This window comes from Trematomus bernacchii, unplaced genomic scaffold (genome assembly GCF_902827165.1).
Source record: "Trematomus bernacchii unplaced genomic scaffold, fTreBer1.1, whole genome shotgun sequence".
Lineage (NCBI taxonomy): Eukaryota > Metazoa > Chordata > Actinopteri > Perciformes > Nototheniidae > Trematomus > Trematomus bernacchii.
Genome location: NW_022987787.1, coordinates 271727 through 343815, shown reverse-complemented (window position 1 = coordinate 343815; position 72089 = coordinate 271727). Strand labels below are relative to the sequence as shown.

Genomic DNA, 72089 nt, shown 5'->3' with positions numbered 1-72089 from the left:
TTTGTCTAATATAAATAAGTAAGAAGGGACCAAGGAATGATCTAAATCACTATTAGCCATTCCCTTGTTGCTAGCCAAAACTAGCCAGTTACATTCTGTTGTCAATGTAAACAAAGGGATGTGTAACATTGAATTTAACCAGAGGTTGCACTGCAATGTAAAAGACACTCATAAAAGCGTTAAAGAGGTAATAACTTTTAATGTTCAGCACCATATGTTTAGATCGTTGTGTTTTTTTTGGACTGTTTCCAAAGGAGCACTTCTCTAAAACTGGTGGACAATAAAAAGTGTATGTTAGTTTTTGTAATTGGTAAGTTACATAAAGAAATATGAAATATGATCCTGGTTGTCAAATGTTACATTTTTAGTTTTTCTGCTGCTCCCTTGCTCATGAATCTGCCATCCACCCCATTTGAACCGTGTGCCAAAAGCTTATTCATACATTTTGCACACTCAGGAAAATAAGGTTCAAATCTGTTTTAAAAAAATAACTGCCATGACTTCAGCTTTTGACACGCGAGTGCTTTAACTGCTGTTTAAACATTTCCAAGAACACAGTGTGCCAGTATGGCAAATAAAGGGTATCAAAACACGACCAACCATCAGCACTTTCAACAGGCCTGGAACACGATGAAGACAAATGATATTAAGTGTGGAAAGCTATAAATCACAGCCCTATGATGAAGATGATGATAACAGCTGGGGTAAATATACAATGCAAAGTATAATAAAAGGACATTTATGAATAATAAATGAACTGAAATATCACTATGCAGCTATATAATGTACTATACAGTATACACAAGAAAGTAAAAAGGAAATATGGGTCGAGGTCAAAGAGAAAGGGAGTAAAAGAATGGAGCAGAGTAGAAACACATGCTCAGCAGACAGATGGTGTGACTGAGTGAGAGAAGGAATGAGCAGAAAGGATTTCTTTAAGGTGGAGTGCTTTGGATTGTGTTTCTTCCACTCACTCCTCCCTGTCTTGGTCCTGGTCCAGCTCTCTCAGTTCTAACGCAAAGATGTCAACTGAGGTTCACTTGAGATTGTTTTTGGAAATCAGATATTCGCCCATTGAATGACCCGCCTTTTGATTTCTTCATCTCAACAAACACATCTTGTGTGGCAAAATATTGTTTCAACCCAAAGCAATTTGTTTAATTTCTAGAGAAAGTTTCCACACATGCAAAATAAGGCATCTACAATGTGAATATCTTGAAACACATTCCCTCTCTCAACTCTTCATGATCAGGGCTTGATCAGGACCCACTGGGTTGAGTTACTAAAATGTATGTCCTTCAGGATAAAGGACTTCTTAAACACATTTTTAGTTGCGAACTAAACTCTAGCACTTCCGTAATCTCAAGATCCCCAGCTCTGCTATGAAAGGATAACTGTCTGTCAAGATATGCTTTCTTCTTTTTCTTATCTGTAATGACTCTAGGTTTACAATCATGGTTTGATAATGTAACATAGGTTACTTACATAAGTTGAGTAAGTGTGGGACACAAGTTCAAATAAGTCAATGTTTACTTGTTTGTTTCACATGGGACACAAACTGTTTTCTCCTGGGTGATAGTCCTGTGTCCAAGCAACCCTGCCACACTTTTTATATTACATCACCTGATTTCCTCCTTTACTCCCATCATAATTTATCACAACAACTAGAGGTAGCCCTGTTAGTATCAAACTGATTCTAGTGTGATTGGAGAATGGAGCGTCATAATTTGACTTGTAGTTCCACTGCACTAGTATTTGACGAGTTGATAGAGATGGAAGGCATTCCAATTCTCGTAAAACTTTGAATGATAGTGGGAGAAGGACAAAGAGTCCTCAATCTAAACTTTCTCAGGTGGTGACAGCAAATCTGGTTTACTGGAGGGGGGATTTAGTATTTCCATTCAAACCAAAACCTTAATCTAATAGTGTTATAGCCTAATACTAACTATTTGCATGATGCATGCACAGACCTTGATCTCAGGTTTGAAGAAGCTAGATTTTATTGTCAAAAACATTATTGAAATGTGGCTAAATAGATAACAGATGCCAGGCTTATCAACTGTGTGTAAGTTCTGCCCGGTAAAACAACAAACTACTAAAACCTCAGGTGGGAATTGACGTAAGAGAGAAAATTCCCCTATAATCCCTTTGCTGGTAAGCACTGTGGATGTCTCAAGCTGGAAGTATTTGGGGTCACCCCAGGGGAGGTTTGAGTTCTGGTGTGACCCCACCCTTCAGTGTTAACACCACTGTGATCCTGGACACATGACACACACACAGTGCTGACCTTGAAGAAACGCCTTGATGAATTACCCTGCTGGAGATGAACTGCAGGGAGTGCTAACGGAGGCCATGGGGCGGGTGGACCAACGCTACTCTGAGTCATCATTGTAAACAGAAACTGTTGTTTACGTCTAAAGTTTATCCTAAGGCTTTACAGACACGTTGGAAGCATTTTCTATCTCAAATGTTTTTAATTGGTTTTCGAACTTGCTTTATAGCATATGTGTTCTCTTTTATTGATGCTACAACCCTCTACCCTCTGCTGTTGGTGTCATAAAGGTCCTTGGAGCCATATTTGAAGAACGTCAGGAACAGCACCACTAGTGGTCAACATCAGGGTTGCTTCTACAGTCTATAAAGGCCACTAGATTATGGTGGCAAACGTTAGCAAATGTTAGCAAATATTAGGCAGTGATATTGCAACAGTAAATGCAGCCTAAAACCAACAGTAACAAGGAATTCATCTCAATAAGTAAACCTCTTCCAATGAAATAATGCTTAGTATTCTTGCAAAACGTTGTTGTGTGACCAGGCCTTTTTAAAACAACAGGTTATTACCGTAAGGTCATTAAAATTCTAGTAGCAATCTGACAGGCACTCAATAATGGCTGGATTTTATAAAATTGTGTACACACATCAAGAGCATTTCCATAAAGCATTAAACCAAAACACAATCCAAGAATGTGTCACTTGTTTTACACATGTGGGTGTTCTCTGGGATTAGACAAATTACTGTTCCCAGTACTTTCCTTAATACTTAATAAATATGTATTGAATTCAATGCTGGATCCTTTCTGTGTGGAGTCTGCACCGGTTTCCTCCAGCAGTCCAACAAAATGTCACAAAGACAAATGTGCAGCTCCAAAGAATGGCTGTAGGTGTGAATGTGAGCTCGAGCACGAGGCTAATGGATGGGTGGACCTTTCAACACAGTCCGATGTGAATGTAGTTCACCTCTTCATCTAATGGACATAACATTGGACAACTCAAGGGCCCACCTGGAATTTAAGAAATAGATTTCTACATGAGAATTTTACTTTATATTTGAGTTTTCCCATATTTACTTCAGTTGTACACTAGATGTTGATCTAATGCACATCTGGTTTGGAGCTTTTATCTGGGTTAGGGTTAGCATGCCAGAAGAAAATATAAAACATTTGGGCAATCTTGTCTTCCAGTACTGAAGATGGAAATTTGACCCATCTCTGGAAAGTTTAAATGAAAGATGAATATCTTTGCAGGACCACTTAATTTGCATTAACCAACTTTACTTTAAAGTGGACCTATCATGCTATATTTGAATAATATATTGTAGGGCCATACCTATATAAGGTATATTTATATGTTTGCTTTTTCAAAATATCAAACAGATCATGCATTTTAGCCATGCCTCATTTCGCTCTATTTTGCTCTCCTCCACCCTGTCTGCATGCGCTGCAGCTGACCACGCCCCCCTGCAAAGGAGGGGGCCGAGTTACGAGCGTCGTGTTACCATGCTGTTACCATGCCACGGCAACCTCTCATTTCCCTGATAGGTGGAGATTTGGCCATATAGGCGGAGCTCCTCCGTCCTGACGTCAGAGAAATGTTCAAATCTGGATCAGTTTTTATCAGATCTGTTACAGCCCCGTTTTTAGAGATTTGGGTATGGAGGAAAAGAGAGAGGGTTGTGTTTTCTGACACTTGGTGAGTTCCCTGGAACACCGGGGACACATATTCATGTATAAAAGACGTACAAAAGTGCATTTTGCATGATAGGTCCCCTTTAAGTACTGTTTTTGTGAAAGGTTATTTGACTAGAATGGTCTTCCTCCAACTGGCCGCAGTTCTTTTGTATTGCTTTTTAAGGAAATCTCATAAAGTCATACACTCACCTGTGAATTGATTTTGATTGTAGCGATGTCTGACTTTTTGTCAATGTCTTTGATGTTGGCTTCATATACATCCCCATTTTGCATCTGGACCTTCAGAAAGAATGGAAGGAATAACCATATTAAATACAAAAAAGAATTCATAGCATATGACAGGATTTGGTTTCATCCATTTTTAATAAGTTGGCTTTGTTTAGGGTACAATATAACTGTTTTTTGTTCATTTTCTGCAACTTGTATAGTTGAATTATGTATTATAGTATTTCAAATGAAGTACAAATGATTAAACAGCATTTCAGTACCTTGAGGTGCTGTTGACCGGACACTGGTGTAGTGCTGGAGACTACGTGTGCATTGCTTATAATCAGTCCGTTCTCTGACATCAAAAACCCAGATCCACTAGACAGAGGGATGTTCCGCCCAAAGAGAGGATGCCTGGGGTATGATAACAATAATTATCATATTGGCAAAGTTTTTAGTTATGGATTCTAAAAGTTTACCTTTTAAATGTATCATCACACATATGAACACAGTCAGTACCTGAGGAAGAGTTCGATGTGGACCACAGCAGGAGCGATTTTCTCCACCACGTCGGCTATGAAGTTGAACTTGTAACGAGGACTGGCAGCATTTGGAGGACCTATACTGGCAAGAATAATTATGTATTTTAATAACCAGTCAATATCCATATGTTAAAATGGTTAGGGTTCAAAGAAAGGTAAACCTGGGTATCATCTACACATGATTTTGGGAAAATATGGGGCAGGCCAATGATGTGAGTTTAGGCTTTATATAATATAAATAGAAAACAATATGGGATCTATGATGGATCCCTGGGGCACTCCAAAACAATACTGGGTAAACAGTTGTGAAACTTATAGTACTAAATAAACTATGGAAAAGCAGAACCACTGACACCACTTTTTATGAGCAGCTTTTTAAAATAGTGAGCACATTTGGATCAATGGTAATTACCACTGTTTTATTGTGTATTGTTATTATTTACCCTTAGGCTGCTGCAGCCCCCTCAGCAAACTCACTTGATGGCACAAACCTGGCAGCGCTGATGGAAAGTGTTATTTGCCAGGAACATGGCATAACCTCTTCAACTGCTCTAGCAGTAATAATGACTTGCATATCGTCTCTTCAGCTGCAGAGCCAAGTCTGCCTTTGAGGAAACTGTGGTTTGTGATTTTAGCTTGAAAACAGATTCTCAAATGACAGGCAGAATCCAACCTAAGGCTGAAGCCACTGGGTTTAAATCTTAAGATTACTGGTCTTAAGAAATTCACGTTTCTTGCAATCACCATTCTAATATTTCTGATAAGGAAAACTTGACTCAGTGGTTTTTCCCATTAACAAGGTACTGTTAGAACGTTCAAGCAAATGACTGGGTATGAGGATTCTTCCCCAGGGAAAACACATTGAACTTGTGGGGGGTGTTTAGAACATATGGAAGCTTTCATGACCAGCATGGTGGTTGTATAACTTGTTAAGAGACTTTTTATGATGATATTTAAGTTAATTAATTAGAGTTTTAAAGCTTGACTACTACTTTACAGGACTTTCTTTGTAGCAAAAAAAAGTAAAAATGTTCTCCAAACCCTACTACTAACCATGATGACCCCAGACACTCCCAAGTCACTCATCCTCAATCATTTGAGACTTGCCGGTCAGTCATCCATATCTTTTTGAGTTCACCACGCCCGTAGGAGTGTAATACTCCAGTGACGTTTAAAGTTTAAACCCAGACAAAATAAAAGGTTTGGGATCAAAGAGAAATGTAAATAGAGTCTGCCACAACTGTAGCCTGCAGGGACTTCCTGTTTCCTGTGTGTGTGTGTGTGTGTGTGTGTGTGTGTGTGTGTGTGTGTGTGTGTGTGTGTGTGTGTGTGTGTGTGTGTGTGTGTGTGTGTGTGTGTGTGTGTGTGTGTGTGTGTGTGTGTGTGTGTATGTGTGTGTGTGTGTGTGTGTTTCAGATTATTGTAGCCTCCTGAGGGGGGATTTCAGGGATGATTGTAGCAGTCAGTAGAGAAATCTGGTTCATTCATCAGCACTGACCACTCTGTCTGCCTGTCCAACACAACATATCCCATCAGCCACTGCTCAGACTGGCAGGACACTGGCTTTTACTGTCTGTGCTGTTGTTAAACGGATGATTCCAAATATGTGTTGACCCGTAATCATTCTTTAAACATCAGCAACAGGCAAATGTTTCCTCAAAAATATGTTAAACTAATGGAATGTTTTCCATGTAAAGTGACCTTTTGTAAAGCCATGCCAGAATTGGGTAATAATGATATAATTTGTTTTGTTAAGAGCCAAAAACAAATTTTGCCTGACAATTTGCAGTTTCAAATTAGTTGATGATTATCCGCCAATTATTGCGTATTTATGTGTTTCTGATCAACTATAATTCTTTTTAAGAAAACATATAAACACCAGATACTGAACAACATAAGATATTATTTCACGCTTCAGTTTGTTGAAGCTTAAATGGTAACAGAACTCTTTTCAAGTGGATTTTCCCAGTGAACTAAAATAAAGTGAACCTAATGTCTGGAGGAGATGAGGCTGAAACTGATGGTCTACCTTTGTTTGGAACATTGTGGTAATGTGTTTGGCTGTACTTCCTCCAGGCAGTGGTCATGCTCTACTTTTACCAGTTTACCACATGGAAAGTTCAGATTGCACAGAGTTGAGGAGAATTCAGGACATATGAAGAGAGTAAAACAGCATGGAGGGAAGTACGTGTAATTATAAAACGGCCATTAACTTTTCTTCCCGGTTGGTTTTTAATGGAGACAGTAGTCTAGTAAATAGCTGGGAACTGCAGGCAGGAGCATCTTACTCAGTGTGACAGAGGAAATGAGAAACATGTACCAATGAGGACAGGAGAAGGACTATAAAACAGCAGATGCTGGCATTGTTCCACAAGATACAAGCCAAGTGTGTGCTTGTATGTGTGTGCATCTGCCATCATGATCACTTTTTATTTCCTCCGCCAAGAAAGTTCTGTTTTTGTCTTTTGTTTGATTACGGAAAACTGCTGGCCCGATTGTCATGAAACTTGGTGTTATGGTGAATAATGGGCTAGGGAAGAAGCCATTACATTTTGGAGTGGATCCAAATCAAGATGAACAAATTAAGAGACCTGGTGTGCTTTAACTTTTGTTAATATTGCAAGATGTTTGCTGTTTTGACATGGGGTCAGAATAATTCAATAATCAAAGATTTTCCAATTGGGAAGATTCACATAAACGACCCCTCAAGCCAGAAGAACTAAAAAACAGACATAAAATTCATGTTTATAATCTCTGAGATAAGATAACACACATCTTCTTTGTAGCGTTGATTTTGTTTCCATATTACGACTTAAGCTTGTGAACACACTGAAGAAGGAATGATGACTTCCCAACTCGGGACGATTCCAGCAGCATTGGAATGCACCATTGGCCTCAGCGGAGGTCCACTCTCTGAGCGCTAGATGACAGTTTATTTACACTCTACTGTAGCTGAGTATTCCCTTGGCACAGAGTCATCTCAGTGCTCAGATGGCTCCTCCACATGACTGAAAAGCAATGGAGCCCAAAGGAAATGGAAGGATCTCTGATACTGACTTTGAAGCATTGGTTGAAGGAACCAACAAAAACGTTATTTCAAGCTACATCCCAAACCGACTTCTTCCTGAATGACAGCAAACTGAGTGGGAATTCTGCCGTCTATCAGGTTGACAACATCCTTACTAGTTGTCACATGTCTTGAAGATCTCACAGCTCAGATAAATAAGCTACTTTTAAAGAGTACATTTTGTTTAGGACTTTCAATAGGTAAGGTGAAGTAAAAGTCAAAATGGTGGGGATTAGTGGTAGCATGCCAACTTTTCCACATGAGCACTAAACCCAAAGTAAAACTGACGCTATAGGATTTTCACTTTTGGTCATAACTGATATTTTGACTTGATGTAGGCACTAGAGACATTTATATTTTAGGATTGCTAAAGTCAGTGGAACTCATCGTCTGAGAACCTCTATGTAAAACATGTACCAAACTATGGTTCCATACATGAGATATTTCACAGCATAAATTCAAATGTTGACCTCTTGGTGGAGCTATAAAAGTGAGCAGATCATAAGATGCATCCCTTTATACACTGCTGGATGGCTAAAAGAGGACTGCTCAGTCTCTGTGAACCCTGCCGTTTGTAGAGGAAATCGCCGCTCTAACCACACATCTGCTGAGATATTATCTCCTCACATCCTTTCATGAAGCAGTCCACTCTGACAGAAACACTGTTTACAGAGCGAGGCCTGCACATGAACTCTGGGTTTGGGTCGAGGAATTATCTAGGCCAGTCTGAAGGAAAGAATAACAACTTGTACAGTAGGTGTGGTTCATTCTCACTGTCTGCTCTGTTCCAAACAACTGGCCATGATGTGCTTTAACAGGCTTTAAAACCTGCACCTGCCCCTTAACCAGTGTTTATTGGAGCTGTGATCGTTAATCCGGCTCTTATTAATGTGGAGGAGTTGAGAATATCAAAAGGGCACTGCTCTCTTTAGGTAGGGCCAAACTCTCCTGAAGAGTCAACTTGATATACTGAAGCAGCAGACTGGTGGACGTCACCCATTGTTTTGTGAATTCCATTTTTCTCGAGTTTGTTATTTTTGGCTGTAGCCATGTTGTTCTTTTGTCCGTCACTATCTTGGGGTTTTGCTTTTGGAACAAGAAGTGACACAATAGGCTGGAGCTAAGTACAATTGGATGTGAAATAGTACTTTTTAAATTGAAAAAGTTTCAATAATTGGAGAAGAATTTAAATGGGCAATTAAGAACAACCTCATAGGAAGATATTTCCTAAGGTCATCTCTTATCAAGAGAGAACTGTTTCTCATAGATTTATATACAATCCGACTTCTTTTTTCAACCAGTGGACTTGCTATTAGAGAGAATGCAAGTTTAATGCGGGAGGCGTGTGGCGCGTTGGTGTTCGGATCAGGGGAGCACAGGTTCAAACCCCACTGCAGTCAGCATGTCGTTGTGTCCCTGAGACACTTCACCCCAAATTGATCCTGTGGGGATTGCCCACAGTATTGAGTATGTAAGTCGCTTTGGATAAAACATGTAAATTAACTGCAGCGACGTGCAGTCAGTGGAGGCAGGGGAGGCAGAGCCTCACCTGTCATACTCCAATGTAACGGAAAAACAATTAAAGAAAAACTAAATAATAATAATAATAAAATGTCTCCACTGATCTTGTGTAAATGTGATTTCTGTATGATTCCAATCGCATTTTATAGTTAAAATCAGCAAATTTGCCGAGCTCCGCTACGGGAGCGATGAGAAGTGAGGCAGGGACATGCTCTGCCTCACGTAAGCCCACAGTAACTTGCTGGAGCACGGGCACTAATTTAGCGCGGCCACTTATTTTGTGAGCGCGCTCAAGCCATTTACTGTGGGCTGAGGTGAGGCACAGATGAGCTCTGCCTCAATTCAGAATGCGTCACCCCACAGAAACTGGCTGGAAAGCGGGCCCTAAGCGCATGCCTGTTACCATCTCACTGTATGTCACCAATGTAATGTTTGTAGATCCCTTTATTACATTTATCCTCGCCATCCATAGTCTCTAAATAACTTATTTCACGTATATATGATATTTAGGCTCGCTGGTCTCATCGTACAACGGCAATGAAAAAAGCACCAGGGGAGGCAGCCATAACCTCTGCCGCACTGAAGGGGGCGCACGTGAGCCCACAGGTTCTTGTTGCTACTGTTATTCTACCGCAAACAACAAACTAGACTTTTGAAACTACAGGAAGATAAGGAGGACTTTTACAAAACAGTAATAGAGATTGTTGTCCAGAAGGATAGCATGGACTTCATCTTCAAGTCAAGGTAAGACCACAACTGTAATGAAAATGGGATCTTACTTAGAAAGAACAATCCAATATTTAGATTTTGGGTATCCTTTTGTTGATCGGTCTGTTTAAAATTAATCATAGCATCAGACTAAAAAAGCTTTTGAAAATAACAGAATATTTCGATTAAGGTCAAAATAGGCTATAATATTTGTAAATCTGACTCTGAAAGAGTCAGTGCCTCACCAGCCATGAACCTCACCGCACGTCACTGATTAACTGAATTAGCTTACATTTTTCAGACCTGCATTCAGACCAGATATTAAAATGTGTTTTTTACGCATACGTAACATAAAACATTCTGTAATGATCTATACAGATGTTCTATACGGATCCATTACATTTCTTCTTAGAAACTTGTCAGTGCTTTCTTGAGGACGAATTATGTCCAAATGTGAATGTGTTGTTTACCCATCTGTATTCAGCCAGTTCAAACTCCGTGTAGGCCTACTTACTTGAACTTCCAACATCACTTAAAATTATAAGTAGTTTTAAAAAGGGCTTTTTTTTCAGGCGCTATTAATAATCAATCAAACCTGTTAAGTGCTTCTGTTTACCAAATAAAGCCTTAACGCATGAATCATACCTGTGCTGTTTTCACACGGTCCCTTCTGGATCTGGGTGATGCCCGGATGTCCCTGCTGCAGAGCCTTCCTGCTGGTGGCCTTCAGCTGGCACAGGTTGCCGTACGACTTCCCGTCGCTGCCACACACGTCGTTCCTGAACTTGCACCGGCAGAAGCCCTTGGAGAGCCGCTTGCTGTTGGGCTGTTTGCACTCCAGCCCGTCCCCGCAGGGCAGGTCCTCCTTGCGGCCGCACGGCTCCAGCTCGGCCTGCGCGCACACCAGGCAGCAGTTGCAGCGGTCGGGCACGTAGCCGCTGGGGCAGCTAGGACTCGGACAGGTACTCACATCGCAGCGCGTGGGACACTTGGCTTTTAGCTCTGCGCTGGCACGCTCCTGGAGGTACAGGAGCACAGCGGTGTACAGCAGGAATTGCATTTCTAACGGAGGGTTTGGTTCGGATAAACGAAAAATAAGTTTACGCAGAGATCATACTCCCCGGTTTGGCACGACTCATCACTTTCTGGAGACTTTGCAGATGGAAATCCCGAAAGGACAGAAAGACAAATGGCTCCTCGATGTTGCAACATACATCAGAGTAAAACGATCCTGATGATGTTAAATTAGATGGTGCAGCTTGTTTATATCTTGGAGCCGCGCGTAAAAGTGCGTCCAGAGGCGAGGATATCCAGTGGAGAGTGACTGAGGTTTTTCTGTCTTTTCCTTTGCACAGGCAGAGATCCACTCACATCCACTCTGCAGAGTGAGCGCCTCTACTAGCAGTGAGCCGGCCGGGGGGAGGGAGGAGGTGGGGGGGAAGCTGCCCTCATGGAGGCGGGGCCACAGAGCTCATGCAGATTGTTGGCACCTCTGTTACGGTGCATGACCTCAGAATCACACATCAAAGGCACAACCTCCTTATTTCTGGCCGGTCTCGTGTCAGTGAGTGGCTGCTGGTTACCATGGCAACACCCAAAGTTTTATAAATATTGGGGACATGAGTGCAAGGGCCTCCACAATGCAAAAACCCCTTCATTTTATTTTTGTAATACATGTCATGCAATCTGTCAAATATAAATGTATATCCCATGATGCTGTCTCTGAACATAGTGATACATGTTTACTTTATTTGTTTGAGACATTTTTCCAAACATGGATGTACTGAGCCTTTTGATATGTTTAAATACATTTAAACAATCATGTTCAGAACAGGCCTTTCTTACTTAGCGTCAAACTGTCAAGGCACCAATATATGTACCCAGCTCCTTAATTAACTTATATAATGATGGACACATCTAGGATGAATTCAATCAACATGGATACCCACATATCTTTTGAAATGAATAATCCAAATGTCTTAGGACATAATAACCTCAGTCCTTGTTGGTAGGTGTATGTTGGACTTTGGAAAGAGCCAGGCTGTTTCCCCCTGATTTTACGTCCTGACACCAGCTGTATTCTAATGACATTGATAACCTTTTGAAAAAAAATGAAAAAGGTAGTTGAACTATTCCTTAAACGTAAAGACATGCAATCACTGTTTCACCATACAAGTTAAAAAGATTCAACCAACAGAAAAGTAACAGGATTAGTGGCAAGCTAAAAAGAGTTACCCTTGTTACAACAGTAGCTATGGATGAAAGTAAAAGAAAATAATTGGGTGGAGTTGTTTGTGCGAGGTAATCAGATGAGATGTAATGGATCACGCTGTATTAGCCTTTCCTCACAATGTTCTGTCCTGCAGGAACAGAGGCCTAAAAACAACACATTCAGAGTAGAACAAACGTAACTGACCAGTCAAGACAGGAAAAGTGTCTTTGGTCTCACAACCGCAATTTATCTTCATTTTGCCAACAGAAACCGACCACAGCTGACTGCTGATGTCCAACCTGCTCTGCCCCTGCCTGAGAGGAAAGAGCTAGTCTGCAGTCTGTGTTCTTTATCCAACAAAAACACCCTGAAAAAAAACATAGTACCAAGACGTTATTGTATTCACACAAGTTTTATGTATGTAATAAAAAGAACATTTAAATCAAAGTTTAGAACTTTTATTTGCTAACTAAGTATTGTAGTAAAAGCACTCTTGTGTGACTGATGTTTCATTATTGAGTAAACATTATTCAATGTCTAATACTGATGCATCTCTACTATGCTGTGTTACTGCTGGATGAGGTGACGCTGGTATAATTGTGCCAGCCTTTGGCATTGCATCTTCACACAGAAGGGTTCATGTTGTAATACATGATGGAGTGCCACGTTACATAACATGGTTAGATTTAGGCAACAACACCACTCGTTAGCTTTAGGAAAAAGCTCAAGGGTATTGTTCAAATGTAACATTAAAACAACCGACTTTAGCAAAAGAACTGCTTGGTCGGTTTAAGAAAAGAAAAATCATTGTAAAGGATAATAAAAGCTCCAGCTGTGACGATATGTGATTTTGTCACTCAGCGTCACATGACGTAAACTCGTCAGTAAAATAACTTGTATCTACTACCCTCCCTTACAACCACTGGCCAAGCATTGGTATTTGACACCCTTGGTTTCAATATTGTTACAGCATCACTTCAGGTACTTATGGGGCTAACACACATCTACGGACCCAAATCCAACACAGAAGTCCCCTTTAAAACAATCCAATATATGGGAATTATTTACATGAAGCAAAACCAGCAGGTCCCTCACCTCTTCCTTCTTCTTCGGGAACAGGAGCCTTCCTCTCCCAGCCAGGTGAGCCTTTTTGAGCATCAAAGCACAGGCTAACATGGAGAATAGCAGGGGTCTCACCCGTAACACCCCCCCCCCTCCTTAAAAACAATGAATACGTAGCTCGTCCTACTGTGATAAAAGCATTTGAAGTTTAGTGGCGTACCAATAAAACCCACCAGAGTAGCTGTGACAAATGAACACCATGCTATTCTATTCATAGCATTGTATTCATTGAGATTGAAGAATTGAGTGTTACATAGTAAGGGTGAACGTAAAACAGCTACAAACACAGCTCAATAACATCGAGAGTTTAGTCTTTTTTTATTTCCCATTAAAGTCATTTTCAAGATCTTGAAAAGTAAATAAAAAAATAACAAATCTCATCAGGGGAAATTAAAGAGAGCTGTATTCTTGCAGGATAGTTTGCCATTTGCCCCAACATGAGAGAATCACACTGACCTATTATTATTTTTCCTATTAATCTAATATATACATTTATTATCAGCATTATCCAGCACAATAATCAATAATTCACCTTTTCTATTGTTCTGAGTTTTTACATTTTCTAGTTAATGTTCAAAAAGTATATGTGAATGTTATAGTAAATAGTTATTGTTGCTTCTGTTGAAAATGAGGGCAGCAGTCACCTGTAAACAATGCTAGGAAGTCGAATGAAGTCTACAGAACGTCTTGGTGTGTTCAGGCTCTCTCTGCTCCATGTGCCCACTGCTTTTTTTCTATTTTTTCTTTCCAAAACATGAAGTCATTCATTCTTTTGTGCAGACTGGGAATATGAGGACATGCTTCCATTACTGTCCCCTTGTAAGGGCAATTTAAGATGACAAGACCATGCAGACACACACAAAAACACAGTGAGTGTATTAGACATATCCCTCCAAAATACGTTTTTAGTGCATTGAAATAACGTGTTGTTGGTGCTTTTCCACTGCACGTGCCTTCTAAATAAACACTAAAAGGACTTGTGAATTTACTCCAGATATGATTTCAGCTTTTTGTTTTCATACCTTCAGTAGGGAGAAAACCTAAAGCAGCTGTGGTTGCTAATAAAGAAACATTCTCAAGATTCCAACTTCATTACCTTGTTTTCCAAAGTGTTTTCTCAGAATCATGCCTACTATGTTCTATCAACTCAAATATCAATATTTCCTTTAATTTTAAACAGTTATCCAAGAAAACAAACTATTGAGTCGTTGCCATGAGGGGGTATCAGATCTTTCTCACCTCCTCTCTAATGAGTTTCTCACCCTCAGATGTGTTTTTTCAGTCACCTGTCTCAGCCTCTCTCATCGTGGCCCCAGATACATGAAGCTGCTGTTATCACAACCGCATGGAGCGATGGTCAGATATACACACACAAGACTCAGCTCGTAAAAAGTGGAATTTCCCTCGGTCCAAAATGACCTCACTAAGTAACAATGTCACATACACACACACACACACACACACAGACACACACACACACACACACACACACACACACACACACACACACACACACACACACACACACACACACACACACACACACACACACACACACACACACACACACACACACACACACACACACACACTGCAGACGTGAGGCTGTTTTTATTTCCTGATGGTCACAGAGGGGAGGATGGCTGCTCACGGATGGCCGGAGTTTGTTTGCACAGACAGAGGGTGAGAGACGTGACTCTCACTCAGCCCTGGGCGTGTTTATTTGGAAGAGTCTGTCACTTGAGGAAACACAGGGCTCCTTGTTCCCTCTCTGAAGGGAAGAGAGAGCCCTTGGTAGTATTTATTTAACTATTTGAAACGTTATTGCTAATGTTTTAAGCCCTTCTCAAGCCTGAAGGCCTAAACCCAAACTACTTGTGTGTTTTTGTTATTGTGCTATAATTAAAGCCACTACTCACAGGTATGCAGGAGGATGGATCCTCACTCTGGTGCCACCCACTGATCAGAACAAGAACTACACTGTAGCAGACATACGCTTTCAATAAAGCTTCCCTGACATAAGTTTCAAGTTGCCACATGTTCATGATATGGTTCATCTTCATTCAAGTTGACTGCTAACCTGAGCTCTGTAAAGTGCCTCCATAAAGCATTCATCTGTTTGCATCTTACCATTTATTTATCTTAATAGTTATCACTACAATAAACTCCATTTCATTTTACTGTACAATATTTAAATGTACATTCTGTACTTGTATATCTTATTATATTTATATATGTATAGATGCCTTTACTTGGTCACTTACAACATTCTCTACATTATTTAGTTTATTGTATTTATTTATTTATCTGACATGTATATAGTTGATTTCATCTGCATAACTTGCACATTGGTCTGCAACATAATCTACATTATTTTAATCTAATCTATTCCACTCTTTTTGACTATGCACTATTTTAAAACGTTTTAATTTTCTTATTGTTTTATGTCTTATATATTATGTTGCATGGTTGGAGGAGCCTCGGACTTTCATTGCCATATCTGCACTGTAGCTACTATACACGATACATCTGACAATAAAGCCGTGCATCTTGGAATCTTTCGTTTTTTGTTGCGATCAACATGGGGAGCCAAAATGCAAGGGATCGACTTCTGATGTTAAGTTGCAGAGAATAAAGATAGGAATCCAGAGGGAGCTGGGGACTGGCAACATGGCAGGCAGGGTGGGATTTAGAAACACTGGTAAAAAGGTAAGCCGTTTGAACCACAAGAAATAGGTACTTGAACGCACAATTCAAGCGGATAAAAGGTATCAGTACCATGAAGACAATCGTCAAACCAGGAATGAGTGAAGAGCTGGGGTTCATATTCTCAGAGCTGATGATGAGATGTGATGCAGGTGTGCAGGGCAAGTGAATCTGATTAGCTGCATCAGGAGGCATAAGGGGGGGAACACAAAGTTTGATTGCATCCAAAAACCCTGTAAAAGCTTATCTAAATAGTTCTAATGTTAGCTAGTTAGTAGTAAAAGTGTTTTCTTTGTAGTCCTGTGGCTTAATTGTGTTTACATTTTGTTGAATTGGTACCTTTAAAAAAGTTCCTAATTAGCTGTTGGCTGTTCCTGTTTGCAATGAACTATGTTCAGACAACTACAGTATAACTGTGTTACTTTGAAAACGTAATAAAGTGATGACTTTCAGGTATTTTCTCCGTGAGCAGATACATTGGACATCTGGGATAATAATATCCTAGGTGACTGATTTATGTTTCATGTCTCTATGTTCAGATTTCCCTGAGTTACGACTCCAAAAGAAGAATGATTCTGACTCAAATGTGCAGCTCTCACCCAGTCTAAGGTCACTGGAGATCTCCCCAGAGGTGACTGAGGTCAGGTCAGTCTGAGCAGATGTGTTTCCATTTTGCTGCTGGGTTTCTTTTGAAAGTCCAGCCGGCAGTCTGCTGAGAAAGTGACCTAGCACTATCTCATGGCCAGATGCACATCACTCCTTGACTTATTAAAGGTCATTATTCAACATATTCAGAAGTTCAGCAGTGAAATTGAGTGTAGAGAGCAGTGAGGGTCATTAAGGAACGGTCTGTCTGCTGTGTTAGTGTAACACAATGCTTTAATGATATTTCCAAGAGAGAAGACCCACATCTGCTCCTACGCTCATTTGAAATCTCGTCTAGAACCCAGAGCAGGACGTGTTTGTTCAGATGGTTCCTGGTGCTGAGACAGGGACAGACAGCAGGTGTTACACTCCAGACAGCACTTATGACAGGTCTTCTGGCAGTGTTGATGCTTTTACACTCTTATTCCATCACTGGAGCTCGGAATAACGAGACCTTGTGAGGACATAGACTGTCGGCTCTGAGTAAAAATGCTCATAAAAGACTTAAAACATACATTTAAGGGAATATAGAGCGTAGTAGACCTCTACCAGGGCTGTTTCCATAAAGGACCATCATTTGTGTATTTACCCCCCAATGCAGCTCTTAATTTAAGATGAATTCTAATGTAGGATGTAATGTTTTGAGTTTTGAGTGTTGGGGTTACCTAGCCCTTACCCTAACATACCCTTAATGTCAATATGGCATGTGGAAAAACACATTTCCAGAACCAATGTCCACTTTGTAATTCTGTTGTACACTGTCTTTATTGAACATAACACTAAAATATGGACAACCCTAGCCCTAACCCTATCAGAAATCTTACATGTCACCATTATGCAAAATCCACTTTTTCATGTCTTTCCTACATCAACATGTGTCCCCTCTTCTTCATGTCTCTTCTACATCAACATGTGTCCCCTCTGTGTAAAGAGACTCTGAAAGTTTCAGGAACAAAAATTCTCTCTCTTTTTGTCCTGATCCATTTATATAAGAACCTGTCTGAAAATGAGCTGATCAGATTTTGGCCACTTTATGATGTCATAATGTATTTTTGGCTTGAGTAACCATTAGCCAATCACCAACCAAGGTAACACCCCCCCCCCCCACCTTATCACCTGAAACTCCTCCTAGAGCACCATTGTGTTCTTTCTAACCAAATATCTCTCAGACGGGCATGTGGAGTGGCTCCTTATTTCCCGTAACCAGTGGCACACTAGGAATAAGTGGAATAAGTGTGCAAAATATTTTAATTGTATTTTCGGATCCTGAACGAGACCGCCGCCAGAGCGCGTCTCCCCGTTACCTGCTGAAGGAAGCCATGCATGCCACGCAGTGCAGAAGGAAACGAAAAATGTAAGAAATCTAGACCGCAACAGAATTAAACAAGCGACTGCCTGTTTTCCCTGTCTAAGGAAAGGTTCCTTGAACACAACACGAGCGTAACGTGTCATCACGTGGTGTAGTGCTGCCGGAGCGCACCAGAACGCCGAAAATTGCAGTACCCAATCCATAAGGAGCTGTACACACGCCGCATTTTTTGCGTGGCTGTGTCGCTAGTTGTAAGCCCAGTTGCGATCTGTTCATCTGTCATACTGATCATACAATAACGCCATCGAAAATAATATGATACAGAACAGTACAACTAATTCTGGGTCTTTGTGTGTCACTCAAGCTGGGCTCTGTGTGTGTGTGGCATGAGCGTATTTTGTGTGAGCGAGCGAGCGAGAGAGAGAGAGAGAGAGAGGTACCGGGGATTATTGCATCTGGTTAGCTAGCTATGCTAATGGATATAAGGAGCTGTTTCTACAACCAGGTGGAAGAGAGCTCTCTCCTGACAGACTGAGAGGCTCAAATAACCTCAGCTCAGTGAGGTAAAGCCACACCTCTATATGATCATTATAGTTATAAAAAAACAAGAGAATAAATGAAAAACTGGTATAAAATACTATATGACAGTAAAAAAAAGTTGTTATTAATAAACAAGAATACAGTTTGAAAGGGGAGTGATTTATAAAATATTTATAAAGAAAAGTAAATCTGCTTACAGTTCTGTTTCATATGGGTGTTGAGAGATGTATCCATAGATCTCTTAATGTTGCTCTCAAAGTGCACCAGATTGATGCTTTTAACTTCAATATTTAAAAAGAAAATCTCCCGGACCCCCCTAGAGGATGTGAGGTCCCTTTGCTATTTCGAGCCAAACACTTCAGAGACATGTTTTGTATATATCTGAGACCTATAATATATTGATGAAAAAAAGTATAATAGGGGACCTTTAAAGTCTTTGACCAAGTAGATTGGAAGTAAACATTTAGAACACTGCAATAATTTATTTTCTTCTGGAAGTAGTTCCATTGATTGAGTCACGTTACATTGTGCATTTCAAGAAGCATTTGTATTGGTCAATTGTCATCACCTCAGTTATTTCCATAGGCAGAAGTACAGAACACAATAATGTCCTGTCTCTTTCACTTTGGTCATAGAGCCTCATGACCTGTAAGAAGGTGTTCAGCTAAGAGTTATCCAAACAAGTACCAGAACACATTAGATATCATTGTATGCAGATGACAGTCTTGTATTTATGGCTCATCAGGTCAAATCAGAATTTCTCTTTTCATTCATTCACAATAATTTCAAGAACTAGAAACATTTAAATTCACCTTACACTCCTACCATATTTTCAAGGCAATAATATACATTACAGCTTTCACTTCTTTCTGCTATGTATACAAAATGTATTTATTCCCTGTGGATTAACAAAGAAAGACCTGAGTAAAGTTGATTTCAGAAATATGAATTTGTGTATGCACGATTCCACAATATAGATGATTAGAATGGACATCATTATCCCATAAAGTCTTGAAGATAGTTTTCCTTTGGGATCAGAGTCAGTGCTGCAGTCTTAATGCAAGGCTTATCATAAAACCATATTTCCGTACAGAAAAACAGTTCATCCAGCCATCTGCAAAGGTTTTTGTTGCATTTTGTAAAATGTTAGATTGTCCTTCCCTATGGTCCGTTGGTCTTGTACTGCGAGGCGCTGCTCAGCTGCTGATCCGGAGAGATGTTGATCCTCCTCACGTTCAGCTCGGCAGCAAACGCTCTGGCCTTCTGGTAGAAGAAGAGCGAGAGCTCCCGGTCGGTCAGGAAGTTGTGGTAGATGGTGGCCAGGCGGGTGCACAGCTGCAGCTGGGACCGCTTGTTGCCCAGATCCATGGCTGCAGCCAGGGCCAGGTGGTAGTAGCCTGCAGCGTCATGAGGGTCCTGTGGAGAGAACAGCAAAGTGTAGGGTGGTAACAGCCCTTCATGAGTCATTGAGTGACAATGGTCTTTGTATTTCATAAAGAATGCTTGGGACTTGGGACTTGCCCCAATAATGCCCCATTTTTGGCAGATTATCTTAATTTCACTGGACATGACTGTGGTGGCAATGTGGTGACACACTGTACACTTTTTTTGTAGCTTTTGGTCACACAGCATATCAAGGAAGCATATGAAGAAGAAGAAACCTGAGATTTACAGATAAAGGAAACACAATGGCATCACATTTGCTTTTTCAAATCAAATCAAATCAAAGTTTATTTATAAAGCACATTTAAAAGCGATTTTTGGTCGGGCCAAAGTGCTGTACATGTAATAAATACTACAATCACATAAAAACACATTACTACAATCACAATAAAAGACAATCAATTACAACAGATATATAATGCTTCCTTATCCTCCTGAAGCCCGAGCTTTTTTTTAGTATGCACTTTTTAATTTCTCCTATCTATTTGGGATAAGTAGGACCTAATAAGTATACAAGCTAAGTATTGTCTTGTAACAGGAAGTCGTTTTTGAAAAAATGATGTCCTCATATGTTGAAAGTCGGTTTATTTTACGAATTTATGTCTGAAAATATGTTATAACTCTGAACAACACCCAAGTGACTCTGGAGTGTATTGGTGACCAGCTTGGAAACAATAAACAGTCCTGGTTAGTACAGGGCCTCAGGTCTCATCTCAGGAACTAGATGAGTAAGTAAATGACCCTCTTTGAATCCCAATCACACCCTTTGTCATTACCAACTCGTCACATATGGATGCTTGGACATGACGCAACTTGTAGACCTGTACTTTCCTCAAACTATGATGCTGCATGTTGGTGGCAGTAAACATGTGGTTTAGGGTTAGGGTTGGTTATCATGACTTCTAATCAAAAGTACCACATTTCACATGTTGGCAGGGATATCCTTTTGAAAAGATTAATCTGTAATCTCTTACCTTGAGGTCATAGAATATGATGTCCCCCAGTGTCTGGTACACCCGGGCGTAGTACAGTGTTTCTTCATCGAACATCAGAGGGGTTGGACAGAGGGTCAGGGTCTTCAGGTAATAGTGTTCAGCCAGCTCAAACTGTTCCAGACGGTGGAAGAGGGAGGCCAGGCGGTGGTGAGCCACTCGCTCATTCAGACTATCACCTTTATGTAGAACCAAAGGTAGACTTAATCATTCAGATATAGCACATGGCTTTGAACTGACACAGTATTTGTAAGTTCAATTGTATATCAGTTAAGTAGTTCCGATATCAAATAACTACTTGCCAATACCATAAGATTTTGTAATGTCATTCTTTCACACAAATCTAATCCAATGAGCATTACATTTGCTGATAACATTCATGGTCCCCAGAAGATGGATCACTTACAGTATGTAGGTATGAATGCTGCTGATGTATGTTGTCTATTCTGAATGTTTTGATGGCACCTTAAAAGGAGTAGCTTTACTCTTCTCATTGTATAATGACAATAAATGCTTCTAATCTGATCTAATCTAACTTTCCATTTGCAAAAGAGACCTCAATATCAATTAAACAATTGTCATTCAATCCGTTGAACACCACTTCAAATAGAACCCTTTAGATTTGCTGTTCATGCCACCAGAAGGTTTAACTTAACATTTTAAGCTCTACTACTCACAATTTTCTAAAACTAGCTAAATCACCTGTATGTTATTTATTCCTAAAATAAAATAATACGGCATGACATACACTTTATGATAGCAGCACAAAAGCTCAGCCAATAATGAATTCCCTTTACTAGTTATTTGAGGTCTTTGTGTTTTAGTACTAACTACTACAACACAAATGTAATATAACTGCTATGTAAATTAGCATACTGTAGTAGTAGTAGTAGTAGTAGTAGTAGTAGTAGTAGTAGTAGTAGTAGTAGTAGTAGTAGTACAGTAGTAGTAGTAGTAGTAGTAGTAGTAGTAGTAGTAGTAGTATTAGTAGAAGTAGTAGTAGTAGTAGTAGTAATAGTAGTAGTAGTAGTAGTAGTAGTAGTAGTAGTAGTAGTAGTAGTAGTAGTAGTAGTAGTACAGTAGTAGTAGTAGTAGTAGTAGTAGTAGTAGTAGTAGTATTAGTAGAAGTAGTAGTAGTAGTAGTAGTAATAGTAGTAGTAGTAGTAGTAGTAGTAGTAGTAGTAGTAGTAGTAGTAGTAGTAGTATTTCATAAATAATATCGCAGGTGGATGACAGTATTATGAATATGTCTGGCTTCAAAACACATTTTTTATAATTACAATCCTAAACTAACCTATAGAAATTAAAAAAAGGTTGTTTTTGAAGTGTTCCGTACCCAGTGTGATACTGATGTCCAGTGCAGTCTGAGCGAACTCCACAGCTTCCCCATACAGCTTGAGACTGAGCATCAGTTCAGTCAGCTTGTTACACAGCCTCAGCCTGGAGCGGACACTGTTGCTCTTCACTGCGACGGGCAGAGCGCGGTCCTGCAGGGTGGAATACACACAGGCTATTATAATCTATTTAACAGTAACTCCATTATCTTTCTGAACAATAAAAGTCATACAGTAACAGTGAACGGGCTAACCTTAACGGCTAAAATGTGATTCAAATCAACTCTGATTTCTTTCAGACCATACCCTGTAGAAGGTGATGGCTTTGTCCCGGTCCCTGCTGCTGTTGAAGAAAATGTCTCCAGCAGCTTCCAGAAGCTTCAGGATGAACTGAGTGTCTCCTGTACTCAGAGCGACATCCTGCGCTACCTGACAACGACCACAAATATTACAGTTCTCCATTTAGTTGAGAAAATACGATATTCTATTCTTTGGGTGGAATAACCTGTACTATATTAAAGGGAACCTATCATGCAAAATGCACTTTTGTACGTCTTTTATACATGAATATGTGTCCCCGGTGTTCCAGGGAACTCACCAAGTGTCAGAAAACACAACCCTCTCTATTTTCCTCCATACCCAAATCTCTAAAAAAGGGGCTGCAACGGATCTGATAAAAACTGATCCAGATTTGAACATTTCACTGACGTCAGGACGGTGGCGCTACGGCTATTGGGCCAACTCCACCAATCAGGAGGAGACAACCACGGCCATTGCCGTTCGAAAGCGCTGGAGACGCTGTAGTACATATGCCAGGCCAGTAGATGGTGCTGTTCTCACTGAATCTGCCCACAGCTAGAAATGGTCAAATTGAGCGAAATGAGGCATGGCTAAAATGCATGATCTGTTTGGTATTTTGAAAAAAAAAAAGTATAAATATGCCTTATATAGGTATGGTCCTACACTATATTAATATAGCATGATAGGTCCACTTTAAGTATTATGATGACTGTAAAATGTTTCGTAGATTGTTCTGAACTAATAGATTTCATAGTCGTGATTTCTGACCTGAACGTACAGGTCCACCAGTTCCGTCTGCTGCACCAGGTGGTAGATCCTCCCCGCCTGCAGCCAGCCGTACGCCTCCTTCTCTCTGCAGCCCAGATCGATGGAGATACCCAGATTGGTCTTGGTGTAGTCGAGAGCCGCCCTGTAGGCCCTGAAAAGGTTTAAAAACATTGATTAGTTCTGTTGCTCCAAACTTTAAACTCTTTGGTGATACATTCAAACTAACAGCTTTGATGATACATTTATTTCATATTTGTCCCACTTCAAAGGAAACTGCTCAAGCCATCTAAAAACGAAATGAATGGCTTTATTGCTTACAATGGTGTATACCCTACTTGAAAAAAAATCATATTTTTCTGTTACAGACTCTCTTTGAACATATAATCAGTGCAAACTATTCTCTCATTTGTACATGCTTATACTTTGCTTTTCATTGCTACATGATAGCATATCGTCATTGTGTGTATCCACTTCTTTAAGAATCAGAATCAGGAGTATTGCCAGGTACGTTTACACATACTGTACAGTACAAGGAATTTGCTTTGTTATCTGGTGGTGCGAACATAAACAATCTAAAAAAATATGTAAGTTTTAGCATGTAGGTATGCAATGTGGAAATGTAATTAAAAGATTTTTGATCATACATTTTCAAAAAGACATCTTTGAGAGGGGCAAAGATTAGCAAAAGAAAACGTTAGGTCAGACCCTAACCCTAGCTCCACACACACACACACACACACACACACACACACACACACACACACACACACACACACACACACACACACACACACACACACACACACACACACACACACACACACACACACACACACACACACACACACACACACACACACACACACACACACACACACACACACACACACACACACACACACACACACACACACACACACACACACACACACACACACACACACACACCGTTCTGTGCCCAGGTTGAGGAACAGCTGGCTGATGGCCTCCAGTGCCTCCCCCTCCTGACCCCGGTCCCCTGTGCTCTGCAGCAGCGCCACCTGGTGCTGGCTGTAGACGATACACTGGGCCTGGTCCGGGCTCTCACAGCCGTACAGAAGGCTCAGGTGTCGGGTCGCAGAGAGCTGGCCTGGCAACGAGGGACAGTCCAGTTCAGTTCAATGCATCGAAGAGCAACGTTATGCATGTGGAGGACCACACCTTTGTGTTCAATTAAAGACTTTGACTTAAAATAGGCTGTTTTCAAATCAGTGTTTGCCTTGGCACATTTCTTCTGTTCAAACCTACTGTGCTCCTGCAGTGTGCATTAGTACAGAGCAGCACATAATAGCATTTAAATACTGCAGTTCAATTCCTCTGAAGACACAAATCATAATAAAACCTTGGTTGGATGTTGAACCAGGAAGTACCTCTGCAAAATCTAAATAACGTGTTTGTGTGAACTTTTTAAAGAACATTCATAAACATTCATCTGTTTGCATCTTGCAAATTATGTATCTAATATATCTTATTCCATGTACTTGTATATAGACTCTTCTTGCACTATTTCTATTTTATTTGTATTTACTTGCACATCTCAAAACATTCTCTTGCACTATTTTATCTGTTTTATTTGTTTTATGTCCTATATATATCCATGTTGCTCTGTTGGAGGAGCCTGGCTGTGACTTCAGTTTTTCATTGCAATATCTACGCTGTAGCTGCTGAGCACATGACAATACAGTCTTGAATCTCGTGTCTACACTTACAGTCTAGCAGGTTAGCGTTGATAGCTAGCAGAAGAGCCCACTCGTAGCATCCTTTCCCAAAGTCCAGCTGCTGCTGCTTCACATAGTGCTGACCCAGCTCCAGCAGCACGGTGATGAAGTCAGCCTCATGCCCTCCTTCCTCCAGCTCAGAGAAGAGCTGCACAGCCTCCGTCAGGTGTCTCTGGGCTAGTCCTTTAGCTCCAGCCTTCAGACACAACAGCCCTTCAAGAAGAACAACAGTCACCCACAGAACCAGAGTCCATTCATGTGTCTAGAAGTCTATCCTATCTTACCTAGGTTAGCCTGAGCTACAGCCCAGTTTGGCATGTCCTCATACTCTTGGCAGATGTCCACAGCAGCCTGATAGCTCTCTGCTGCCCTCCGGAGGTCACCCATGTATCGAAGTGCAACACCACGCATGTTGAGGACCACACCTGTATGTTCAATTAGAGACTTCAGCTGTTTGGAGATAGCCTGTTTTCAAATCGGTGTGTGCCTTGCCCTCACACGGATTATTGTGTTTTAATGAAGACACATCTTTAAAAAGTCTGCACATTTCTTCAGTTCAAACCTATACTGTGACTGCTTTGTGCACGAGTAAAGAGCAGCACATGATAGCATTTCAATATTGGAGTTAAAGGGGACCTATCATGCAAAATGCACTTTTGTACGTCTTTTCTACATGAATATGTGTCCCCGGTGTTCCAGGGAACTCACCAAGTGTCAGAAAACACAACCCTCTCTATTTTCCTCCATACCCAAATCTCTAAAAAAGGGGCTGCAACGGATCTGATAAAAACTGATCCAGATTTGAACACTGTCCTGACGTCAGGACGGTGGCGCTACGGCTATTGGGCCAACTCCACCAATCAGGAGGAGACAGCCACGGCCATTGCCGTTCGAAAGCGCTGGAGACGCTGTAGTACATATGCCAGGCCTGTAGGTGGTGCTGTTCTCACAGAATCTGCCCTTGCAAAAACAGAGCTAAAAAATGTCAAATTGAGCAAAATGAGGCATGGCTAAAATGCATGATCTGTTTGGTATTTTGAAAAAAAAAAAGTATAAATATGCCTTATATAGGTATGGTCCTACACTATATTATTAAAATATAGCATGATAGGTCCACTTTAAATGATTCCTTTGGTTGGATGTTTAACCAGGAAGTACTTTTGCAAAATCGAAATCACTGTTAAGTAATAACTGTTCTAAGGATCCAATACTTTTCTGTGGACTAAATAGGGAAAAGGACATGGTCAACTTTTAGCCTCAGAGATAGTGCTAGAATACCAGGGCAATCATTCATAGAAAGCAATAATTACAATGTTTATCAATCTTAAGACTAGCTTAGTTTGTTAGCAAGGTACTAGATTGCTGGTTTCAGTGAACAATGAAAATTACAATGGTGTATTTGACTGTAGTTCAAAATTGTAAGTTGCTCCTTAGATACTAGAAGCATTTACTTTCCCCCTCTCAACCCCTCTGACTGTTATTTTGAACACATAAAGACTTCCACAGACCTTCCTGAGGGGTCGTGCAGTGTTCTGGCATGGAAGCTAGGACCAAATCCAGGACATCCAAAGCAACATCTGGCTGATGATTGTCAATCTGAAGCCATGCCAGCCAGATGAGGGCACTGTTTCTTTCTGGGACGGAGATGCAGAGTGAGGGTCCGTTGTTGTTGATCAGAGTATGCATGCGGCAGATGGCGTGTCCAACCATTGAGTTCTTGCAAAACAGTTGGCTGAGACAAACAGTAATCCGATGACCCAGAACATGGTATCGATCACTTCCTTCTCCTTGGATAGAAGAAAGGGCTTGGTGTAAATATGGAGCCACTTTAGGTGGGATGGACGCTTCCTGTTCTGTGATCCCATACAGTTTGTTGACATTGGCCATAGCTAGAGCCATGCTGCTGAGACAGTCTGTCAGTGTAGCAGAGGGCTGCAGAGAAGCTCTCCTGGCTGAACTGACACTGAGGTGGGGGAGCTGGAGTTCGCTGTAGGTCCTTCCCAGTGTGAGGTACTCCTGACTGGGAGAGGTCCCCCAAGTCCTTTGAGCTTCACCACAAAGAACAAGTAGTCTTTCAAGATAAGGAACAACTCGCAATCCTTCAGCATGAGTCAAGTGGTGCTTCGCCAATTGGTAACAAGCCCGGGCCTCCGCCATTTGGTTGTGAGATAGAACAGCTTTCTTGAGGATGTATTTAAGAGCGGAGTTGTCTTCTAAACATGCCAGGCAGTCTGGGATTCCAAATAGCAAGGCAGCGAGTCGTTCGGCCAGTGCAAAGAAACTCTCAGTATTTTTCTGCAGGAGGTAAATGGGAACCAGTCTTGAGTAGATGCTGGCCAACAACCTGAGGTCCGTGAAGCCCTCTCGTGGCACGCTGAGGGCTTCCTCCAAGTAAACCCGGGCCTGGCTGAACTTCAACCTCCCAGCACAAAGCTTACCCAACAGAAAGCACAACCGAGTGTGCGGCCAATAGAGTCGCTTCTTCCTGGCTGTTTCCCTAGCAACACCCAGGAAGGCAATCAACTCATCCTCTTCCGAGTGACCGGTGAAGACGGAGGAGGCGAGGAGTTCTGAACCCAGTCCATACAGGACGCCAAACTCTGCTCTGTAGTCTCGTCCCTCCAGGAAAGAGAGGAGGGGGATGAAGTTCTCCGTGTTGGTGTTTCCTTCGACCACTGGGTGGACCGTGAAGCACAGAGGGATGGGGTTCTTTGATTCTGTTGCAAGGTGCGGTTCCTTTAGAGTCCCGTTAACGGTCACTACGGGATCTGGTGAGGAGTGTTTTACCTGATCAAGTATCCTCTGAATATTTCTCTTAAGGTCAGTCTGAGCGTCAACTTTGCTTGAAGTGCCGACTGCAAAATGAAAATCAGAAATAGAGAATATGTAATACAGAGTGGACAAGACTTTTAGATATATTAACATGACATTTACTGTAGATGTCAATACATACGTGATTTTTTTTTCTCAGAGTCTTGGCAACTCATCGTATCTGGGATGGAACAAAACAAATTACACAAAGAGAATGAGAAACTAGGGCTGTGCAATTCATCCTATTTTAATCGCAATTACGATTTTGGCCTGCCACAATTACGAAAACAACATAATTGAAAAAAACGATTATTTTGCTTTGCTAGGTTGTGACAGTGCACGGCAACATATTTGATCTCATTTATTTGTATTTATCATATTTACATATGTTTAGTAGCTTGTTGAAGTGCGCTCCAAAATATTTGTTGATCTTGTTTATTGGTATTTATTATTTTGATATTATTTATTTAAATGTAAATATAAATGTATCATTTATTTTATTTATTGTTTTTTCAGTTGAATTATACGTTCAGGGTAATCAACAGTTATAAGATACTGTTCAAATTATTATTTGTATTTTTTTTAAAGTTCAATAAATTGATGTTTTCAAAGTCATGAATAATCGTATTTAATAATCGTGATGTCAATTATTGACCAAAATAATCGTGATTATGATTTTTGCCATAATCGCACAGCCCTATGAGAAACCCCCGTGAAACCTCAACACCTGTCTATCTGGACATGGTATGAGTCTGATTGAATCCGATTGATATTTGACAATTCCTTGAGATTTTGTTCAGTATTACCAACATTCTTCAATGAACCTTATCAACCACTTTCTGACTGATTGCCATGACATTTGACACAAACATGTATGTCATCTACATGATGAAAGCCTTCTGGCTAACTGGTGTTTTAGAAGGTTTGTTTTTCTATAGGCAATGACAACATTATTACTTTGCTTGGAATACTTGTTGGGTTTTTGACCTGTGAGTTTGCAGCGTTTTTGTCTCACCAAGTTTGTATTTCTGACCGGTATCATTTTGGGATTTCTTCTTCAGTAACGCAGTTGTTTCCTCTATGACTTTGTCCTCTTGCACACTGAAGAGTGTTCTTTCCTCTCCATCCAAAAAAATATCTTCTGACCTGGAAAGGTGACCACGTAAGAAAAAGATATTATACTCTATTGCAAATCAATTTAACAACAGCTAACTCTGTGATATTGGTAAACTCACTGGGTAACGTCAGTGGAGGGTTCCACCAGGCTAGTCTTCACCAGACCCACTTCTCCTGTGGCCTCCTTCCTCCCTGTGAACCACTCAAAACAAGACACCAGAAGTCCCACGATGATGATGCGATCACCAGGGGCCACGCTCAGCTCATCTGGGCCCCCAGCATCGTACTCCATTGTGGCAAGACAGGTTCCTCTGGCTGAACAAAAGAGATTGGATAAATTGCCACGTAAAATGTGTAAATGGAAGAATTGCATTACAATAAAGTACAGTGGAGGTTTCAGAAGAGCTCACTGGAGAAACTGAACCGTATTAGGTTAGTTGAAAGCAATAATATTAAGTTTAAATAAAAAACAATAGGTTCAACTTAATATTATTGCTTTCAACTAACCTAATACAGTTAGGTGACATTTGTTGTACATTTAATTAAAGTCAATGATTCCGTTTTTTCAGTGCTGAATATTTTTTTTTGTACTCAAATGTTAAAATCTGTGGCCTTAAAGGACTTGAAGTGTCAGTTGATGTGTGTGCAGGTAAAGTGGTTGAGATGTCAGTTGGACAGTCGTTACAGAGGGAGGATTTCCTCTCAGTTGAATTGTTGAAGACCCAATGTGAAAAGCAGTTTAAATCTCAGTTGTGGAGAAAGGGGGAAAAGGCAAAAATGTTCAAAGAAATACTAAAGAGATTAAAGTTTAAAGTAAAGAAGAGGCATCTTGAAATGATAGTAGTGTTAGAAATTGAAACGCGTTTAAAAGATTCAGGTAATATGTAAGTATGGCTGACAGGTGCAAACGCGCAAAAGCGGCCCAAAACTCTCCCTTTAGGAGAAACTCGCTGCAGCTTCAGAAACAATGCAAATATGAAAATCCAAATGTGCCAAAAGACCTCTAAATTAAGAAACATCTTCACCAACTTGACAAAACATGCAAAATGTGACATTAATGAAACACTGCAAATACAAAATGCTGCATTCCAAAAAAAACCTGCAATAAAGAAAAAGGTTTGATATTTGCATTGTTTCTGAAGCTGTAGTGTTTGGGCTGTTGTAGCTCGTTTGCCCGAGTCAGCTAGCGTGTATAATCAAATTGAGCCCTCAATATAAAGGTGTGTTCATGATTCAAACAGATTCTTTATCTTATTTTTAGAGGGAAAATAAACTGCACTTACCAAACTGCAGAGGGAAGTCACAGGGGGGTTTCCCATCACCAACTAAAATGCCCTCTGCACAGGATTTGAGAAACCACCTGTGGACAGATCGTATCATTGTTATACGATCCTGTTTGTTCACAGATCAGTGAGACATAAATCACATGAGACTGTATTGAGCCCATCATGTGACTCACTGATAAAAAGGGACGACGGGCTCCACAGCAGGTCTGGGTGCAGTGCCTCGGCCTCCATCAGCCAGGCAGAGCACGGTCCACCCTGAGCCCAGGAAGGGGGGCTCGAACTGGGCTATGTCCCCCTGCTCCAGGTACAGGTCCCCTCCAGAGGTGGAGCTGTCGAACATCTGGTTGGTGCTACAGCTAGCAAAGAAAGACCCTAAAGATAGCCATGTGAACTGTCAGCATGTCATATATTTCTTTATTTAAAATGGTCAGTTGCATGTGATACTGGATTGTTAAAAGATCATTATTGGTTCAAATCAGTGTTTTTCAACCTTTTTTTCTTTTTTTTAAAGTGACTTAATGACACGTTTTCATTTTGTATTGCTGTTGACTATCATTCAGATTTTTGTCCAGGACCCAGTTCTGCCCTTTTCATCTTCAAATATGTATCCATCGCTGTGTGTCTCCATCGACATCACTTAAAGGTGGGGTATGTAATTTATATCAGAAACACTTTTTGTTATATTCCATGGAATGCTCTTAACGTCCCGATAGCAATGAATATATTAAATGCTTTGACAATAAATACATAAAAAAATGTCATCTGTAAAAAGTACGACCAATCATTTTAGCCGGCCCGGCTAAAATAACTGGATGGCCTACCTGCCTGTCAGCCTTCCATCTGTGCACAAACTTACCTCGTGCCCTCATTGGTCATGTGCGCGTTCGTGTGTGTTGGAGGAGGGGCTCTGTAAGGAAGTGGCAGATTTTTTCCGGTTGTGTATTTTCAAATTCTAGCGATCTCGAGCTGGTTTCTCCAAAATTACCTACCCCACCTTTAATTCTACTGTCTTAAAGTGGACCTATCATGCTATATTTGAATAATATAGTGTAGGACCATACCTATATAAGGCATATTTATACTTTTTTTGTACTACAGCGTCTCCAGCGCTTTCGAACGGCAATGGCCGTGGCTGTCTCCTCCTGATTGGTGGAGTTGGCCCAATAGCCGTAGCGCCACCGTCCTGACGTCAGGACAGTGTTCAAATCTGGATCAGTTTTTATCAGATCCGTTGCAGCCCCTTTTTTAGAGATTTGGGTATGGAGGAAAATAGAGAGGGTTGTGTTTTCTGACACTTGGTGAGTTCCCTGGAACACCGGGGACACATATTCATGTATAAAAGACGTACAAAAGTGCATTTTGCATGATAGGTCCCCTTTAAATTAACATCATTATCACGCTACCTACTGCCACCCACTGGCATGGAAGAGTATTTCATTAGCCAGCCACTACATTGAAGGCACAGACGCTTAACAAACTATCTGCAGCAACTTAATCATATATTTGGGGACCGATTAAGTGCAATTTGTTAATTTCCCACGGCACACTTGACAATCCCTCATAACACACTGGTGTTGAACACAGTGGTTCAAAATCACTGGTTTAATTACAGCTCTTGGGTACGTAATGTTTCCACTTTCCCCACCTTTTAGAGGCCACTATTAGCTACTGTTAGCGCTGTCCCCTACCTTCCTGCATGAGGATGCCTTTGTAGATCAGGCTGAGGGTCTCCTCCTCAATGGAGACCTGGATCCTGATGTCCTCCTCCAGAGAACTGAGACAAAACCTCTGGTCTAACAACAGATCCTCCATACAGCGACCCAGGAAACCTGCAGCACAGGAGGAAGAAGTGATACTATGAACAGACCTATTCTTTAACACACTTTCTGAACTATAACTACTGGCATTATGTTTGCTAGCAGCAGCAATAGCGGTATTAGCATTATCATGACTACCCAGTACTCCATACAGTAGGTCAGAAACATACAAAATACAATTACAACAAAAAATGACAATAACATTTCTCTCTTTTGCACTTTAGCCTTATTTTAAATACCTACCAATTGTGTAATATGTGGTGAACTTCCATATTTCTTCAAATGTTTTGAATGTGACAAAAATAATATTTTCTTCACAGTTGATGGAGATCAGATGAGCAGACAGCTCCTGTAGACAGAGAGAGAGAACACAAAATGTATTATAGTATAATTTAGCTAGAATAAAGAAAAATAAATGTATTATTAAGGAGTGGCTTAAGAAGTTTTTTTTTTTTTTTTTAACCTTTATTTAACCAGATAAAAAACATTGAGATAAAATCTCATTTTCAATGCTGACCTGGCCAAGAAGGCAGCAACGTTACACATAACACAAACATATAAAATACAGAGAACATAAAGAAAACAAAAGACGAAAAAGCAGTCACTACATTGTGCACATTAGGACAATAAAAAAAGTACACTACTTGTTACTGCAAGAGCAGCTGGTGGTGAGGACTTCAGACAACTTCAATTTAAAACATGAAATAGAGACAAGTGCCCTCAGTTTAAGGCGTGATTGAAGGTCATTCCAAGACCAAGGACCATAATAAGAAAGACTCCTTTTTCCAGCCTCAGTCCGCACAGCAGGAACCTGGACCCGTATCCAGGCACTGGATCTGAGGTTGTAAGAGTCACAAACTGGAGCAAATCTGACACATATGTAGAGTGGAAGCTTACCTAAAATGGCTTTATACCTTAATAAAAACCAGTGCTGCATCCTACGCATAGTAAGTGAGGACCATCCAGTTAGGCTATACAGTGTGCAATGATGAGTCCTATAGGCTGCATTTGATATATAACGCAGTGCAGCATGGTAAAGTGGGTCAAGTTTGGCCAAAACAGTGGGACAGGCCAATCTATAAATGGTATCACCGTAGTCCAGCTGGGACAGGAATAAGCCAGAGACCAACCTTTTACGGGTTTCTTTGGAGATTCAGATATTTAGAGTCAACCACAACCAATATGAAATTAACTTATAACTAGTGAAAGGGTATTGATCTGCAAGGATCAGTCGCATCAATGTAATCACAAACTATTTTGAAGATTTAGATTTCCTTTCGTTTCTGTTTTATAACTTATTCTTTGGGTTTTGAATATATATTGGTTATGTTTAAGCTACCATTTTAACAGTCTGCAAACCAAGCAGACTGACAGCCTTTACAAACCGAGTCATTCATAACTTGTTGAGAAACTGGACTCTTGTACAGCGTAAAATGTCAGGAGTGTGTGTGTGTGTGTGTGTGTGTGTGTGTGTGTGTGTGTGTGTGTGTGTGTGTGTGTGTGTGTGTGTACCATGAACAGAGCGTTGACCTCGGTGCTGTCAGCTTGCAGAATGCGCAGTTTCCCTCTCAGCATTTCCTGTGTCTGCTCGTCTGCAGGAAGACCCTCGGGACCCCCGACCACATCCAGCAGCACGGGCAGAGCTACACACACACACACACACACGCGCGCACACACACACAGACAGACAGACAGACAGACAGACAGACACACAAAGAGACAGACAGACAGACAGACAGACAGACAGACAGACAGATACACACACACACACACACACACACACACACACACACACACACACACACACACACACACAGACAGACAGACAGACACACAGACAGACATACACACAGACAGACACACAGACAGACACACACACACACACACACAAACAATAATACAGGTTCACTCACTACATATCCTGGTCTGATCTTATTAACCACATGAATGTAACCCTTAAACATCAAAATGTGTATATCAGTCACAGCTGCTGAACTGAATGTAAATGAACATAATCCACCCTATGTGAGTGGATTACAAAACCAGATATGTAATTAAAATGCTTATAAATGTCATGTTTGAGGTACTGTCCATAACTGTGTCACAGTGTTGTAAAGTACATTTACTCTTTACTAAAAAAAGGTACTTGTACTTTACTTGAGTTTTTCCACATTTGCTACTTTATACTTTTAACTCCACTACATTTATTTTTCATATTAAGTTACTAGTTACTTTGCAGATTTAGGTTATTAATATGAAATATAAATCAACTAATACATGATCAAATATTATTATTGGTTAAGCTACCCAGCAGTATATCAAGTAATTCAAATAAACCCCAATGTTACCAAGAGCAACATTGAAGGGATGAACACATGAATGCATCAATTATTGTAATACAATAATTAAAAATATATGTTGCTTAAATGGGCCATTCTGCAAAACAAGTATACTTTTGATACTTAAAGTGTTTTTTGAAGCGTATACTTTTTCAAATTTGACTTAAGTACAATTTTGAATGCCGGACTTTTACTTGTACCTGAATACTGAATGATTGGACTCCCCTCTGCTCAGTGTTGCATGAGAAATATCACATAGCATGTCAAGGTGTCTCTATGTAACAGCATACCTTTAGGTGAGTTATAGGTGCCATAAGGAGACTAGGAAGTGTATTATAGCCCAATTTAAATGTAACTTTAATTACTTAGCTACTCAGTAAACCTGCATAAAAAAGGTCAACTGCAGTAAAGCACATCTTCATGAGTGTTTTAATTACATCAAATGCAGTTAGATGAAACGACCTCTCTTGTTGATGTTTGCTAAAAAGAACAACAATGAATGACCTGAGGTGTTTGCTGCAGTTGTAACAACACCTAACCAAGTTCAGTGTTATAATGAAGGTATGTATTTCAAATACAAATAATAATTGGTTGATATAAGTGGTTCAAGAAGTGTATGTGTTTGAGCTCCTGCAGCTACCTGAGCTCATCTTGTGATTTCAGCAGATGATGATCACCTGACAGATGAATCAGTGACTCCAGAGGAACTCAGGTTCAAGGTATAAAACACTTCAAATTCTCCCACATGACTTTTACTGATGTCATGTGATTTCTTGTGACTCGTCCAAGTGGAGAATCAATATTTTATGATTTATTTCTTTACTCGTGAAATATCCTCTCCAACTAAACTGCAAGGGGTGACTAGCAGGACTTCAGTGCCACCTTTATTTCTTTGGGAAATAATATGACATATGTGATTATAACATTAAGAGACCACTGTGAGGCTGTATAGGCACAGCTGCAGTGGTGGAAGAAGTACTCAGATCTTATACTTAGGTAAAAGAGTAATAATACTCTGTTAAAGGTAAAAGTCCTGCCTTCAAAAGTATAAGTACAAAAGTATTAGCAGCAGAATATACTTAAGTCGTAAATCTAAATGTATGCATTATCTAAAGCGAATATTTTCGAAAAACTATTCCACTGGTTTATAATTAGTAATAGATTCATGTGTGTATCATTTTGCATTTTGCAGCTGTTGGATGACATAACATTAATATATGTTATACTGCAAGGTATTTACATCCATAAAAGTACATTATAGTGTGTTAGTTGATTTCATGTGTCGATTAATAATAAAATCTAGCAAAAGTTACTAGTAACTTATGTTGTCAATGTCAAATGAATGTAGCGAGTAAAAAGTTGAATATTTGCTGCTAAAATGTTGTAGAGTATAAATTGGCATAAAATGAAAATACTCAAGTAAAGCACATGTTCCTCAAAATGTACTTAAGTAAATATACTTAATTACTTTCCACCACTGCACAGCGGTGCTTTGAGCTAAATGCTAACTGAAGCATACTAACATGCTAACATGCTAACAATGCTTTCATGCCGCTATTAAGCAGGTATGACGTTTACCATCCTAGCTTAGCACATTAGCATGCTAACATTTGTTTATCAGTGTATAACACAAAGCAGCCTACAGCTGAGACTGATGGGAATGTCATCAGTTTTGAAGGTTTTGACCAGATGGGGTCGCTAAACGGAAATGTAGGAGTTTACGGAAGTGTAAGGTCCTCTCAGGTTAACTGTTTCTGCAATTTTGTAATTTCTCTCTTATATCGTTACGCATCTTCTCGTTCCAGTCACCACTCTGGATTGTTCCTCACCTGTGTATCATCTCAGTTAGTCTCACCTGTGTATCATCTCAGTTAGTCTCACCTGTGTATCATCTCAGTTAGTCTCACCTGTGCCCCAGTATCATCCTGTGTTTATAGTGTGTGTCTCCACTCCCCTCGGTACCAGTTCCTCTTTGTACCTCCGAGTCAAGTGTTCCAGCAGTTTCTCCCAGTGATTAGTGTTTATCGTGTACCTGATCTTACTACGTTTCCTGACCCAGTTTTGCCTACTCCTCGCCTGTTTTGGGTTCCTGTCTTACGTATCAACTGTGTCCCGAACTTTGCCAAGTATAGACTGTCTTTGTGTTTCTGAGTCGTGCTGTTGAGTCCATTGCCTGAGCTCACTCCAGCTGTTGCAGAAAGTCATTAGGGTTCATCTTCTGTATCAACTTTTATAGCAATATTTCAAAAAGGTGTTATTTTTCTAGATGGAATCAATTGATTATTATGTGATCTTGTTAGCCATGATTAGCAATGGTCAGCCATTCCAAGGGTCAATACCCTTAACCATTCAATACCCAGATATGGTAAAGGTTAGGATAGTTGGCTGGATGGTAACCCTTATTTTGCAAAGCTCTAGCACAAACTTTGAGATTAGGCATTGACCTCAAAACATCAGAAAAGCTCTCCTAGTCCTGCCAGAGTTTTCAAAGATTTAGAGTAACCATCTAAACACGACCGGAGTATTCCAGTCTCTTACCTGTTGGGAAGTTTTCCTCACATATGGAGACAGTTCTCTTTAGACTTGCAGAATCTCTGGAGAATCCACGCACTGTTAGAAACATGAAGAAGTGAACGTGAGCAACATGGCAAGAGGCTTACTTTTATTTTAAGCACAGAGCTTGTGGCTTATGGGTTAGGGTCTTCTGCAATTGGAGAATTGTGTTAGGCAGCTTCAAGGTGTCACTGTTGATGAGAAAGCAAGTACATCTGGGATGTATGAGTGATTATTAAAGTAATATAATTTGTTTCATTTTGCTTCACTGTACAGATATGTTTGGCAGAGTTTAAATGTCAGTTTAACACCATATCAGCAGCAATGTTGACATCACAACTTGTTTGGAGCCAGTCGGTTGCACAAGTGTGTTATGGGAAACTGAAGTATCCAGTGTGACACTACGTTATGTCCAGCAATACAAATAATATTATAATATTCATAGATTATTGATCTTTTAATGAATTTTAAAGGTTTTAAACATTATAATTATAGCTAACCAGACTTTTATTATTTAAATGCAGCTCTTTTAAACTGGAGGGGATCCACAAGGATTAAGGATAAAATAATAACAACCGTAAACATGACCAAATCACATACTTTAATTATAAATACTATTTGTTATTAGGGTGAATACTCAGGGATAGTTAATTTATTATATTGTCCATTAGCCAATTATAACTGGTACACTATAGATTACTTTTTAAATACACAAAATACTTTTATTTAACTCTTAGATCACGACTTTTTAAAATGTTGTGTATATAAAATGTTGCAAAAAATTATCATATGATATTGATACAGTGGTGGAAAAAGTATTACAATTCTTTACTTGAGTAAAAGTACTAATACCACACAAGTAGTACTGCATCGAGAATAGTACTTAAGTAAAAGTACTGAATCTGGAAAATAAATGTAGTGCAGTTATGCGTTTAAATAAAAAGTACCTCAAATGTGTAGAGTAATTCATGCTCCTATCGGTAAAGTATTATAAGTATGAGTACAGATACCTATTCTGCCGTGCCGGTGTGACTTCTCCTCCCGGTGCTGGCCGTCGGTAGAGCTCTTCCTCCGGTACCGGCTGCCGGTGTCTCGGTCCGGCCGGGAAGACATGTCCGATACAAGCGTCCGGTCCCCGGGGATCAGTGAGCAGCTCTCCGTCACATGCCCTGCATCGAGCGGTCTACTACACTCCGTATGAGAGGCGGGAGTCAAGCTGACCCATAACATCCTGATGTGTCCTTTCAAAATAAAAGTCCCATTGTCAAAACGTTTGACCTCAGCTGACCTATAAGCAGAGGTGGGAAGTAACTAAGTACATTTACTCAAGTACTGTACTTAAGTACAATATGAGGTACTTGTACTTTACTTGAGTATTTCCATTTCATGCTACTTTGTACTTCTACTCCACTACAGTTCAGAGGTCAATGTTTTACTCCACTACATGTATTTAATACCTTTAGTTTCTTTACAGATTTGGAATAATGATGTGAAATATTATCAAGTCTAATCTAAGTCTTTAGTTTGCACACGTTTTATCGTGATGTAGGTTTCTCTCAGGTCAATCAAAAGAAAGCGTTGCTGTATTATTACATTCAAAAGTTTGCATCATATTTTTTTGAGGAGTTTTATTATTTTATTCATATTTGAATAAAACGAAATTGCCTTTGCTATATTTACAGTTCACACTGAATATGTGGTTTGTTATCTACTGATATAATGGTTAATAGAGGTTATTATGTGATCATTTCGCCAATTGAAAACGATAAAATAAATACTAACACTTCAACATTATAAACTTGGAGGGAGATTCAATTTATATATTAAAACGTATCTCTGTGTGTAAAAAGGCTTTGATATTTTGGGTTTTATTCACCTATTTTGTTCTTTACTTATTTGTATGGTTATTTATTTGTTTGTTTTCATCAGTACTTACTTACAGATCATATCAAACTGGCATTGAACTCGAGTGTTCTACTGTGTTACCTTACGATGTTTCTGTTAGAATTGAGCAGTGCGTTAAAGTGGGTTCGAAAATGTATTATATTAGTTATTCGGTCAAAACCTCACGCTCTTATTTTGAAATCACACTCACTCAATTTCCTGTTGTACTTCGGTTAACTTGACTCACACTCTTTGATATAATGCTGACAGCCTAAACCCACATCACATTTTTTCTGTTGGTTTTCAACTTGTGATTTTTATTGAAGTTTCATTCATTCTGATACTTATTCAAAAAGCAAGATCCTTCCTTTACTATTATTTTTCAGATTCAAGTATGAAATGCTTCTAAAATCCCTCCTCAAATTTCAAGTGTGGGTTTAGGTTAATAATCACTCACTGAACAAATAAAGCTCTTTCCATTACAGAATCCCTAAATGGGTCACAGGGCTTCAGTTACCCATGCTCTCACAATCAGCAAGAAACGTAACCAAAGAACACTCTTTTTATCCCAAACTTTTCCAGCAAAGTTTCTCTGTGTGTGTGTTTGGGTCAGTGTTGAATCCAGAGTGTGTGTTTCCCTCACACATCTGCAGGAACACACTCAGCACTTCCTGTCCTCGGTCAGTTCCCCTGTCAGCTGCAGCAGTGTTGTTCTAAAACTGGAGAAGCTCTCAGGAATTTATGGCAGCAGCTTACGGACACAATCACAAAATACATGGTGGCTCAGCACGACACATTCTGCACGATGTCATATCATACTTTTTTTATTACATTTTTACTCCACACACACGGTAGTTGTCACATGACAAAGTGGTGTAAAGTGCACGTGGTTTTTGATGTGTGTGAATCCCTGATATACTGCTACTGGCAGTGGACTGAGGTTATTTTTGTGCGACTTCATAAATTGGGCATTTACATCAAATGTAAGAGTCCATTATTCAATTTTATTTTAAACCTGCTTTTATAGTAGATAGTTCATGGTCATTGTATTCATCCACAAAATAAAAAAGCATTGATTGTGTAGACTTAAAAATGCTGCAGGAAAATGCACCCACTTTCCAAAAAATTCCTATCCGCTAGATCAGGGGTGTCAAACTCAAGGCCCGGGGGCCAAATCTGGCCCGAAACTTCATTTTATGTGGCCCGCAAGAGCTTGCAAAGAATATAATACGTTTATTATACGGTTACATGCTACTTTACAGTATATCTATATATGTTCATTTTAATTAATTTCTTATTTTATAGTTGTTGTTTTTTTATCTTTGATTTATCCTTAATTGTAATAATCTGTGTGAATCAGTGCTGTCCTGTTTTTCAATCTTACCCTGTTGCTGTTAAACTACTGAATTTCCCCACGGGGATTAATAAAGGTCCATCTTATCTTATCTTATCTTACAGAAGCACGTTGCCCATAAACTACATATGTCCCACAATGCATCTCATTTTGTGACATGCGCACTGAAGAGACTTGCAATTATTTGCCCTAGACTTCTGCTTTCAGACGTAGTTAGTAAGTTATTACCCTATCCCATAAAAATCCAATGCAGAGGCAATCATGTAATATAATACATTATTTCATATATATTATGTATTTATATAGTTAAAACCGGCCCTTTGAGTGCAACCATAATGCTAATGTGGCCCACGATGAAATTGAGTTTGACACCCCTGCGCTAGATTAACTTAAAGTTGCAATAGACAACTTTTGATAATAGGTGATCAAATGTTGGGCTGGCTTTCGTAAAAACTACTTTGTTTATATTACAACTGTTAATTTGTGTAACAGACTTAATCAATCATAATGACTGGTAAAAGTAAGAAACGTGTCCCTTTAATCTAGTTTAACAGTGTGTTTTTAATATATAATATATATCCTTTATTTTGTTTAACCAGGTAAAAGTCTCATTGAGATTAAAATCTCTTTTCCAAGAGCGACCTGGCCAAGAAAGGCAGCATGAACAAAGTTACAACAGATAAAACACAGACAAAACAGGCAGACAAATACAGCGGTCGTAAAACACAAATTAAATGGCACATTAACAAGCCAATATGCAAATAAAATAAACTATTATAAAACATTAAAAACTGGCACAATTTAAAACAACTTCAATTATGGGATATAGCAATCACATCGACCAATGGATTGTTGTTCTCTGTCCTTTAAGATGGACTTGAATTCCCCCAAGGTGATCAAATCTGACGGTTTCAGCTCCTTCTGTATATTATTCCAAGCAGAGGGGGCAGCATATTTAAAAGCTTTTTTACCCAGTTCTGTTCTCACTAGGAACCAGCATCTGAATAAAATGGTAGGAGCGCAGGCCATATAGACTTTGTTTTGTACACATATATGTGCAAATATAAGAGGGAACCAGCCCAAGCAGAGATTATTATATAAAACCCAACCAATGGGAAAGTCTGCGTGCAGACAAAGACGGCCAATTAGCAGCAGCATACAAAGTGCAGTGGTGTACACGATATCCACATAAAAAAGGAATTTAGGAGAATTTGGGGTATTAGCGCAATATTTGCAATATTGGGAATTCAAATTATCATTACTAATGTATAACTTGAACCCTTTATATAAGGGTTTTAATTTGTAAAGACTTCTTAAAAAGATGCTATATATATATTAGTTTTTGCCATTAATAATGAGAAAAACATCTGAAGTTGTCAGGTTGTGAAAAGACTCTTTAGAATGTGTGAGGAATGCGATGGCCATACCTTCACTTTCTTTGGAGCTCACAGATTTTATCATTTAGATCATAATCCATCTTTATGCCATTTACCAATATTTACAACTGGTGGTAAAATGCCCTTAATTAATGACATATTAACATTTATAACTGCAAACGTGTTGGTTTATTAGATAAGCCTACATATAAGTGTATTATCATGAAACTCGGCTGTCACAGGGACAGACAGGAGAACATCCTGCCAGCAGCAATAACTCTGTCCAACACTGCTCCAGAGTTTCTCTTCTGTTAACTGGACTTTTAACTTCACTGTACATTTTACATTTATATTTCATTTAATATGCCATTTTGCACAATAAATGTAAATAATATCCCACTTTTATATTGCGTTAGCTGTAATTTAGCCCTTCAATAGTGTTTTATTTGTCAGATAGTTTACATATTTTTTCTTTATAAAACAGAACTAAAAGAGTAAAAGTATAAAAGTTGACCAACTTTTATACTTTTACTCTTTTAGTTCTGTTTTATCTTCTATTTTGAGATGTTTATATTGTATAATTGTTGAATGTTTACTCTTTATTTCTAATTATGTGCAATACTTGTTTTACATGCACCTGCAACGAAAACATTTCCCAATTTGGGAATAATAAAGTATATCTTGTCTTTATCTCATCTTAAAGGATAAATACGATATTTTCCACGCAACCCAGAGGTAATATAATTTAAAATAATGTAATCTATAACAACATGAACAAATAATGTTCAAACCATTAGCGAAACAATTTAGTTACAATGTAACAATCCTTACTTTTGACAATATGCAGAAAGTACTAATATAATAACTGTAACAGTTGGTTTTCTACTGTACTCTAGAGGGCGCTACTTATGAACATGGATCTAAACTCTGCCGAATTGAGCCATTACTGCAACTCTGTTGTGTTTGTATGTCAAGTAAAATACTGTTAACAGGGCCACATCCGTTAAATGCTTTCAAAACAAAGGTATAGTGAGTCTTTTGACATGATAGTGATTTTGTTTTGAAAGGAGATACCTGTGACATCCGGCACTACTCGTGTGAGTTTGATACACCTAACTACTGTCTTTCAGCATCATCCAAACATTAGCTTGTTGAGTAGCTTTTAGCTATCCAAACTCTTCATAAAATAGAGCTTCTGGCCAAGTAAACCTATGAGTCGTAAAAGGAACCACAGTTTCGCTGAAACGAGCCTGTCTCCCGAGCTGCACGGAGCCTTCATGGAGCCTCCCGGGTCCGCGAGCCGAGCCGACGCAGATTTCTTGGAGCTGGAGCCCGACGAGGAGCTGCTGTGCTCGGTCAGCGACATCACCGAACACCTCGGCAGAAACATCACCGTGGTGCTGGAGACCGCGCTGTCCGAGATCCGCAAGATGGTCAGCATCAGGATACGAGTGCTAAAAATGGAGCTGCGGGAGAAAAGTGAAGAAATTCAAGTGCTAAAGGCCAGACTAGATACAGTCGATAGGGATGGTAGGGACACTTTCCCCGGTCCAACCACCATGGAGTCTGCAGAGGCTGGCTTCAAGAAGCATGACTGCAGCAACAAACATAGCGGTGCTGACCCCAGGAGAGCCAAAGCCCTCTTGCCCGGGGTGAAGAAGGAGAATATAGATGCTATCTGCGACTATCTCATGAAAGACAAGAACTCGAGGGGGTGTGCCGACATGGACGGAGACCAGAGCAGCCAAGCCAGCAGCGACAGGGAGGCTCGCCAAGATCCGATCCCGCACTCCCTCCACCTGTGGCCGGACAGCGGCATGGCTGGCTCCGGGCCCGGGACCGGAGACCCAGAGTCCGCCGCGGACGACCTGTTCAGTATGCTCCCCTCTGGCAGCAAACGAATGTATGACTACGAATGGATAGCACCGATGGAATACTCTGAAGACATAAAAGGTAAACACACAGGTTTGCGTGGAGGCATAGAGCTGTTACTACACACCTGAGGTACTACTGAGGATATGCAGTAGAGCTATGGAAGACCATTTCAGCCAGCAAAATACAAGCTGAAAGGAATCAAAATCTGATCAAAATACCAGAACCCCGTGACCCTATCAAATATATAATGGTGGATAAGATTTGGTTAAAATCATGTGTCAATTAATAATATCTGTCTGTGCAAAATACAGCAGAGGTGTAAGAAAAACAAGTCCTCCAGATACACTTAATATGTAGCAATACTACAGTGTAAAAATACTCAAAGTCCTGCATTCAAAATTGTACTTAAGTAAAAGTACTACCATCCATATATATTTTAAGTACCAAAAGTAAAAGTACTCATTATGTGGAGTGGCACAATTAAGCACCATGTATTTTTAAAGATTGTATTATAATTATTAATGCAATAAGGTCTTCATCCCTTCCAATGTTGTACTTGGTAAAGGTGGGGTTTATTATAATTATTACATTGCCTTCTAAATGTAGTGGAGTAAAAGTCTAAATTAGCATCATGTGAAATACTCAAGTAATGTACAAGTACTTCCATATATTAAGTACAGTACTTAGTTACTTTACACTACTGAAATACAGATACCTGTCTTCAATGCTGAAACTATAGTTAAAATGCAATCATGAGTATGAATACATTTCGAAGAAGGGTTGGTCTACATTCATAAACATTGTTTATGAGGCAATGTACTTTAGTCAACCATCAGATATTTAGTTATACCGTTTAGATTTTTTTACTCCCACGGTACAGATACATCTCATGACCGAAACCGAATATTATTATTAATATAATTTCACAAACTAACTTTAAAAATAACCTCATTATTTGTGTGTGTGTCTTTGTATGCACAACATATACCAAAGCAAATTCCTGGTCTGTGTAAACCTACTTGGTAATAAAACGCATTCGGATTCCCGTAATCTGTTTTTGCACACCTAGAGATTTGGATAGCAAGGATCGATGTTTTAATAATCCATAGCTATGACCTAAACCAATCTACTGATCATTATGGTTAACACAACAAAAGTAACAAAAAAGGGTTTATTTCTTCTTCAATTTTTTTGTAGTTTATTACATATAAAAATAGATGTACTGTAGCGAACAGTCACTTTGAGACTTAGGTTGGCTCCTCACTCTGACGCATTTCAAGTAGAAAAGTCTGTACTGAAGTTATAGTTACGATGTTGAAAAGAAACAAACAATAACTTAAAGAGGAAAATGTCAGAGCCAGTCTGTCATACAAATTCCCGGCCAACAACAGGTGGACTAAATATCCATAAACCACACCAATGTGAAGTGCTTTTAAATACAAATGTCTCCAATCCAAAATAATAACAATAATGAGCATTTTGGCTCCTTGCCGTCCCTGTTTTCTGAGATCAAGTTAAACGTGATGTTGATTTCCCCAGACATGAAGGGACCCGAGTGCGAGAACCCCCCGACCGGTGAGACAGAGGATGAAGAAGAGGAGGAGGAGGAGGAGGAGCAAGACGAGTCGTCGAGGAGAGAGGGGGGGGGGCTGGAGCAGGCCCCGACCCCCCTGTCACACGTCCCGCCCTCAGAGTTCTCCATGGGGCCCCAGAGCTCCCCAGGGGAGGGAGGGAGTCCCCTGGAGGGCCACACCGACAGGCCCGTGGCAGGTGGGTAAGGGAAAGGAATGGTCACTGGACTGCATTTAAATACTTTAAAACTTAAATGAAATTCACAGGTTCAGTTTTATCCCAGGAGTGGGATAAAACTGAACCTGTGACTCGTAGAGCTCCATTTCCCATCTGTTTCAGGGGAACAAAGATCTGGAATGACTTTCAATCATAACAAAAAACTGTCCCTCGCTGCATGCTTTGAAAAAAATCATTTAAATAAAAATTTGAAGTATAGTATCTGTTGTTCTTAAAGTTTGCCATTTTTATTGAATATAAGCATTGCTTGTATATTGAGCTTGTTATACAATTATGATTTCTAACATTATTTTGTTTTTTTTCCTCTTCAAAACCTTTTGCAAAACCATTAAATAAAAAATAAAATAATGCTTTACAACACTAGCAAGCATTACCCATTCACATATTCATACAGTGGGATTCCACCTGCTAAACATTCACACGCTCACTCGCAATTAGGAGCAATTTAGGGTTCAATATCTTGCCCAAGGACATTATGAGCTCATCCCTAATGATGCTCATGATTGCAAAAACAAGACTGAATATGTAATGAACTTCAAAGAAAGATCACAAAGCGTTGGTGTAAATGATTGTTCAGCCATCGGGTCAGTGTTGACCCCCCCCCCACTCCTAGCACCATTTTGGAACATGCTCTTTATGCTATTCACTTGCATAGAGAGAGGTTATATGATCCTTACACCGTTTGATCATTTGAGGGAAGCATCTTAGTTAAATGGCAGCTCAAATATTAATATCCAGTGAAGAAATGTTACCCTGTGGATTTAACATAAAAAGACATGATGGTGCTGCTGACAATATGTAAGTGATAATGTGCAACGAGGCGGTCATTATTGAAAAAGGAACACCTGACAGGGTGATTACGGAGCACGATGCGTATTGCTTCCGCTATGAAAAAAGTACTCAGCGTCTGGAACTGTGACAACAACAACGTAACTTAAAATGATCGCAACAGATCAAATTTGTCTGTAACTGTCCAATCAGTTCACAGTTTCTGAGCTAACAAGTCCTAAACAATGCCAGAGCCAATACTGTGCTCCTGTTAGTGTTTACTTCCTGTCTGTCTTCTTCTGTTGATTTATCTGATGTCCAACGCTCCGTCTTTTGGTCTCTTTCCTTCTCTCCCTTGATCCTCCTTAACAACGGTCATTATTTTGCATAGCAGCGGTGTATTATCGAGTATTGACCAACCAGAATTGAGTATTTTAATAATAGTTAGTTCAGAGTTTAAGGTGTTTTAATATTTGATGCAATACAAGTATTTGTTTGTGTTTTCAGGCCAGCAGTTCCCCGGCCACACCTTCATCTGCTCTCTGTGTGGAACCTTCTGCCCGGATGCTTTGTTCCTGGAGGAACACGTCAAACTGATACACGCAGACGCCTCCGGTGCTCAGGCTCTCCAGGCTCTGCAGTCCACCTGCTCTGCAGCACCCGACATGGGGGAGGGCGGCGACGACTCTAGGGGGGGCGGAGAAGGGCAGAATGAGGACGGTGAGGGAGAGGGAGAGGGAGAGGGGGCCGACGCTGGGCCGGGAGGGGGCCCCGTGAAGAAGGAGATCAAAATCGACGGCGGGTACGAGTGCGGGGATTGTGGGCGCCACTTCAACTACCTGGGCAACCTGCGGCAGCACCAGAGGATCCACACCGGGGAGAAGCCCTTCATGTGTCCCGAGTGCGGGGAGAGGTTCAGACACGCGGCGCGCTTAAAGAGCCACAGACTGGTGCACAGTGGGGCCCAGAGCCCCTTCCCCTGCCCCCAGTGCGGGAAGGGGTTCTCTGTGCTGTCCGGACTGAAGAGGCACCAGAGGGTCCACACCGGGGAGAGCCCCTACGCCTGCCCTCAGTGCGGCCGGCGCTTCAAGGAGCTGGGGAACCTGTACACCCACCAGAGGATCCACAGCGGGGCCACGCCCTACTGCTGCCAGCAGTGTGGGCGGAGCTTCAGACACCTGGGGACCTACAAGAGCCACCGCTGCACCCCCCCGCAGTGAACCTGTCCTGATGCTGAGGAACGTTTGTAAGAGAAAGGAAATGGGGCTGACTCAGAGGTGAGGGTCTTCACTGCTGGTGACACTGAAGGAGGCGTGGGTCAAGTGGAGAACGGGTTGGTGTCCTGAGATGACCCCCGTGTTCGGTCATTGAGCTCAGTTTGACCTTGGAAGCGAAGGTTTGAGGAAACAATGTCAACTCCACGGCACTCCTTATCAGCAGAGGGAGTTTCCATTGAGTTTGTTTCCATGGAACTGTAGGCGTTCAAACTTTCAGTTTTATCAGAGGACTTGTTTTTTATGTAAGCAGAAAGTCAGCAGGTTTATTATTGACATAAGAAACGTTGGAGAGGACAGAAACACTTAGAGTTCCATGGTGGAGACGACTCAGTCATTCTGAGCTCAGATTGTTTTTAAAGCTGCATCAGAGGCCAAAAGCAGTGTTTTAGCCCATTGATCTGTGTATACTTGAAATGTTACCCAAGATGTCATTATCCTTAATTATCTTTTAACCATTTTCTCAAGCATATTTCAGCTGGCTTGACATAGGTAATCAGTTTAATTAAAAAGCAGAGGGGGCAAATCGGTTCAACATTGGAATCTCTCTGTACCCAGGTTTCCATTGTATCACACATTTTAAGAAAATCATGAAAAAAAGCCAATTAACGCTTGTTACCATCCACTACCATGATGTGCCAAAAAAGGCCAACTATTTCACCTCAGCGAGGCCCTTTTTTGCTTTGTTTTGAGTTTCTTTTTGTTCAGAAGTTTCAGCATTTTTACTCATGTTATCATTTGTATTTCCAACACAACCACCAAATGTGGAATATGTAGATTTAAAGGGCTCATCGACTCTAAACTGAGGTTTTCAGGTGGTTATAAATTAATGAAAACATGATCATGAATATTATATTCAATTTCTGCTAACATATTCCCTTAAATCCCACACACTAGGCCTCACATTTCAAGTAAATCTTAACCCTAGGCCGAATGGATTACTTATCTCTAACACATTTCGCTCACCTGGTATTTCATGAATGGTTGCCTGGTAAAACAATGACCTCAAAAGGAAAGAGACATTACATTTATGATTCAACATCATTTAAGAACATTTCCCACTGATACACATTGTTCGAGCACAACAGGAACCAGCTTAGGAAGTAACATTTATCTTGAGAGACTTTGATTTGTGAAATGGGCTTGAATTCATCTGCGCCTTAAATGGATCTGTAGTGGGACAACAGCACCCACTTGTGGACAGACTGTGTAACTACAACCCCATCACACTGCTTGGTGCTATGCATAGAGCAAGACTTTTCTCATATCATTTATGACCAGTGTAATGTATGTTACAGACTAATATTGGTCATGTTATACATTTGCCTGTATGAAAACCAAACATTGTGTGATGACAGAAAAAAAAACCTTAAAGGTCCCATGTCATGCTTTTCCGGTTATTACCCGTCCCCTTGTGTGTTATGAAGGTTTTTATGCATGTAAACGGTCTGCAGAGTCACAAACCCTCAAAGTACACCATGTAGGGAGTCCAAATGGACCAATCCGTGGAGCTCCTCACACACACTCTCTGCGGCGAAACTGTGACGCGCTGGGGGGTGCTAGTGGAGACTCGCAGCGGGGAAACTGGCGCGCTTACACTATAGGTGCCCCGCGTTTGGGGTTGCGGGTGCTAGTGGAGCCTTGCAGATGGGGGTGCTTCCCGCGTCCATTCGCGATGTCTCGCTGTCTCGCAGACCCCACGCAGCAAGCAGGAAATTAACCCAGCTCACACTGTCCGCTCCTCACAGCAGCGAGCCGCGCAACGTCCCGCCAACACGGCACCCAGACCCCACGCAGCAATCTCATCTGTTTGTCATTACTGGTGTCATTTTCTGGTTGCTAACGCCATTGTAACACATAATCACTGATGTTCCGCTGTAACGGTGGTGGACTCATCAGAACAGAGTGGGCGAGCTGACCAATCAGAGCACAGTGGGCTCACAGGGAAGGGGGGGAGCTCCAACAAGCCGTTTAGGACAGAGAGTGAATACACATACTATACAGAGATGCTGTATGAGAAACCAATGTGAGTTTGGAACATTGCACAATGTAAATCTATTCTAGTAGACCTCAACAATGGAATTATGATCAGTAGAAATGGCCATGACATGGGACCTTTAAAGGGGGTTAACAACTCCAGTGTCCCATGTGTTACTCATTGATCTGATTCAGAGGAATGGACTCTGCCTGTCTGTAAATGAGTTGAATGTCTTGGCACTGAAAAGCTAGAAAACAACTTATCCACACCTGTGGAACTGAAACGCTAACCTTCGACAATCTGCTATCTAATAAACAGTTGTCTTAATGTCACCAAAGAGTCTATTTACTTTTTTTAAATAACTTTTTCGAAAACAGTAGTTGTATATTTAACCAAGAACATTTACTCAAAACTGCACTTACAGGAGATGTGATTCTTACGTGTTTAATTGTTCCATTTTATGCTACTCTTGTTGTCAGAAAGGAATATTGTACTTTTAATCTTTTTATTCAGAATAAAAAACTAAATAATATATTTATGGATTTATGGAGGAAGCTGGGTAAACATCTATAGTGACTACTTTTCACAATAAAAGTATTGTAGTTCTGTCTCCCTCTTCACTAGCTACTTCATTAAAACACTATTACAATATTATTAAGTATATGATATCAAATGTAATTACATAACTGGCAAGGGTAATCCTGGTTTATGAGTCATTTTGCCTCATTTAATCACGACTGTCTCATAATAATTATATATTTTTCAAAGATCATACCGTAGAGTGTCTTTGCATTATTTCAATACAATTATTATTTCATTATGTTCCATTCAAATCCATACGGTGTAAAAACCTTGAATCAGACTGTAACACTTCCTAGTTGTGACAATCAATTTGAACATCAAATCTGCATAAGATATGCAAGACCATGTGCATGTGTTGCTATGGTTACAGTAGTGTTAACACATGCATAGAATAAATTGCCACAGTAACCCCTCGCTGTTAAATAAAAACATAGCAGAATTTGCATTAAAATGTATGTATTTCTAGTAATGTAACAATACAGCAAATACACAGAACATTTCAAGTCTGTGTTAACAATACACGAACCCTCAGCACAAACCGATACAACACATTAATGCAGATTTAACGCTTGCTGCGATCAAACACCTCAAACATGGGTGCTAATTGATTTCCTTACTGTACAAAAATAAATGGAAGCCAATGGATGCCTAACAAAGGTAAATATGTTCAAATGTTTTTATTTCTAAATCTAATCCACCTTTGTTTACTTTATCATTCATTTGATGTTTTTGATGTGATATAAGTGTCTTCCTAACCTTATGTGTATATTTACTTTTTAAAGCTGAGATTGCACATTATGGGAAAAAGATAACAATTTAAATTACATTTAAACAAATATAATAGAAATACTATGTTGTGCACTAAACCAAATATTCATCAATGTTGTTTTAATTTTAGTTTTAATAAGCCAGTAATCGTTTAGCATTTTCAAACATTAAAATAAGTAGTCTAATACGTCTCCTATTTATTCACAATACATCATTTGATTTGTTTACTTTATGTGCACACAAATCCTATATTTAGTTGTAGCCTTATAGTTCCATAGGTTAAACATGTATGTGTTAACAGTTACCCCCTGGTCCATAAGGAATAATTATCATTGTTAATCCACATACTGACATTTTCCATCCACCCATTTCATTATATTTCTTTGAATCCAAATGGATGGCTGGAGGCTGAAGAATAGAATGTATTCTCTCCTGAGCAGTCTCTGTGTTTTGGTGGTGAGGTCGGCAGGCCATGTATAAAACAGAGACAGCAGTCATAACTCATGCACTTATCCTACTGTAGCTGCTCCACATGATGAATTGCTCCTCACACTGCAGGCGGTTTGTTTGGTATCATTTCTTGGAGAAAGTGTGTATGTGTGTGTCCATGTTGGTTTATGAGTATTGCTTTCAGATGCAGTCACTCTGTACCACGGCAAAGTGCCAGTCAATGAGTATTCTCTCATGCAGACGCTGTGCAGAACCCCACAGTGAGGGATGTTCAGGTACAATGTTAGAGGGGCTTTTGCTCCACCCCCCGCCCAGCCTGATTCCACATGTCATCCATCAGGAGAATGGTGTTAAATATGCCAATTTGAAAACCACAATTACATTTGTTTTGTATTGTTTACTGATTTAAGACATTTAAAAACTGCCCACTTAAGATCTCAAAGTTCATCTGGATTTATCTTTCATCACCTTTTTCTGCATGCACGCCCTCTGTATATATTAACAGGGTTCTTACGGTCATTCAAAACCTGGAAGAGTCATGGAAATTCAAAATGCTAATTCCAGGCCCTGGAAAAGTTATGGAAAACAATATTTTTCCCAAAGTTTTGGAAATGTAACTAAAGTTGCATCAAATATAATTTATATGTTATCTAATCGCCGAAATAGTAATACTATAATGATAATAAATACTGTATCATATAGTAATGAAACGTCAAATGGCATTTAACTGACGAGGTATTTTGCTGGTGAGAGATTTGAGTTGCTTTAGCGTGTAGAAGCTAGTAAGCCTATTTGATTTGTTTTAGATAGGCACAACATGTTTCAGATGCAGACCTTATTTTCCTGTTCCATGTTAAAATAAACCATTTTCAGTGGTACCGCTGAGAAAGAGTCATTTTTTGGTCATGGAAAATTAGGTAAAGGTCCTGGAGAAGTCATGGAAAAGTCATTGAAAATCATTGGTGAAAAGGTGTATGAACCCTGTATTAAGCTTGTTCTCCACTTTCTTTTATTAGAAAATGCTCCATCAAGTGTCCACACCTGTGTAAATAATTCCAACAAGTACAAAATATAGCTCATATTTTGCTTGCCTTACATTGTAACAGCATATGCCACAGAATACTTGGTTAGCTTTAGAATACAATTCATTTACATTTAAACAGAACTTTATTCATCCCCTTCAGACTATTAGTGGATGGGAATACAAGATAAAAAGCAATGATATGGTTATTTGACTTTATCTAACTTGAGTAATTATGTTGAGCAAAACAGCAATACTAAAACAATTATTACTAGATTTCCTCCAGAGGGGCACGTCATTTAAGATTAGAGGGTAAATACCCAGAATATTCCTGATCTCTGGCTGATGAAAGAGTTAACCTGCTGTCATCTATGTTGTTATATTGTGGTGTGTTTTGTATGGACTAACTAAAGAGCAATCAAAGACACCCTCCAGAGAAAAAGCTTCTCTGATGCTTCATACTTCCTGCCTGTAGGAGGCGCTGGTCCTCCGCACACAGCCTGGCAGCGGCTCTCAGTGTGACAACACATCAGACAGTCCATTGCTGAGGAATACAGATTTATAGGGCTCATATGTAAAATGACTTGATTCTAAAAGGCTTCATGTGAAAACAGCTCAACCAGGCACAGAAATAGTCCTACCTCTGCAGAAAGAAATGGATTTAAAGTCGAAACTGTAAAGAAAATACTGTATATGTGATAGCCAGGAACCTCTCATATAAGGTTATTGTTATTTGTATTAAATGATTAAATGTTTTATTCATAGAGCAGGGGAATGAAGGAAGCTAACATCATTGCAGAATCCACAGGGTGACTGTCTGCGTTAATTGGGACTTCATGTGGCTTAATGACCTGAAACACAGACAGGAAATTGAGCCAGGATGCTCCATCTTGTTATGCTCGATGATAAAAATGATAAATAAAAAATCTATTTCCTGTTCTGACTGTACTTCAGAAGAAATTAAGTGTCACAGCAGGTAGATATTTTAAAGTGGACCTATCATGCTATATTTAAATTATATATTGTAGGGCCATACCTATATAAGGTATATTTATACATTTCTGTTTTCAAAATACCAAACAGATCATGATTTTAAGCCATGCCTCATTTTGCTCTATTTGTTGTTCTCCAGCACTGTTTTTGCAGGGGTCTGATTCTGTGAGCTGCAGCTGACCACGCCCCCCTGCAGGAGAGGGGAGCGCGCTCTGATCAGCTGCTGGGCTGTCAGAAGAGGGGGAGAAAAAGAGATCTCCGTCCTCCGTGTTTTATTATATAGAGTCGTTATTCATTTGTTTTAAAGCTCAATAAATAACAAAGAAGACCTTTGACCGGCACTTTTCTAATTTTGTCCGGAAGATTTAAACTTTAACGGACATCTTGACCGGCGAAAGAAACTGAAACTGAAACTCTGCCGCACGTTCCCCTCGTTCCTTGGAAGAGGCGGAGAGGTGGGTGTTTGTCATCTGCTGGTGGACTAACCGGAGAGAATTACAGTGCTTGCCTCGACGGGGAGGGATTGCATTGAATTAAAGCAGCGGGAGCAAACGCTTGCCTCGGGGAGGGAGAAAAAAAGCCACAGCGGAGAATAAACAGAAGGGTAACCATGGTAACTATGGGCGGGAAGTCTTCTTCGCTGCTTTTGTGGCAGACTACAGCGCCACTTACAGGCCTGGCATATGTACTACAGCGTCTCCAGCGCTTTCGAGCGGCAATGGCCGGCCGTGGCCCAACCCCACATTCCCCTGATAGGTGGAGAGTTGGCCCAATAGCCGTAGCGCCACTTCTGTGACGACATAGAAGTGTTCAAATCTGGATCAGTTTTTATCAGATCCGTTGCAGCCCCTTTTTTAGAGATTTGGGTATGGAGGAAAATAGAGAGTGTTGTGTTTTCTGACACTTGGTGAGTTCCCTGGAACACCGGGGACACATATTCATGTATAAAAGACGTACAAAAGTGCATTTTGCATGATAGGTCCCCTTTAAGATACACACCAAGCTGACAACAAAGAACTGACACAGACGGACCCCGACTGTTGCATCGCCTCGCGTCTCTGCGTTTTTACCATGTTTCGCACTGGAACACACCGCAAAGACTTCAGCCGACGACCAAGAAGCACGTACGAACTGCGCATGCGTGAGTGGCAATAACTCTCCTTACCAGCAGGCGGCGGTAGTGTGTATTCGTCATTCAAAAGAGGCAACAACCGGAAGACAGACTGCGTGATAACCGAGAGAAAAAGAACAGACTGCGTGATATAAACAAACAACAAATAGCGTGTGCGTTCCATTTTCACTCTACAGCGAGAAGCTCATGGGGCTTTCCCGAACCTGTGTCGAGAGCTGGAGTTAAATGAAATCTCAGATTTGCCTTCTTAATAGTTTGTTTGGGTCCCTCACTTCCGTTTCGCTTCTCATGCACTGATTCGCTAGCTGAACAGCCAATCAGAGTGATTTCTTTGGCCGACTGCCCACCGATTCGACATGTTGAATCGGTGGGTTTTCGGCCGAAAAGGTGTCGGCACGGCTGAAAGAACACGACGGTGCGGGACACACCAATCTGAGTAGGGCATCGTCGGCCTGACGCCCATCGACGGCCCATAACTTGTTGTTACTGCTACTATAATTAACTAAATAATTTCCCAAGTTGGGATCATTAAAGTATCTATATACATCTATCCACCTATCTAGTGCCTTGAAACCGCATTCTGTCTAATAGCCAACAGGGGGCAACTCCACCAGTTGCAGAAAGAAATACGATTGTATAGAAGTACAATGTACACATTTTACCTGTCAGTTTATGATCTCATTCACTAGTTTTCAAATGACGGTCCCATATAGCAGTGCTTCTCAAACTTGTATCAGTAATGTACCCCCTTTGAAACATTTTCTCAGCCAGACCGACCCCGGACATTTTTGATAGAAAAAGCCTATATAAATAATTACAATATAGTAATGTTCCATCAGTGTTTGATTTATTAACTCCTTCATGCACAAATTACAACAAACTAAGGATATTTTCATCTTTATGCATGAAAAAAAAGAATATAACGAAAACAAATTAAAACAGATTTTTCCAAGGAGTTTTTCAATTGAAGTAATATTTAACAAACCAATGAACAAAACGATATATTATGAAAAACTATAAACTACAATACACACATTTGACATGTTTATATGAGGACCCCGTTAGTGGTTCTAGGAATATTTTATATAAAATTGTGTTTTCTATTTAACTTATTGTACTAAGATTATTTTTGTAATCATGCATGGTATTTTTTTAATTAACCTTTTTATTTATTTTTATCTCACGTACCCCCTGCAGTACCCCAACGTACCCCTAGGGGTTAGTGTACCCCCATTTGAGAATCACTGCCATATAGAGTCAAATCCCGGATGTATAAAGAGAACAGGATTCAGCTTTGGAGGTGGGACACCGTTCATTCATATGAAAGTTGCTCAGTAGCGCATGAAGCCAATATGGCCTGCCTATCGAGAGCAAAAGTTCCCGTAAGTGCGCTCATTGAGCATGGGAACTCTCGGCTCAGTCAAAGGAATGGAGAGATTAAATAACTCTGGATTCAGCTTTGAGCGCATTAGGGCCTAATGGCTTAAATAAGGGCAAGTTAGTTGATTTAGTTCATGAAAAGCTATCCGCCAATTTACAGACGTCTCTTTCCGAATGTAAGTCAATGGACGTCACGGACTGATACGGAAGTTGTAGTACCGCCGTCTGGCCACTACGAAAATGTGCTGTTAAGCCCTGAGCCTGTTTTTCAGGTCTTAGGCTCGAAAATGACATTCCCGGAACAAATGACCATATCTTCACTTCTAAAAGGGTTAAATTAATAATCTTTTTTCTCAAAGCAAGGTTACATCTGTGAGTTGGATGTAGAAGTGTCAGAATCAATAGAATAGAATAGAATAGGGAGGGATGAAACCCTCTTTAATGGTCACACATGCAGAGCACACAGCACACACAGTGAAATTTGGCCTCTGCTTTTAACCCATCCTAGTACAAGGAGTCTAGTACTAGGAGCAGTGGGCAGCTATTGTACAGCGCCCGGGGAGCAATGGGAGTGGGGGGGGAAGGGGGGTGTCCGGTGCCTTGCTCAAGGGCATCAATATAGATGTTTCTGTGTCAATCAGATGGAACATTGTAAAAAAAGGTAAATTCTTACCTCCGCCTAAAAAGAAAACATTACTTATAGTGAAAACTACCCTTGGATGATGGTAAGGTAGACTAAAAGTTTTAGGAATCCAAACTACAACATATAATAAGTACCCTGTATCAAGATTGATGCAAAATAAGTGACATTTGACCTCTTTAGAGAGATTTAGAAAAAGAAAAATAATATGAAATCTCCGTTTTTTACATAAAAATGCAATGATGGATTATCAGTAATCCTTTCAAAGTGACACAGACACATTGGATTAACCTATGGATTAACCTATGGATTAACCTTCAGCAGCGTTTTTATCATTTTAATGCCATTGAACACGACTATTGATCAGAATAACAGCTAATTTGAGACGATCTCCCGTGAATGTTCCGTAATGCTACGTGTTGTGATGTCTGTGTTTGCTTCCCCTGTCACGAGTTCTGATCGCTCAGTGATGATACTTATACCTTTATAATCTGTGGAATCGCTTTAATCTGATATCTTGTTTGTGCAGTTACGATAAGTAATAAGGGTATCTTTACCTTGAGTTCTGTATTAAGTGTGTTAGCATTTTTTCGCTCAGGGCTCATTTAGACGCTTCTTGTGAGACTTGTGTTTTGTTTCGGCAACATTTTTTCATATTGTCAGTTAGCTGAGTTTCTTCCCGTTAAATGGGTATGACACATTAATAGGTTTTTAAATATTAAGAAGCCCTGAGACACAGTTTCGTGAAAAAACACCCCACAGCCCCCTGTACAGGGGGCTCTAGGGCTTAACAGGTCCGACGCACTTCCTGGGGGCATGAGTGAAATAGAGAAACAGTGAACGCTCTTTAGGGTATGGCTAATTTTGAACCTTTTGACAGGTTATAACAACATGGTGTTGTCTGGTTCAGGTTTTCTTGTTTTTTCAATCTTAGTCCTTTAACCCTTTTACACTGTGTTTTCAGTTCATGCTGGTTAATTGTCACATTTCTGTTGTAAACATCTCCTCCCTCTAGAGTTACTTCTGGTTCCAAAAAAGCAAGATGGTGAAGGCTGAAGAGTGTATTGTTGCTGTTGGGTTACAGTGTGTAGGTATGATGCCTAACTGTAACTATATCTCAAACAAAAGTCTACATACTTTAATACAATAGCATTTGTATCGACAAAAAATGAATTATTTGTGAATGAGTCTGTCAGCATTGACATGTTGCCAAAACAGATAGTCCGTTGTTGCATTCTTCAACCCTTTTGTGCAACCCTTATATAAATATACCTTAAATAAAAACAGTTACGAGACGAGACGAGGACAACACAAGTAGCTCAGACTCCCTGGACACACACAAATCAAACTAAAAACCTATTCTTATTCTGGGTTTTTGACAGGCGAGGCACATCACATTTTCATGAGCTGAGAATAAAAAAACAACCCTGTTTGTTTTATATCTTCCTGCTTTCAGAAACCAATCTGTCATCTTTTCTTTCTGTGACTACTGATCCGTGATATACACTAAAGACACAGAAACCTGATGGAGTGCCTTGTGGATCAGGAGATAAAGGTATAGATTGAAAAGACCTTCATCACCATCACTGCCACAATGAAAGTGGTGAATGATGTGGCGAGTATTTTAGATAATAAGCAGAGTTGTGCAGCTCTATTTATTGACCTTTGCAAAGCGTTTGATACCGTCGATCATCGCATCTTAAAGCAGAGGCTACTCAGTATTGGCATATCCAGTCATGCAGTGGGATGGTTTGTGAACTACCTCTCTGAAAGGTCCCAATGTGTTCATTTTGATGGGCTGTCTTCTGAGTGGTTAAACATTACTAATGGTGTTCCTCAAGGTTCTGTTTTAGGTCCACTTTTATTCTCCATCTACATCAATAGTTTAGGTGAAAATGTCGATGGAGCAACCTTACATTTTTATGCGGACGATACCGTTATGTACTGTGCATGTCCCTCCATTAAGGAGGCTGTTGTTGAATTGCAAGCTGCTTTTAACATTATTCAGACTCAGCTCTCTGAACTAAAGCTTCTTTTAAATGTTGATAAAACCAAGGTAATGCTCTTTTCAAAAGCCAAAAAGACACCAGAGCCTGTTTTAGATATTTTAACTACGCAAGGAATAAAACTTGAAGTGGTTGCCTGTTACAAATACCTTGGTATCTGGCTTGATGATTGTCTCACTTTTACACGACATGTCAATAACCTGCTTAAAAAACTGAGGGTTAGACTAGGTTTCTTCTACAGGAACAAGTCCTGTTTCTCGCTCTAGGCCAGAAAAAGGCTAGTCACTGTGACCTTTTTACCTGTGCTGGACTATGGTGATCTGATTTATATGAATGCACCTGCCAATTGCCTGGTCAAGTTAGATGCTGCGTATCACAGTGCACTGAGATTTGTGACAAACTGTAAAGCATTAACCCATCACTGTACCCTGTATGCAAGGGCTGGTCTGCCTTCACTAATGCCGCAGTTCCACTACACGGTCGGCCTCGGCCACGCTCGGTACGGCTCGGTACGGCTTGGCCGCGTTGGGCCGACTCACTTCATGCTGCGCTTCCATTACAGTTTAGGAACTGGGGTAGTTACTATAGTAACGCAGTGTAGGCGGAGCCGTGACGTCATCTTCAATGAGAACTCCAGAAAACACAACACAGCCGTTAGCTGTTAGCACTCAGAGCTCACAGCTCCTTATATATGTTCAGAAACTCGACAAAAGTTAAACAAGTACACACCACAGACTGCCTGTGTCATGGTGAATACAGTCGCTGCTTTATTTATGTCTGTATAGGCCGTTGTTGTGAGTGTGGACGGTCGGAGCATATACTGCGTTAGCTTAGCCAATCTCCATCTAGAAAAACACGAATTTTAAAAGGTTTTTCGCCTGCCGTCTGTCTGCAGACTTGACAAAGCATTAATTCATGGTTTTTACTAACCGGTATCAGTATGTTGTTACTTCGGCATCATTTTGAAACGTGTATTACAATTAAATCACGGTCAAATATGTCCATCTTGTTGTAGTTGTAGCCCCCTTGCCAGCGGTCCTCTCTCTAGTTTAGCATACTCAGCCCGACTCAGCCCTGTTTGTTGGCCCCGATAGAACCACAATTTTGTCGGGCCAGAAAAGAGGTGAAAAAGTGGCCCCGGGCCGGGCCGGGCCGTAACTAGGCCTAGTGGAAGCGCAACCAAAAACGGGCACGGCACGACACGGCACGCTTAAAGCGAGCTCCGCGCTGTAGTGGAACTGCGCCATAACTGTACGGAGGCTCAGTCACTGGTACATTTTTATATATAAAGCCATGTTAGGGAAACTTCCATCCTACATCTGCTCCCTGATCTCATGGCGAATTGTAAGTGGCTACTGCCTGAGATCGCATGCTATGGTTTTATTAAATGTGCCAACTGCTAGGACTGTCTTAGGGAAAATAGCATTTAGATGCGCAGCTCCACTGTCCTGGAATAGTCTGCAATTAAAATGGAAACTGAGCAATCTGGTGCCACTAAATGTTTTTAAAGCTCGGTTGGATGCTAGTGAATCGGAAGCTGTTGGTACCTGTGCATGTGGATAGTATGTAAATTGTAATCCCTGTAATGCTACTGTATGATGTCCTTTTGTTGTTCTGTTTATGTTTTTAATGTTTCATGTGGAACCTACTTGAGCAGGTCTCCCTTGAAAAAGAGATCAATGATCTCAATGGGATACAAACCTGGATAAATAAAGGTTTGAAATGAAATGAAATGAAATCACTATGAGGATCAGGAGCAATAGGGTGACTCATGAGAGCTCCTAACAGAAGCCACCTCCAACAGAATACTAATGAGATTTCCTCCAGATGCCTGCATGTATGTGTTCCAATGCGTCATTGTATATGAATGATTCTGTTTCTGTATGCAGATTAAATGAACCAACACATTCTCACTCCCAACTCGGCCTATGTTGACGTTATGTCAGGGTCCCTGTCGTCACTTTCCAACGCAAGGGGGGCCCCTTTAGCGTCGAGTTTCAACTATCAGGGAGTCCCATTGACTTGCATAGAGCTCCCTGAACGTTGGTAATAGACGAGTTGGGATCGCGGAGAAATGCTCTCCGCCGACCCATTCTCACAGCGTTTATCAACCTTTTTCTAACTCAATATCAAGCCACACTTATTGTTTTTACTTCTTTATTTTAATTGAATAATTTTGGGCTTTTGTTTCTGTCAGTTATGGGGAGAGTAGGGGCTCAGAAAACTGAAATCTGTATTGTTTCATAGTTTTTTCCTTCTAATTTTATATTATTTTCTAAACCACACACTGTTATTTACTCAACAATAAGACACAAGTATCCTTGTGTTTATTTATTTGTTTGTAAATATGTATAATATTAGTTAAAATAAGTGCTTCAACATAGTTAACATTGCAAGAAAGTTGATTGTCAAGTCCCAAAACGAATTATGCAATATATTAGACGTTAAGTACTTTGTCAGGCTTAATATTTATCTGTTGATACCCCGAATGCTTTTTTCTTATTTAAAAGAAAACCTAAAGTATTCTTTAATGTTTAAATAAAGCCTAATTATTAATCTGTTTTGCACATCCTCCTATTAATATCTTTGGACGTCCTGCACTAAACTGTTTTATTGTAGAGATCATTTACAGTATCTTATTGACAGTGGCGTTTTTATATGTACAAAAGTGGTGGGGCACAAAAGACTTAGATGTCTATATATAAGCTTCTGCAGTGACGTGCAGTGAGGTTCATGGCTGGTGAGGCACTGGCACTGACTCTTCAGGTTTACAAATATTATATTTTGACCTAAACCAAAATATAATATTATTTTCAAAAGCTTTTTTTGTCTGATGCTTCGATTAATTTTAAACAGACAGTTCAACAAAAGGATACCCAAAAAATGTCATTTTATCATTTAAATATTGAATTGTTCTCTCTTAGTAAGATCCCATTTTCAATAAAATGGCGGTCTTACCTTGACTTGAAGATGAAGTCCATTTGCCTATCCTTCTGGACAAACATTTCTATTACTTTTTTGTAAAAGTCCTCCTTATGTTCTTGTAGTTTCAAAAGTCTATCATAAATCTAATCCATAGATTTATGATAAAAAAATTATAAAAGTAGGGTAGACATGTGGATGTTATCTGGCTAATCAAAACGTGCATTTATCTAACAGGTACGTTTCCCACAGATCTTATTTCGAGCTATTTTCTAAAATCCTCTGGAGAAATCTCATTGCTTTTTTGTGCTTACTTCCTGGTTTTAGGACGCGCCACTGCAGCTCTCTCGTCTCCTCTTCACACAGCACACTTTTCGCGGCACACGTACTTACAGCCAATCAGCTCTGAATGATTTGAGATGACGTATGGTGGGGATGGTAGCTCCATGCCCCTCTGGTCATTATTTTTTTGCCACACACATTTCATTACAAAATACTCTGAGCATGCGCAGTGAAGTTTTTACAGTCACCGTTGACTTCACAGCGAGAGGAAGGGGCATAATCAGGTTTTGTCCCACATGGCTCTAAACAGCTCAATAGGCACACACTGTGACTGTAGACACACTAATTAGAAGAACACAGACTAAAACAGCAATGTACAGACGAATCAGATGATTAAACATGATCTTAAAATATATTTTATATATATATATATTTTTTTTTTTGCATTTTTGTAATCATTATTTGTAATACTTTCTGCTGACACTAGGTGGGGCTGTGCCCCACCTGCCCCTAATGACCAGTCGCCACTGCTTATTGATATGTTCTATTCTATATTTCTATCATTGACCTTCTACTTTCCCCCTATGTTGTATGTACTCTTAATATTTTTATTTTATGTTTTCATCAAATATAACGTATCAACAAAAAAATGCAATAACGTGCTTCAACCACTAGGCGGTTAAAGCACTCAGGTTTACAGTGTTAACACAATAAAATATACTGCTGTTTCCAGTTTAGTTTATGATGGATGTATTTTGTAATCCACACATATATTGTTTTTATATTTGTAACACCAAACCGACAGAAAAGATGGTCTTAACATGACCCAGTGGTCTAGTTAATAAAAAATATATTATCAAACATAATATTAAAATGAACTCTTATTTTGAAAATACAGCTTCCTGTGTTCGAATGAGCTGCTCCGACCCTCGGTCCTGACTGACTCCAAAAGTCCGACATTATACAATCAAACAAATAAATAAACACAAGGATACTTGTGTCTTATTGTTGAGTAAATAACAGTGTGTGGTTTAGAAAAGAATACAAAATTAGAAGGAAAAAACAATGAAACAATACAGATTTGAGTATTCTGAGCCCCTACTCTCCCCCTAACTGACGGCAACAAAAGTCCGACATTATACAATTAAAATAAAGAAGTAAAAACAATAAGTGTGGCTTGATATTGAGTTAGAAAAAGGTTGATAAACGCTGTGAGAATGGATCTGAGGAGAGCATTTCTCCGCGATCCCAACTCGTCTATTACCAACGTTCAGGGAGCTCTATGCAAGTCAATGGGAGTCCCTGATAGTTGAAAATCGACGCTAAAGGGCCCCCCCTTGCATTGGAAAGTGACGACAGGGACCCTGACATAACGTCAACATAGGCCGAGTTGGGAGTGAGAATGTGTTGGCTGAACGTACATTTTACAGTTCAATTTAAAGACACTGAAGCTTGAAAACCTGAAGATTGACTGAAATCTCCAAAGATTGAACAAACCATATATGAAGATTGTTTACTACGATTTGTGAAACAACCCTGCAAATCCAGGGAGAATGCCAATCATCGCTAGTAGCAAAACAAACCAAACCAGCAGGCTTGTGCTGTTTATATGTAGTGACATTTGTCCTGAAAAGGCCAAAGGGGAAGGAAAAGCTTGAAAGTTTAGGTGAGTTCATGGATAAAAAGAAACGTAGAGCCTATAAAGGGAACTGGAGATTAAACTATTGGTTCCGATATATCAACCATGGCATTTTCATTCTAATAACGAAGGACTTCAGGTAGAAGAAATATTTCTTTACACCACTTTTTTCTCCCACCCAACATGCAGATTCAAGGATATCCTTAACCACTGTAATTGGTAAGGGTCTTTTCCCTGATCAACCAGATGGTAGAAAGCAGTTAGAACTACAGCCTGCTGTGTTGTTATCCTCTTTGGTGTAATTCGGCAGTTCATAAAGTCAATTAAAAAGGATGTGACTGAGTATCACGTCCCTAATATTCCTGTAGAAAGAACACCAAATGAACCAAACTAGATTGGAAATAATATGAAAGGTAGTCAGATTGACATGTTTTCTGTATTATTTCTGTTAGCATGATAGTTTTAGTAGCAAATCATGCTAATGCTGACAGCTTGGACCACCTGGGACTTAACTGCATGAATGTTGAGCATTCATGCTTTTGTATCTGTCAAGCTAATCACTAAGTTCTTATACTTAAGCCTTTTCCCTAAGCTATTTGAAAACAATCCATGTTATCCAACAATTCAATCACGCTATACGTAATTTGGTCCTTTCTAGTTGTGAATGTATTTTAATAATAGTTCAACTTTTTTCTGGTAATAGTAAGATTTCATTTTCCGAATTCTCGATTTCCTACTGGTGGCTCCAGAACTTTAAAAAAGATTGAACTGTTTCTTTCCCCCAAAAAAATACTTGTGTCTAGCCATAGTAAAACACCTGTTCTAGAAATACCCCATTCAGAGATGTGAAACAACATTATTTAAATATATTAACGTCATTACCTACTGTATGAATATCATTTTGTACACCTGACATTTATTCTGCCCTTGTTCCAAACCAGTTTTCCATATGGTGACGACTGATTTCCTGGCAGCCTTCACTTTCGCTCATTTCAGTGCACTTTTCAAATCAGAGTGCAGAGACTTTCTTCACATAGGTAATCTATCATGGTGACCTTTTCATTGCATGGTTTTACAATTTGGAGCAGGGACTGATTTGAAATCTATTGGTGCATTCAAGAATCCTCTGACATTTCAGCATTAAGAGTCAGCGGCTTGACGTTGACCTTTTTAAAGCCGAGAAACGGACAAATTCTCGGTACCTGTTGTCCTTCTCATAGACTCTCAGTGTCCTCATAGTAGCTTTGCATGTGTTATTCAGAGGTAGTAAATCACCAATCCAAGAGGATGTATCGCCGGTGCCAAATGGTGTAAAACTGAAACGTTAACTTGAATTAAATGTAATATGTCAACAAATGATACATAATTGTATTAGGTTAGTTGAAAGCAATTATATTAAATTTAGATATATCATTTTAGGTTCAACTTAATATCTGTTGAGATAATACATACAAGTCAACGTTTCAATTTTTTCAGTGAAAGTATAGAAGATTTTCTCGTTTTCTCCCGTTACCATCTAACCATTTTCAATAAGTACAATTTGCACGGCTGGTGGGCTACTATACTCTCTGCAGGATGATGGTCAACCAGCAGAGATAGAACCATTATGTTTCCATATTTGGAGATGCAAAGTGCATATCAGTGGGAGTCATTGATTTCTGCCATTTATGGATTTGCTCACCTGCTGGTAACTTTAAAAGTGCTACACCACAATGCTCAAGACTGATAATAAGTAAGGGATAATGTGCAGCGACGCGGTCATTATGGGTAAAAGAACACCGACAGGCAGATCAGGAGCCCGAAGCGGAGGGATCTAGATCGGCATGAAGGTGTTCTTTTCCCCATAATGACCAAGTCGCTGCACATTATCCCGCTTATTACATGGCCACATTCTCAACAAAGTAACGATATGACTCCCAATATTAATTGAAATGCTTTTATTGTTTTAGAAAATGTTTTTAATGATTAAAAACATAGTTGTAACTGATTTAAAACGACATTCATCCGCTACGAAAAATAGTCCGTTGTTGATGTTTGAACTAGGCTGTTGCAACGGCAGGAACTGCTTCGATAGCAACTAACTCTGTGCATGTTAGCATTTGAGCCTTAGCTGTAATTAACATTAACCTGAACGTTTCCATTAATAGTACAATGTGACATGGTGAATGGGAAATCTTTAGGGATATTGAGATCAACGTTTCTGTCCTCGATCCTCTCTCCTTGCGGGGGTTTCGCAGATGACACATCTGAAAGCACAATTCCCAACATGTAAAAAAACGGGAAACAATATTGCCACAGTTGTATCGCTACCGCTAATGTGTGTGTAAGGACAGACAACATGGAAAGGCACTGACCCGATGTGGTGCTATTTCCTGGGTTGGAGGACAGGATGTTGCTCCATTTCTCCCTTTCGGTTATTGTTGGAGCCCAGTAACTCTTCAGGCTGCTCTCGCACCTGTGCCCAGTCACAGACATGATCTCTTTTGATCCAAGACCAGCCTGAAAGAGCAGTTGTACAGCTGTGCTTCTCAAGCTATGGTTTGTGTAGCGCTTTGAAAGCTGGGCTGCCTGACTTATTGTGGGTAGCATTTGCCAAGGAAATTATGTCCCATGGGCTCACGTGAATACCACACTGATTCACCGTTGAGAAGCTGTTGGTCCTTTTTTAGTGGGTGAAGGTAGAAGGCTTTGGCGTCAGATGGGCACAGGGAAACATATTTTTTAAAGCTGGCAACGGGGCAATTTTGGTTTTCAGGCTCGGCGAAAATAAAACCTCTGTCATTCTCTTTCTTCGTGTCTTTTGGATCTTTATGATTTTTGGTATCGGCGTTGTGGGCAAGAGATATATATTCGCATCCGTGATCATCACGTTTCAAAATAAAAGAGCTTTGATTCAAATGTCGATTTCCCTCTCTGCCTCGTCTGGCAAGATGCAGTTGGACATCCATCCACACTTTCCGGACCAGTCCGCCGGCTGTGTTCACAGACAGCGCCTGTGAAGCCCTGAGCAGCCGCAAATCCGCAGCTGAGATAGGCGGGTGGTGCTGGCTGACGTCTTTCCCGTTTTTGCGGAGCTTTTTTACAACAGATGTGAAAACATCGTTGCTTGCTTTAAAAGTAGCGCAGTTCATGATGTCAAACCTTGGAAAGGTTCTTGATATCCCTGCCCTAATGCCCAAGTAACTGGCAACTGAATAGGTTTTGCCGTTTGAGGTCTGGACCGTTGCATAAAAGGACCGCAGCTGCGTGTTCAGGGTTTCTGCTCCATAGCTGTCAAACTCTGTTGGTTCTTTTTTTTCAATCAACCAGTCTTTAAATAGTTTCATAGCCCATAATGTGTTCCGTTTTGTATTCAATTCATGCCTGTCCTCTTCAATTTGGTCGATTTCTCTGTCATTCAAATCTCGGTGTCTTTTCGCCTCTCTTACTCCTCCGCTGTTTTCTTGTCCCTCTTGTCTTTTTCTTTTTTTCACTGGGGACTCATCAGCCACTAACCATTCCTCCAAATTACTGTGCTCTCCAAATATATTAAAATTAATGTTAAAATCCTCCATGTTGCTATCACACGACAGCGGAAAACTAAAGACAAGCAGACAGTTTGCTTGCTTTTCAAACTGTTAAATTTGAAAAACAGTTAAATGACCGAACTTCTTTCTGAGCGTCTCTTGTCTTGTCAGTTCGAAAAGCAAACTGCATGCAGTTTGCTTTTCAGCCAAACTGTATACAGTTCAATCGACCGGACTTCTTTCTGCAGATTTGAGCGTCCTTAACAACGGTCATAAATCCTTGACAGCGGTCTGTCTGTTCTGGATTAACAACGTGTCACGTGTTCTAAATTGACCAATCAGAATCGAGTATTCAACTAAGCCATGTAATAATTAAGCAATAGCTCACGACAGGCCGTGGTATATGCTCATTATATCACAGCTAAGGGGCGTGGTTCGGCCCGACGCGAAGCGGAGGGTCGACAACCCCCTTAGCCGTTACTTCTCTCTTTGCTTTTCAGCCCAACTGTATACTGTTTATCTCAGACGCGGAGGGATACTGACTTGTTGTGAAAAGTAACTTACAATTCTACCCGTGGTATACGCTCAGTATACCACGGGTAAGAACCAATCAGATTGCTTGATTTTACTTGTCCGTTTTATAATGGCTGTTAGTCCACTCAACAATAAGCACTCAAATCCATTCATCGACCATATTGCTTAATACAGTGCTGTTTTAAATGCCCCATTTAGACTTGACATTTCATTTGTGTTTGAATCACGATATCATTTAATACAATTTCTTCTACCTCTGTCAAATATATGCGTCCCCTTGAGCTGGGCAAGATAGTCGAGGTGTTCCTGATACAAATCTAGCAGAATACCCTTCAGTTCAGAGCGCCGAAAGCTGTATTTAAATAAGCATTAGAGGAAAGGCAGTGTTATCCCAGGATAATGTTGTGCAAATGACATAAAAGGTTTATAATAGTAAGCGTTGGACCATCCAATAAGTCACATCGCCTACAGAGAAACAAATATTTACAAGGTGCGTTAGGATTGGATGCCCAGTTGAAAATCCATCCAAATGAGAGTTGATGTTTTAACTCAATCAGTAAAAAATTGAGAAATCCAAGATATGGCAAAATGCAATTTACTCAGTATTTGTTTTCTTCTCCTTTCTCAGCCTAAACTTGCCAGAATACGAATCCCCTTGTATCTTGCCAGGATTCTGCAAAACAACCAAGCCCCCAGGAAGTGTGCCGGAGGTAGAAGCACATTTCCGTAGTGGCCAGACGTGGTACTGCAACATTTGTATCAGGAAAGACTTCATTTTTTGGTTAAAATAATATGTATTGACACATATGCAATATGATGATATTAATGTAAGCAGTCTTACTAAAATGTGGGCTGGCTTTACATTGAACTCCTGGCAACGTCCCGCCCACGTCCCAACCTATCTTCCCCTATCAGAAACGTTGCTGTATCAGAAACAATGTGCGACGTGTTTTGGAAGTAATATAGTCTGTGTTTACATTAGCAAGCATCGCTAACACTCAGAGCTAACGCTGTACTGGAGAGAGCATGTGTAAAGAAGCAGGATATAAAAGGTACTGTCCTTGTGGTAAACCCGTGAGAGAGAAAGCATTTGAGCTCCATACTGTTTCAGAAATAATGCTTGATGTGGTTTGGAACATGATATGGCGTTTAATCACGGCAGCATTTAGCTGAGTTTCTGCTGGTAGACAGCCTTCTCTTCACAGAGCTCACTGCTTGCATGCAGATGCTCCAAAGGGGCGACTGCTGGAGAGAGAGGAACAATTCTAAAGATTGACTGCAGCTCGATGATTGGATGCCTGAGATTGTGGTAAAATGTAATTGGTTAAAAGTGGACGCCGATAATGAGCTGATTATATCCAGATTAAATGAATGTATTCACAGCTTCTTTGGGACGTCTTTAAGTACTTTTTTTGAGCTACCTAGTATGAACACTCAATGTCCTTTATTTAAATTATTAGTTTTTTGTCCTATCCATGCCTTTTGACTTTGCTGACACTGGCCATGACACTGTTGATCAGGCGGGGCCTAAGCAAATGGCATGTGTGCATGCTCTTCCTGCCCAGATACGAGATCTGTACTCAAAAGTCAGACCAATTTGGCTCTATGCTCCACTGAGCATCTCTCATAGGAATGAACTGGGTCCCACATATGACACTGTACCATTCTCCTGCTTCCTTGAAGTCACCATGTTACAACATGTAATAAAACTAATCTGTTTACCGCACACATTATTCAGAGACAACAGGGTTTGATTGCAAGTCTGGTATATTTCTATTGTCAACCATCCTTACGGGTGAGTCAAACCAGCAGGGTGCTATCTCTCAGCACCATGCCGTCTTTCTAATTCATCTTAATCCCCTCATCTCGATAGCAACAGTTCATTCATCAGTAAGTTGTTTGCCTGCTAGAAAAGGTTAATTAACTTGTTCCATCAATACAACGGAGATAGGAGAATAATACTACTGAGATAACATGATTACAAATAACTGCAACCATAGTCAGTGCCCAGTTTAGGCATCTAATACAATTAGATTATAATGAAATGATGTAAAGATAGACTAACACAGTGTTCCCATGGGTATGTAAATGGGATATTTAACTTTAACATGAGAACATTGTGCTTTTGTTAGGGCATATTAATACACATTTGGTGTGGGAGAAGTCTATTAAAGGATGGGGACATGTCACCAATGGAGCTCTAAGTCACTTTTTAGACTTACTTGAACCATTGCTTGATGAAAACAGAATATCCATCTCCACACTTTCCTGTCCAACTAATCCAACTGCAAAAACAATTCATTTATTTAAAAAAGTTACTGCTGCTAAAACACGCTCTGTCTGATCAGGGCCTACGGAGGGAGGTATTTTCGGAGAAGTAATGTTTTTTAAAGCGGACATAAAGAAAGATTAAAGTACTTGGAAGATCGGCATCATTTCTTCTCAGGATTCTAAAAGGCTTCCTGTCTCTAAGCTGCCTGCAGATTGTCTCTTCTGTGCGTACTCACTGCCTTATCCTCATAGTTTCCTCTTATCTCATTCCTTATTGCTTTCTTTTCCTAGCTATCCCCAGTATGAAAAAGTGATTTCCTTTTTATTTATGACATTTTTTGTTCTTTTTGCAACCCATGGAAGAAAGACAATAAGCATATTCCCAAAAGTGAAGTATACCTTTTATATCTCATTCCGTAAAGGTAAATAGTGGATCTCCATTACTGACCATTAACATCAATCACCTGTCTCTGGCTCTTCTTCTGCAGCAATCTTCATCACGGTGACATCATCATCCACTGCCTGTCTTCACAGATTCCAGGTGGAGGCTATAGGCGTGAAGCCCAGCTGCAGGGTTTCTGTAAAGGTCAAAAACTCAAGCGAGGTCTGAGGAACGTAGAGAACAAATATCTGTGCAGATGCAACATTAACTCCCTGCCATTGGCAATGATCGCCACGGTAACAGCAATGGGCTTTTGTAACCTATGTGTGATGTTTATGAGCCGACACGGATATTGAAATAAGTATGGTAAAGCTGTGTCAGCCACACACTGTTGGGGTAAACATGCTCAGAGGTGTGTATTATTAACACATTCATTCATAGCTCCCACTGGCACACGCCTCTGACACGCCAAGCATTCAATATGAATCACTCATCAGTTACATGGCGGTTATAAATGCACAATATGCATATGTATTCCAGAGAGAGCAAAAGGTAATTCACAATGGAGGTTGTAAACAAGCGAGGGATGGCAGGTGACAGATGGTCTGCGGGCTCTGAAGCTCCGATATGGAACATTAGTCCATAAATAAATACAATGTTCTCCATTACCAGTCTGTGTTCTTGCCTCGGTGTCTACTGGGATTCACTTGGCATATTAATAACAAAGGTGAGGATTTAAAAATGAGCTCCATTTGCTAGCTTTTTATTGTGTTCACATGCAACATGTTTTGAAGGAAACATATTGCTGCCTGAATAATCTTTTGTATTCATATTGCAGGTTCTTAAAGTGGAAGTGCGGAAAACTTGCATTCCTTCAAATTACCAGCAGGCGGTGGCTCCAATGGTTAAAAAACGAATTCAGATTGTATAGAAGTCTATAGAAAATGACCCTACTTCGCACTTGATTTAAAGTAAACAACTTCTGAGAACTGTATGATCTTAATGACTTGTGTTAAGTATTCTTCATAACAGTATGATGATCAATTTGTAAATTGTGTTCCGATTTAGATCAAATAAATGGGAAAGCAAGGTATTTTTTTAGAAAGCGGCTACCTTGTTATCGATAGCTTAATATATTACATGATCATGTGTTGTAAGCCATGCTAGCGAGTTCATCGTTTAGTTTGTTTAACCCTTAGATGCATAAGTGGGTCTTTTTTGACCACCCGGTGAGGTGGTTTTCTTGAAGTATCTTTGTAATTACATTTACGTTTTTTTTCAAAATGTAAAAAAAAAATTCTAAAATTATAAATATTGAAAGATTAAATATAAAATATTTCTAGTGTGAACCAAAATATAATACTAAATATTATACAAGTGATTTTTCTTAACCAAAATGACAAAAATGTCATAAAAACACATATTATTCTAATACGTGTCCTTTTTGACCCACTTATGGAAGAGTGTAGGGTCCAGTCACTCGGGCATCTAAGGGTTAAAGAGATCTTTGTACAACGAATGTACACGTGTCTGTTTGCCGCGTGTTATTGAGCATAGGGTCATGTAACCAGTGGCACTGCAAGACACTCTGGGGGGCTCCAGGTAGAAGAGACATGCCCCCAACACATCCAGCACAACCGCCACCATAACATCGAAAGGTACAGTGTTGCGTAAACTAAAGAGAAGTGTATACAACCTGTGTGATCCTCTTTATCTTTGGACATATGCTCTTGGCTAACTTGATGCAAGGTAATCTGCCTCTTATACTGCTGTACAGCAATATCATATTTCAATTCAACCACCTCCGTGTCTGTGTTTTGAATCTGTTTCCTTGTGTGCTAAGGTTTCAGATCCATGACAGTACAATTAAAACGTTTTTTCTCAGAATGAATATCATTTGACTTTCATGACATAATGTGTTGTACATTTTTTCAATATGACTTCTTACTTGTCACTTAATTGTGAACATTTTACAAGTATTTTTCAGGGACCCAGATGCAGTAGACTGGAAGAACACAAGCCCAGGCAAAAAAAGAGGAGGCAAACTACATTTTGCATGACATACGTACATGAATACATTCAGTATTCAACATGTTTGAATAGTGATATACACAGTAGTAGTTGTCCACGATGCATATATTCAAAGAGATTCATACAATGATACGTATTGGGATTCATGTGGAGGAGAATGCAACCATTT

At 40.0% G+C, this 72089-nt stretch overlaps 3 protein-coding genes across 3 annotated transcripts in view; 1 reads left to right on the top strand and 2 right to left on the bottom strand.

The window, feature by feature from the left end:
• htra3b (HtrA serine peptidase 3b) overlaps positions 1 to 11387 on the bottom strand; it is a 14736-nt gene extending 3349 nt beyond the window's left edge. The window contains exons 1-4 of the mRNA XM_034149597.1: positions 10659 to 11387; positions 4695 to 4794; positions 4457 to 4589; positions 4158 to 4247 (exon numbers count right to left, since the gene is read on the bottom strand). Coding sequence (XP_034005488.1) covers positions 4158 to 4247; positions 4457 to 4589; positions 4695 to 4794; positions 10659 to 11073 — 738 coding nt within the window. The 5' untranslated portion in view covers positions 11074 to 11387. The remainder of the gene's footprint in view (positions 1 to 4157; positions 4248 to 4456; positions 4590 to 4694; positions 4795 to 10658) is intronic.
• Positions 11388 to 19248: 7861 nt separating this feature from the next.
• Positions 19249 to 38311, bottom strand: LOC117497602 (SH3 domain and tetratricopeptide repeat-containing protein 1). Its single transcript, XM_034149585.1, has 19 exons — positions 38074 to 38311; positions 37049 to 37120; positions 33684 to 33814; positions 32415 to 32520; positions 32043 to 32183; positions 30528 to 30726; positions 30352 to 30428; positions 29188 to 29383; positions 28968 to 29098; positions 28095 to 28133; positions 26650 to 27996; positions 25426 to 25566; positions 25133 to 25354; positions 24333 to 24513; positions 23385 to 23535; positions 22623 to 22745; positions 22319 to 22469; positions 20965 to 21161; positions 19249 to 19963 (listed from the first exon to the last, which is right to left on the bottom strand). Exons 1-19 carry the CDS (start codon positions 38291 to 38293, stop codon positions 19709 to 19711), a joined length of 4080 nt encoding a protein of 1359 aa, XP_034005476.1. The 5' UTR covers positions 38294 to 38311; the 3' UTR covers positions 19249 to 19708.
• A 4271-nt stretch (positions 38312 to 42582) lies between these two features.
• Positions 42583 to 48846, top strand: znf16l (zinc finger protein 16 like). The gene is made up of 3 exons (XM_034149556.1): positions 42583 to 43630; positions 45092 to 45322; positions 46637 to 48846. The coding sequence occupies exons 1-3, from the start codon at positions 42889 to 42891 to the stop codon at positions 47347 to 47349; spliced, it is 1686 nt and encodes a 561-aa protein (XP_034005447.1). The 5' UTR covers positions 42583 to 42888; the 3' UTR covers positions 47350 to 48846.
• Positions 48847 to 72089: the final 23243 nt, after the last annotated feature.

Bases quoted from the DNA above. Each gene is read 5' to 3' on its own strand.
- znf16l (XM_034149556.1), top strand. From the start codon at position 42,889: ATGAGTCGTAAAAGGAACCACAGTTTCGCTGAAACGAGCCTGTCTCCC. The intron at 43,631-45,091 runs GTAAACACACAG...TGATTTCCCCAG, and splicing joins ATACTCTGAAGACATAAAAG to ACATGAAGGGACCCGAGTGC. The intron at 45,323-46,636 runs GTGGGTAAGGGA...TTGTGTTTTCAG, and splicing joins CACCGACAGGCCCGTGGCAG to GCCAGCAGTTCCCCGGCCAC.
- LOC117497602 (XM_034149585.1), bottom strand. From the start codon at position 38,293: ATGTTATGGGTCAGCTTGACTCCCGCCTCTCATACGGAGTGTAGTAGA. The intron at 32,184-32,414 runs GTAGGTATTTAA...CCTGTGCTGCAG, and splicing joins CACCACATATTACACAATTG to GTTTCCTGGGTCGCTGTATG. The intron at 27,997-28,094 runs GTATGTATTGAC...TTCATTTTGCAG, and splicing joins CTCTGAGAAAAAAAAATCAC to TCGGCACTTCAAGCAAAGTT.